The sequence below is a fragment of the Anolis carolinensis genome, chromosome 2 (assembly GCF_035594765.1).
Source record: "Anolis carolinensis isolate JA03-04 chromosome 2, rAnoCar3.1.pri, whole genome shotgun sequence".
NCBI lineage: Eukaryota > Metazoa > Chordata > Lepidosauria > Squamata > Dactyloidae > Anolis > Anolis carolinensis.
The window spans coordinates 184,466,404-184,537,951 of NC_085842.1; the positions used below are offsets into that span (position 1 = coordinate 184,466,404).

General features: G+C 39.7%; 3 protein-coding genes across 5 annotated transcripts; 1 reads left to right on the plus strand and 2 right to left on the minus strand.

Moving 5' to 3' along the window:
• Positions 1-1,159: 1,159 nt before the first annotated feature.
• LOC100567546 (1-phosphatidylinositol phosphodiesterase) lies at positions 1,160-6,012 on the minus strand. Its single transcript, XM_008118388.3, has 2 exons — positions 5,448-6,012; positions 1,160-3,485 (listed from the first exon to the last, which is right to left on the minus strand). The coding sequence occupies exon 2, from the start codon at positions 3,466-3,468 to the stop codon at positions 2,623-2,625; it is 846 nt and encodes a 281-aa protein (XP_008116595.1). The 5' UTR covers positions 3,469-3,485; positions 5,448-6,012; the 3' UTR covers positions 1,160-2,622.
• Positions 6,013-25,235: 19,223 nt separating this feature from the next.
• On the plus strand, positions 25,236-37,428 carry htatip2 (HIV-1 Tat interactive protein 2). 3 transcript variants are annotated; one of them, XM_008118364.3, is made up of 6 exons: positions 25,236-25,383; positions 27,466-27,667; positions 30,049-30,156; positions 30,711-30,848; positions 32,918-32,979; positions 34,440-37,428. In XM_008118364.3, exons 2-6 carry the CDS (start codon positions 27,467-27,469, stop codon positions 34,654-34,656), a joined length of 726 nt encoding a protein of 241 aa, XP_008116571.1. In that variant the 5' UTR covers positions 25,236-25,383; position 27,466; the 3' UTR covers positions 34,657-37,428. The 3 variants fall into 3 exon arrangements, with proteins under 3 accessions (XP_008116571.1, XP_003225858.3, XP_062827362.1); XM_003225810.4 differs by having other exon boundaries at positions 25,303-25,397; XM_062971292.1 differs by lacking the exon at positions 25,236-25,383 and adding an exon at positions 25,977-26,244.
• Positions 37,429-46,457: 9,029 nt separating this feature from the next.
• LOC100567158 (olfactory receptor 5B21-like) lies at positions 46,458-51,125 on the minus strand. Its single transcript, XM_062971296.1, has one exon. The coding sequence runs from the start codon at positions 47,600-47,602 to the stop codon at positions 46,529-46,531; it is 1,074 nt and encodes a 357-aa protein (XP_062827366.1). The 5' UTR covers positions 47,603-51,125; the 3' UTR covers positions 46,458-46,528.
• Between the last annotated feature and the right edge of the window lie 20,423 nt (positions 51,126-71,548).

The following is a 71,548-nucleotide window of genomic DNA, read 5'->3' on the forward strand; positions in this document are numbered from 1 at the left end:
GGCCAGAATCCCGTTGGCTTTCTTAGCAGCCGCATCACATTGCTGGCTCATGTTTAACTTGTTGTCCACAAGGACTCCAAGATCTTTTTCACATGTACTGCTGTCTAGCCAGGTGTCCCCCATTCTGTATCTTTGCATTCCATTTTTTCTGCCGAAGTGAAGTATCCTGCATTTGTCCCTGTTGAACTTCATTTTGTTAGTTTCGGCCCATCTCTCTAGTCTGTCAAGATCGTTTTGAATTCTGCTCCTTTCTTCTGGAGTGTTGGCTATCCCTCCCAGTTTGGTGTCGTCTGCAAACTTGATGATCGTGCCTTCTAACCCTTCGTCTAAGTCATTAATAAAGATGTTGAACAGAACCGGGCCCAGGACAGAACCCTGTGGCACTCCACTCGTGACTTCTTTCCAAGATGAGGACGACGCATTGGTGAGCACCCTTTGGGTTCGTTTGCTTAGCCAATTACAGATCCACCTAACTGTAGTTTTGTCTAGCCCACATTTTACTAGTTTGTTTGCCAGAAGGTCATGGGGGACTTTGTCGAAGGCCTTACTGAAATCCAGGTACGCGACATCCAGTATTCTCTCCTGACGTTTCGCCCACATCTATGGCAGGCATCCTCAGAAGTTGTGAGGTATACAACCTCTGAGGATGCCTGCCATAGATGTGGGCGAAACGTCAGGAGAGAATACTTCTGGAACATGGCCATACAGCCCAGAAAACATACAACAACCCTTTCCTGTTTCACTTTGAGAACTAAAATCATCTACACATGTGCTATAATTGCTATTAGCTCATTGCAATGTGAGCTCATAAATGTGTTGTAATTGTCAGGATTTGTAAGTTACACAGCATTTATTTAAGTGATAATATGATCAATGTCTCAGGCTTAACCATTGGTGTCATTGTAATTGGGGTGTGGTGGCTAGTGCTGAGGCTATAGTATATAGCAGTGGTTCTCTACTTTCCTAATGCCGGGACCCTTTAATAAAGTTCCTCATGTTGTGGTGACCCCCAATCATAAAATTATTTTCATTGCTACTTTATTACTGTGATTTTGCTACTGTTATGAATTGTAATGTAAATATCCGATATGCAGGATGCATTTTCATTGCTACAAATTGAACATAATGAAAGCATACTTATTAATCACAAAACAATATGTAATTATATATTGTGAAATATTTATTTCTAATTACAAATAAATGATTTTTTTCTTGAAGCATGATGTAGCATGGGTAACAGTCTTAATATAACAACAGTAAGCTACATTGCTACATTTTGTGACAGTATGTGTAAAAAGTCAAAGGTCGAGATTGCTTCTTTCTCACCAGATCAGAAATTCTCAGGGCAGTCTTTACAAGAGAACAATGAAGATCATCTTCCACTTCTGTATTTAGAGATAACACAAAGCCTTTTGGTCCCATTCGTTTTTTTGTTTTTGCAAAGGAGACCACCAAAATCCACCCTTAAACACCTGCCAATCTTGCACTAAAAGAAAGGGATGTAAGGCATGGATTTCACAGCCTTCAGGATGGACCATCCTTTAGGACTATCCATGTTTGTGTAACAATGTTGTTCTTCAGACCGCAGGCTGTCCCTGGGTTACAAATGACTCCCAGTTAAGAATGGGGCTGAGACAACAGGGAAGTTCACTCTTGAAAGGGTTATCAAGGGGAAAGTGTCTCCACTGGAGCTTTATATCCAATTCTTGTTTCCATTTTTTTTTCAAAATCCAATTCTCACAGGGACGGAAAGTGATGTGACATCTTCTGAACAGGAACAGAGACAGCAAAACAGACACCACAGGGATGTCAATCTTCCCTATGCTATTTAAAGTTTATATGTGTATATATATGTGTGTGTGTGTCTGTGTGTTCTGGGAACCACAATTTAAAAAAGATATATTGACAAACTGGAACTTATCCAGAGGAGGGCAACTAAAATGATCAGAGGTCTGGAGACCTTAAATTCCTATGAGGAACAGCTTAAAGAGCTGGGAAGAGATAGTTGAGAGGAGGCATGATTGCCATGTTTCAATATTTGAAAGTGTGTCATGAGGAAGAGGGAGCAGGCTTGTTTCCTACTGCCCTCGAGAGCAGGACTAGGAGAAATGGTCTTGAACAGCAGGAAAGGAGATTCTACTTGAACATTAAGAAGAACTTCCTAACCATAAGAACTGTTAAATTGTGGAACTCTCTGTCTCTGAATCTCCTCCATTGAAGGCTTTTGTACTAAGGCTGGATGGCCATCTGTCAGGGGTGCTTTGATAGCACTTTTCCTGCATGGCAGAAGGTGTTGGACTAGATGGCCCATGTGATGTCTTCCAACTCTATGATTCTAAGAGGAGGAGGGAGGGAGGTGTTCAGCATTTGGATGAGAAACTACCAAAGGTACTGTAGGCTATATTCCAGAGGAAGTAACACCTGCGGATATTCCTTACCTAAGTAAACTTGAAGGCATAACACATATTTTGTATGTATTTTGATACAGTCCACAAAAGCAGTTTTTCCAGGCTCACTGGTATGTCGCCTAACTAAAGCCAATGATTACCAGGTATCCCAAGCTAGAATGTTGAAAAGTCCCAGAATCTTCATTCCTCTTCCTGCCTTGTTTCATCACACATGCTAAGTGGTTGAGTGAACACTCCCTGTTTCACAATTACTCTCCGTGATGGTTTGAATCAGTCCTATACCAGGAAAATCCATGATCACCACACCCCAGCGTACTGCTTGTCCAGTTCGGGCCCTTAAATATTCATAACAACGTGGATTGATCTCTTTGGCCAATGCCTCAGGGTTTGTGAAGAACCCATTCCCAGAGCAAAAAGTAAGGTGCAAGACAGCCTGGCTACCGGTAGTGGCCACACTAAGATGCTCCTTCACCCGCTCCCATTTGCGCTCTGGAGAGAGAACATGCCAAGCGTCGCCAACACTGAGTTCCTCATAGGGGACTCCTAACACCTCGTTCTTTAGTTCCTCCAAGATGACAAGCTTTCCACGGACTTGACCTAAGGTAGGAAGAGCCTCTTTTGCCCAAACTTGGCCCCATCCTTCTTCATCCAAATAACGTCGCAAGCGAGGAGCAAAACCTGCATTGGGAATAATTGGGAGTTCCTCTTTCACCCTCATGAGGATCGTCTCCTGGGGGTGTTTCTGGAGGAAACTCAAGGTGTCTTTCAGGACATCAGAAAAACTGGCCTTTTGGAAGGTGTTGACATGGTAGATAAGGAAGTTGCCGCCTTCTAGTTTACAACGAATATCCAGGAAGCGTACACCAGCCACTAACTGTGCTTCAAGCGGCCAACTCTGGCATCGAATCTTTGAACCACCAAACAGACTCATGGAGTCATGAGTGCCGGGGATGGAAATTCGGGACAGAGAGAAATGGTCAGGTAAACATGACATCCAATCAGGGAGAGTAGTAGCTGGCCAAGGTGAGTTGTCAAATGCCTCCGTTTGCTCCCACTCCATGGTACAAAGGAATACGCCTGCGGGATAGGATAGGAAAAAACAGGACATTTGGTCAGATAGAAGGGATATTTCATACATATTATAATATTTTATTTTAAATAGACCAGGTAAATGTAGTTTCTGGTTGCTTGGGAATTACCATTAAAACTACACCTAACACCATACTTCATACTATACCATATCATAAACTTAGTATTGACTTGATATTTATATTTATTTATTTCGTGTCAAAAGCATTGCATAATAAATAAGTTTAAAAGTGATAAAATAAAGGAATCACAAACAGCTAAATAGTTTTGGACCAAAAGTGGGCAACAGCAATCGCATTGTCCGTAGCTTTAAACAACTCCTCCTCCGTGCATGAGGCAGGGCATTGTGGGCAAGCATACATTCAATATTTATATTGAAATTCACTAATTACCGTATATACTCAAAGATAAGCCGAGTTTTTTAAAATCTCTTTTTGGGGGCTGAAAAAGTCTCCCTCGGCTTATAATCGGGTCAAGCCAGCAGCGGAGCCTGGAGGCCACAGTATGTTTTCTTTTCAAATCCTCCCTTCTCCGCTTCTCCTCCCAGGCTGGAGTTATTTTATTTTTTAAGAGGGAGAGGGACAAGGAGGGAATGTTTTTAAAAGTGAAAGGAGAGTGAGTGAGAGCCTCTTGCAAACCAGGAAGAAGAAAAATATTGCATGGTGGAAGGGCAAGGAATAGAGAGACTCTTGCAAATTTGCAGGATTTATTATTATTATTACTATTATTGCAAGAACGTTTGAGTCAATAGGGAGGGAAGGAGGGAAAGAAGAGCAACAGAAGGTGTGTATTTCTTTTTATTCCTAAGGAAACAAAAATGGGGTGGGTTTTTTGGGAGAGGAAGGGAAGTTTTAAAAAGCCTTTTATGGCTACTTTTAGAGTTTGAAAAGGGATAAATAAAAGAGGTGGGAAAGGGGAGGAGAAAAGAGGACAAAGCTGTTTTTAGGAGGGCTTTGCTTGCATTTCTTCCTTGGGCAAATGCATGCCCCAAATCTTTTAAATAATATATAGATTTCCCCCTACAAATACATTAATTTAATATATGAATTTTCCCCTCATACGTTTGCAAGTCCCTGCAAGTCCTGTAAAGATATAATTTTCTATATATAGAGCAATGTCTAGATAGATAGATATTAATATAGATATAGGCCTTTTAAATATGCATACACACACAGATGTCTAGATAGATGTAAACATAGATAAATGGGACTTGCAAATATTGCAGGAGGGAAATGCACAGAGGATTTGCAAACTTTTCAGGGGGGAAATGCAAATGTGAAATTAGTATATATAATATTAGAGCTATATCTAGCTCTGCATCAATTATATAGGCATTGAATGTTTGCCTGTTATGTTGGAAGCCAACCTGAATCCCCATGGGGAGATAGATAGAGCAGGATACCAAGGAAGTTGTTGTTGTTATTGTTGATGATGATGATAATGATGATGATAATTATAAAGTTATTGTTGATACCATATTGTTTTTGTTGACCCTACTTATGCACTTACCGAGTTAGCTTACTGTTTTTCTTTGAAATATGGTAAATATTCAAAAAACATTTACCCCACGTATGCCTCAGTTAATGTAATTTTATTGGTATCCATTTTTATTTTGAAATTTACCAGTAGCTGCTGCATTTCCCACCCTCAGCTTATACTCGAGTCAATACGTTTTCCCAGTTTTTGTGGTAAAATTAGGTGCCTCGGCTTATATTCGGGTCGGCTTATACTCAAGTATATACAGTAAAAACAAATAAAGTCAAAGAAAGACAAAGAAAGACACAGTTTTACTGTATTATAACATTGTTTTACTGCATTATTTTAATTTTTATTTAAAGCATTATTTCTGTGATTTTCTGCCAGTTGCTTGAGTTCTGGTTAACTGTATCTACTGAATAATTAAAGTCAGTATTTAGATTTAACCAACAATGATGCTCAAAGCTCACTTACCCAATTGGAAACCACACTCCTCTCTTCTCTTTCTTACGCCAAGTGCTCCCCAGAGTTTGGGTTCCTGATGGCAAAGGCATTGCAGAAATGATTTAATTAGCAATTCATTGGAATGATGTTGCAAGGCTTACTCAGGAATGACAGGTCTGTCAGTTTGAGCCAAAGGAGGTTCCTGCTGCTCCCATATTTTACAGTCAATCTCATAGTTCTCTTAACCAACCTGGAACCAATCCTGGCTTTTCTTTAACTTCTACCATACCCACACATATCATAGTTTCATCTGCTTGTAGCAAGATATCTCAGCTTCAATGCCAAACAGAATATAAGAGGAATTGTACTTGGCGGTGAAACACACAAACATTCTTATATTGGAATATTTTTTTAAATGTTATTGGTCTTGTTGGTAGAGGTTTGAACCTCAAATAAGGAATGGTCTTGGGAAGGGGTCTCCAAACTAAGGCCTGCAGGCCAGATGCCGCTCTCCAAGGTCATTTACCCAGCCCCGTCCTAAATTTTAGACCTAGGGTTGCCCTAAGTCTGAAAAGACTTGAAGGTACACAACAACAACAACAACAACTCTAATTAATTTGACTATTTAATCAGCCAAAAGCAGGCCCAGACTTCCTATTTAAATTCTGGTAAGTTTATGTTGGTTAAAGTCTTTCTTCCCTTTAAATATTGTATTGTTCTTTCATATTTTTGTACTATACATGAATTATGTGCAGTGTGCGTAGGAATTTGTTCATGTTTTTTTTTCAAACTATAGTCCGGCCCTCCAACAGTTTGAGGGATCATGAATCGGCCATCATCTTTAAAAGTTCGAGGAACCCTGGTCTAGGGTGAGTCAGAGAACCTCCGGATTAAGCTAGGGATCTGGGTTTCCTAATTCTAGTCTGTCACTACAACCACTACATTTCATAAATAAGTTATGCATAGAGCTGCCAGTGGCACAGTGGTGGTGCGCTGAGCTGCTGAACTTGTGGACCAAAAGGTCCCAGGTTCAAATCCCAGGAGCGGAATGAGCGCCTGCTGTTAGCCCCAGCTCCTGCCAACCTAGCAGTTAGAAAACATGCAAATGTGAGTAGATTAATAGGTACCACTCCGGCGGGAAGGTAACGGTGCTCCATGCAGTCATGCTGGCCACATGACCTTGGAAGTGTCTATGGACAACGCCGTCTCTTCGGCTTAGAAATGGAGATGAGCACCACACCCCAGAGTCAGACATGACTGGACTTAATGTCAGGGGAAACCTTTACCTTAGAGCTGCCAGATATCAGACCTTTGTCCTCAGCATCCAGTTTTCATGGAAGAGGCTGCAAATCCTCCAGTCTTGTTGTTGAGCCACGATGACCCCCCACCCGAAAGATCTAGTTTGCCAAAGGCTCCATTATTATCTATATATATAAAAGGATAAAGTTGCGGGCGCAGTGACTATAACAACAAAACTAAACATCCCAGAAATACGAAACTTGGCAACACAATGCAAAAGCCTTGCCTCCCGGTTACAACAACATAACCACACCACAAAACCACAATCCGGACCCACAAAACTCACAACAACACATCATGACTATAACAACACAACTAAACGCCCTAGAAATACAAAACTTGGCAACACAACGCAAAAGCCTTGCCTCCCGGTTGTAACAACACAATCACACCACAAAACCACACTGGACCCACAAAACTCACAACAACGCATCGTGACTATAACAACACAACTAAACACCCCAGAAATCCGAAACTTGGCGACACAATGCAAAAGCCTTCCCTCCCAGTTGTAACAACACAACCACACCACAAAACCACAATCCGGATGCACAAAACTCACAACAAAGCATCGTGACTATAACAACACAACTAAACGCCACAGAAATACGAAACTTGGCACACAACTAAATGCCCCAGAAATACAAAACTTCACAAGACAACGCAAAAGCCTTTCCTCCCAGTTGTAACAACACAACCACACCACAAAACCACAATCCAGACTCACAAAACTCACAACAACGCATCGTGACTATAGCAACACAACTAAACACCCCAGAAATACAAAATTTGACAAAACAACGCAAAAGCCTTGCCTCCCAGTTGTAACAACACAATCACACCACAAAACCACAATCCAGACCCACAAAATTCACAACAACGCATCGTGACTATAACACCACAACTAAACGCCCCAGAAATACAAAACTTGGCACACAACTAAACGCCCCAGAAATACAAAATTTGACAACACAACGCAAAAGCCTTGCCTCCCAGTTGTAACAACACAATCACACCACAAAACCACAATCCAGACCCACAAAATTCACAACAACGCATCATGACTATAACAACACAACTAAACTCCCCAGAAATACGAAACCTCGCAAAACAACGCAAAAGCCTTGCCTCCCAGTTGTAACAACAAAATCACACCACAAAACACAATCCGGACCCACAAAACTCATAACAATGCATCGTGACTATAACACCACAACTAAACGCCCCAGAAATACAAAACTTGGCACACAACTAAACGCCCCAGAAATACAAAATTTGACAACACAACGCAAAAGCCTTGCCTCCCAGTTGTAAGAACACAACCACACCACAAAACCACAATCCGGACCCAGAAAACTCACAACAACGCATCGTGACTATAACAACACAACTAAACGCCCCAGGAATATGAAACTTGGCAACACAACACAAAAGCCTTCCTTCCCGGTTGTAACAAAACAACCACACCACAAAACCACAATCTGGACCCAAAAAACTCACAACAACACATTGTGACTATAACAACACAACTAAACTGGATGGCCATCTGTCTGAGAGGTTTGGGTGGGTTCTTCCTCCATGACAAAAAGAAAGAAAGGGGTTTGACTGGATGCAAACTACAAATTCCAGCACCCCATGGCATGGAGTCCATGCATTTCAATTAGAGGCCTCTTCCTTCTCCCTTTCCCCGCCATCCAACCCATTGACCCAGTTCCATGGCTCCGCAGGCAGGAAAGGCTGGGACGGATAGAATGAAGGAAGGAGGGAGGGAAGGGAAGGGAAGGAACGCCAAGGACAAGAGCCCTCCCTCTCTGCCCGGAAGGCCAAGAGCAAAAGACAATTGATCCGGTTATATTTACCCTCCTTTCTGATCAGTGTGTTCTTATCAGCGAGCTCAGGATTGGAGCAGAGAAAGGGAACAGCATAGGAATAAAGGAAACAAGGAGAGCACCCACTCTATCTATCCATTCACTCATCTATCCATCCACTCACCCACTAATAATAAACACCTACACAGGCAAGAATCAGCCATGCACTGAGTCTACAAAGCAATTCAGTGCTCATCCACCTCCCCAATCCCTACATTCACACTTGGCCTTCAAAAAAACAATTACAATAATAACAATGACAACAACAACCATAAGAATCAACACCATCACAGGCAAGAAGCAGCCAGACACTGAGGCTGAGAGGCCAGTCAGTGCTACACTGGGCCTCCAAAAAACAATACAGTAGCATCTAACTTATCCAGCCTTCATGACCACTACAACAACAACAATAATAAACACCTACACAGGCAAAAAAAAAAAAGATTATTGTACCACAATAACATGTAAACCACACTCAGCAGAATCAGACATCACGATTAACAACAAACCAAAGACAACAGGGATCTCAAGCAATTATCAATCAACACAAAAATTGAAGAAGGTAACAGACTTCAAATACTACTACTACTAATGTGAGTATAAAGAAGGGTGGAGGTCACAGCATAAATACAACCTAATGTAGACTGACCAACACCACCAGACTAAGCCACAGCAACGCGTGGCCGGGCACAGCTAGTCTATATATATAAAAGGGTAATGAAATTTCGGCCTAGGACAAAACAACAAAACTACACATCCCAGAAACACTAAACTTGGCAGCACAACCCCTCATCCATGTCTCTACGTTCATACAACAAAAAGCTCCAGCTACTCCAGATAACGGCCAGGCTTTGAGACTGCAAGGCTATTCACTGCTATTACACCTGGCCAACAAAGGATTCCCATAAGCCACAGCAACGCGTGGCCGGGCAAAGCTAGTCTATATATATAAAAGGGTAATGAAATTTTGGCCTAGGACAAAACAACGAAACTACACATCCCAGAAACACTAAACTTGGCAGCACAACCCCTCATCTATGCCTCTACGTTCATACAACAAAAAGAAAAGAAAAATTAAGTCCTAATTAGAGGGAGAGGAAGAATTGTTTTTATCCCATTGCTGCCAGTTAGAAAGCTAAGCTCCGCCCACTTGGTCTTCTAGCAACCCACTCAGCCCAGGGGACAGGCAGAGTTAGGCCTCACTTGGGCCTCTTGTACACTGCCTATAAAATACAGATTATCTGATTTGGCAGTGTGGACTCAAGGCCCTTCCACACAGCTATATAGCCCATTTACCCTTTACCTTAACTACCACCAATTCCTCAATACTTTATTTCCCATACCACCATACTTCGCCACAGCAACGCGTGGCCGGGCACAGCTAGTTATTTATAAAATATTTTCGAACGTTCAGAAATTTGAAGCACTGGAGATTAGGAGTGGATCGGCAGCAGCTTCACTCCCTCCAAGACATCATTGTTTCTAACCTTTTAATAAAATGTATGTTTTCTTTGACTTTTTGTGTAACTTATATCTTTCCTTGTACTGCATCTATTACTTATATATGAAATTTATAAACTTCCTTATAAAATGTATCGAACTGTAGCCCAGTGACAGTCACTTTTCTATAACCCTGCTGAGATAATTCCTTGAGAATAGGAAGGTTGGGCAAATCCTTCTGGCTGTTGTCCAAGCCAGATAATAGTCAAAATCCTTTGTTCATTCGCTGACGATCTATTAGGTATAATTGAAGACCCATGTAAAAATTTAGAAAGTTGGCTGAAAAAAATAGAGGAATTTGGGGAATTGGCAGGTTTCTGACTGAACAAGAAAAAGACAATGATCCTAACAAAGAATGTGACAAAGAAGAACCAAAAAGTATTAAGCAAAAAAAGGGGTATAAATTGTGTGACAAAAATTAGATATTTGGGAATATGGATCACCTCAAAAAATTCCCAACTTCTCACAAATAACTACACTAATGTATGGAAAGAAATAAGGAAAAACTTAGCAACATGGAAACTTTTAAACCTATCACTTTTGGAAAGGTCAAAATGAATATCTTACCTAGACTTTTATTCCTCTTTCAAAACATCCCAATAATACGTAATATCAAATCATTTAAAGAATGGAATAAGGACTTAATGAAGTTTGTTTGGAAGGGGAAGAAACCCAGGATAAAATATAAAGTATTAATTGACAAAAAAATAAAAATAAAGGAGGATTTGGATTTCCGGACTTAAACCTTTACCACGATGCCTGTGCCCTCGACTGGATCAGACCATGGATGAATCTTAACAAAGAAAAAACACTTACATTAGAGGGTCATGATCTGAGAGTGGGGTGGCACTCGTATATTTGGTACGAAAGAGAGAAAAAAGAGAAAAATTTCGGAAATCATTTTATTCGCTCCTCCTTATTACGAATTTGGCAAAAATATATAAAAAAAATTCTACCTAAAGACACCATTATGGCTATCCACTATGGAAGCCAAACAAAGAAGACTTCTAGGATGGTCCAATTGGCCAACGTATAGGACTTTATTAATCAAAGGCACAGAAATTCTGAAATCGCATGAAGAGATAAAACAAAAATTCGCGCACATATCATGGCTCCACTACATGCAGATTAAGGAGCAATATAATAAAGACAAAGAGGTGGGGTTTTATCAGAGTGATCAATTCTGGGATAAAATTCTAGATTCAGAAAACAAGATAATTACAAAAATCTATAACAAACTATTGGAGTGGTCAACTGTAGAGGAAACAATAAAAAAGTGTATGATTAGGTGGGCAGAAAATTTAAGAAGACCTATAATGTTGGCAGAATGGGAATCTATCTGGACTAAAAAATTAAAATATACCTATGCAATGGACTTGAAAGAAAACTGGCTTAAAATGTTCCACCGCTGGTATATCACACCAAAGAAATTAAACCAAATGTACAAGAATACTTCAAATAATTGTTGGAAGTGTGAGGACCAAGAGGGAAGCTTTTTCCATATGTGGTGGACATGTAAAGCTACGAAAACATTTTGGGAGAAAGTCCATAAAATCTGTCAGGAAATTCTTAAAACTGTCTTCCCCAGAAAAGCGGAGTATTATCTTTTGGGGTTAGCAGACCGGAATATACATTTAGGGCTGAACGATGATAAAATCTTTACTTATTTAACAACCGCCGCCAGAATATGCTTTGCAAAAAGATGGAAGCAAAAAGAACTCCCGAACACGGAGGAATGGCTACAGAAAGTGAGAGAAATAAAAGATATGGACAAATTAACTTTTCTTTTAAAGAGAAATACAGGGTCCCCGATAAAATATACAGATTGGAGTAAAGTAGAAGAGTACGAAAGGAAAAATAAATGAAGATTAAATTTGAATGAGCAAAGGAATAACCTCTTTTGGTTTTCTATTTTTCAAAATATTGTTTACCGGAGGCAAAAAAATTCTGTGACACAGCCAATAGAAAGGCTATCATTGATTATTATCAGCAGTATTATTTTTTCTTTTTCTTTTTTTTCTTTTTCTTTTAGAAGGATGGCCTCTATTACGAAGGAGACGGCGGCTGATCTATAATGGACTTGTATATATAGATCAACCCCCTCCTCAGAAACAGAGATTGGGAAACGCAATTGCAAAGATGGAAGTTCGTTTTTTTTCCCTCCTTTTTAAAAGTTTTTAAACTTCTCTACTATCATAACTTCATTTTCTGCACTTTCTATTCTATAATTGTTCTCACTCTTTCATTGTATTAAATTTTTTTTCAATAAACCAATATATATATATATATATATATATATATATATATATATATATATAAATCCTTTGTTCATGTATCTGCAGAGATGATTTTTCATGTAACCCAGATAAACACATAATTGTTTGTTAAATGGTTCACTTGAGGCTGACCATGGTAACAGAAGCACAGAGTATGTTCATGTGTTAAACCTCTTTATTGACAACCCAGCCCTTGACTGCCCAAAATCATCACCTTTTGTTTCAGGAGCCCCATACCTTTGCCTTCAGAAGCTCCTATCTTTGTAAAACATGGAACTTGACAGTTGAGCAAATCAAAAGTTAATTATCATTTCTTTATTTACTAATGACGCCTCCTCCCAGGGAGGCAGCACATCAGCTGGTTGGCCCTTTGACTGGCCAATCCCCAGCTATCATCTCCCCATGAAAGGGAATCCCAAACTGGAAGCAGTGACATTACCTGAACTCCTGTCCAATCAGGATGCAGATCCAGGCCAGCCCCTCTTTCAACCAATCAGGGGAGGCAGCAAGAATTTTGAATAGCTGCAAAGCTATATAAGATGTACTGCTTTCTCTGTATGTATATGCTTGTACTGTACTTTGGAAGCATTTGCTTGTACTTGCATCCTTTTTGGCCAAACTGAACCAAATCTCTGTGACTTGTATTTTACCTGATGAGTTCTTTCTCTGTCATGGCCCATTTGGTTTAGCAGATGCTCGCCAGGCATGGATCCTTTTATCCATGGTCCTAGTTATCCACTTCAGTCTCAGTTCTGGGCAAAGGGAGAGACTACCTATAAATCCCCAGCTCAGCTACTAGATGAACAGCTACCGTGTTTCCCCGAAAATAAGACAGTGTCTTATATTAATTTTTGTTCCCAAAGATGTGCTAGGTCTTATTTTCAGGGGATGTCTTATTTTTCCATGAAGAAGAATTCACATTTATTGTTGAACAAAAAAATGAACATTTATTATATACTGTACAGCAGTTGTCATCACAAACCAGCATAACCAGACAAACTGTGAATCCTATCAAGAATTTCTTGTTACTTCAGTAGAGTCTCACTTATCCAAGCCTCGCTTATCCAAGTTTCTGGATTATCCAAGTCATTTTTGTAGTCAATGTTTTCAATATATTGTGATATTTTGGTGCTAAATTTGTAAATACAGTAATTACAACATAATATTGCTGTGTATTGAACTAATTTTTCTGTCAAATTTGTTGTATAACATGTTTTGGTGCTTAATTTGTAAAATCATAACTTAATGTGATGTTTAATAGTCTTTTCCTTAACCCCTCCTTATTATCCAAGATATTCGCTTATCCAAGCTTCTGCCGGTCCATTTAGCTTGGATAAGTGAGACTCTACTGTACCATTATTTCCATGTACAACAATTCTATGGTACATATATTTGCCAATCCTGCATGCTCTGGTGTTTTATTTGTTGGGCATGCTTCCAAACAAAAACTTTGCTAAGTCTTACTTTCAGAGGAGGCCTTATATTTAGCAATTCAGCAAAAACACTACTAGGTCTTATTTTCTGGGGATGTCTTATTTTAGGGGAAACAGGGTAGCAACAATTTTCAAGATTTCATGGTGTTGTTGCTGCAACTTGCAAATATCCTCCAGAAGCCTAAATATTTGTCTTCACCCTTTTCTCCAGGTCCTGGGCTCACCTTCGACTCTGCTCTTCTAGATTAAATGTTCTTTATTCAGTTTCCTCAACGATGAGTGAGTTTCACTCCCTAAATCTCAGAGGGAAATAAATGCAAATCTGCTTTGAATAAATTTTGTTAAGAAAACCCAGTGAAAAGTCTACCCTAGGGATGCTACGAGTTTGTGGGGCAACACATTGACCCATTGCAGATCTTGACTTATTTGAACCTTCTTTTCCGACCATGCAATTGAGCAAGAATCCCAAGTAAAGACTTGACTTCTGCTTGAAGAAACTAATTGAAACCCTTCTCGTTTGGCTGTTAGGGAATGGGTGTGTGAAGGCTTCATACCTGCCTGTCCAATATACATGATACTTTGATATCTACAGGTACATGTCATACTAGTTCAATTAGAGTGCATTACTTCTCAGCAAATTTTAATCAAGGGTTTCTGTAAGATACAATTACAGAAGGTGTTGAAGCAATCTTTTCCCTGCCCTTCCAGTGGCAATTTCTGAAATCTAATAAACAATTATGAATCAGAATCAGGCTCAAGAAGGTATTTTGTATTCATCAGTACTGAGCAAAAAGGGTGTGATCTTTTTAATTGGGTTATCTGCCTACTCACATGAGTGTAGAGGGGTAGGATGCAATCCAGACAACACCCTTCTCAGATATCTCACTCTTAACCAATGCTCACCCACTGGTAGTAGGTTTTACTATTCAGCAATTCAGGTTCATTGTTTCCGTGCACACTGTCCTGGTTCTTCCCACCAGAGGTCACATTGGACTGTTTCCATTCCAGGAAGAATCACTTGATACGTTGCATCAACAACATGGATGCCGTCATTTCCAGAACTGTCAGGAATAACTCCAGTGATAGGAAACATTGGTCAGAACAAATATTTATTTACAAGGAAACTTGCTGACATATAAACATTTGTCACAGTAGATGACAATAGATGTAGGTTAAAGAAGAGAAAGGAGTTTATGATGGGGAGTTACGGAACAGTTTTCCTATAGGAAAATGACTGAACAATTTAAGATGGTTAAAAAAAATCAAGGTTGGAAACATTTAAATCAGAGTTTGAAAATGTATCGTGTTCAGCTGATAACCATATAATTACTAAGATGTATAAATTGCTTCTAGAATATGATATACAGAGTAACCAGTTGAAATGCTGTATGGTCAAACAGTCTCAAAATATACATAGACAAATCCAGTTAGAAGAGCATGTGAAGAGTCTGGAGTTCACCTTGAGGGAAGGCTTGAAAGAAAGAAAAAAAAATAAAGTGATGTACAGATGGAATTTGACACCAAGGAGCTCCAACAAATGCTGGGAAATGTATAATGTTTGGATATTTTATAATATGTAGGGGTCTTGCAGAAAGTCCCAGAAATATTGGACTCAAATACCATTTAGAAAATATATGACAACAGCCACAAGAATTGTATATGCTCAGAGAAGGAAGGAACCAGTCCTGATACAAGAAGAATGGCTGATAAAGTTCTGTAAAATAGCCAAAGTGCACAAGTTGACTATGCTGACTAAGGAGAAAAAACTGACAAAACTAGGAGCTGTTTATTGCTTTTTTGCAACAATAACAACAACCGGGGCATTTATCAAATGTGGGATTCATGAATTAAGAGAATGTTGCCTAAGAAGAAGTAGGATTACATAATTGTTTAAAGGGAACAGATGAACAAGGGAAAATAACAAACGGAATGGGAAATCTGTGGTTCATTTTAGTTTTTCTCTTTTTGTGCTTCTGTGTGTTTCTGGTCTTTTTAAAATTTCAGTAGTCAATTGTAGTTTATCAGTAATAGATAGCATTTGTTGTTTGGGTAGTTTTGTATATCTAAAAATTCTCTTGTATGTTTTGTCTCTTCTTGAATAAAAGTACTTTTAAAAAAAGGAATAACTCAAGCAGCAATGATAATCATTACCCCATGGAAAGTGGTTTGCTGCCTCATCTGAAGTGAGCAGATCATTGTGAGGTCCCTATGGCATCATGGCAGTAGAATGCCATTGTGATGTCATTGTGATGTCTATGGGTACATTTAAAAAATATATTTTTTATTGAAATTTTACCTTATAAGATAGAGTAAATTAAGATCAAAAGAGTGAGAACATTTGATTGTATGGAAAGTAGGAAAACTGAGATTAAAAAAGGATCAAAAAGGGAGAGAGAGAGAGAGAGAGAGAGAGAGAGAAAAAACCCCCAAAAACCAAAAACAAATATATATAAAATCTGAACAAATAGCGATATAAAAATGTAAAAGTACTTGGCAAAGAAACACACCAAAAAGCAAAAGCAAAAAAGCATTAGCACTGGCATTAAACACTTTGAATAAAATCGCTAGGTTAGAAGCAGCTGACATTGGTAATGTTCTAACAAAGAACTGCCAAAAACTGTTAAAGTTAAACTAAACAATCATTGTTGTTCCAGTACGACAGCTGGAAAATAATAATAATAATAATAATAATAATAATAATAATAATAATCAGGATTTCCAAGCAGTATGTCATCATTTGGTTAACAGAGAGAAGAATAATAAAACATGCATTTATGATAAGTCTATATTTCATTAAGGCTAATAATAAATCATGTTCTTACTCCTAGAATAGTATATTTTTGCTTTTTAGTACATTAAGATATCCCAGAGATCTCCATGCTTATTCAGATATTTCCAGGAATTTAACAGATTTTAACACTCTAACTGGTTCATAGAGAGAGATACGTTCAGACAGGTAAGTTAAGCCATAATTGTTTAGGGCTTTATAGGCCAAAGCCAGCACTTTGAATTGTGCTTGGTAACAAACTGGCAGCCAGTGGAGCTGACGTAACAGGGGAGATGTCCACTTCCTGTACGCCACTCCGGTGAGCGGTCTGGCTGCCATCCATTGGACTACTTGCAGCTTCCGTACAGTCTTCAAAGGCAGCCCCACACAGAGTGCATTACAATAGTCTATTCAAGATATAACAAGAGCGTGGACTGCCATGGCCAAGTCTGGCTTCTCAAGGTACGGGTGCAACTGGTGCACAAGTGTTAATTTTGCAAATGCTCCCCTGGCCATTGCCGAAACCTGGGGTTCCAGGTCAGCAATGATTCCAAGAGAACTCCCAAGCTGCGAACCTGTGCCTTCAGTGGGGTGTAACCCTATCCAACACCGGCTGTAACTGTTGTGACTGCGCCTTCGGGGACTGTGGATGATAGTGGTGGGATCAGGAGAGGAAAGAAAAACCCTCGCGAGGAGGGCTCATTGGAGGATTTGCACAGAAAAAGAATTAGGGACCTCAATGGGGAATCTTCTATGGAAGATTCAGATGGAGAGTCTGTGGAAGAAATGGATGCTGGGGAACAGGTGGTGGCTGAGGAAGTGGGCACTGACTGGGTACGGGCACCGGAGATGCCTGGGGAATTGGGGCCCATGGATACTGCTGAACCTTGGGTATCTTCAGAAGCAGATCCCACTTGGTCTGCTTGGAGGAGGGAGGATGGATCCTCAGATGTGCATGGTGTTGGGCGTGGGCAGGATGATTGGGATTCTGATGAAGAGTTAGGCACGCCCAATCCACGAGCTTTAGCTGTGTGGAGTTCTGATTCAGATTAAGGATTTGGGACACCTGCTCTTTGGGTGTTGGTGTTTGGACACCCAGGGAGAATTGGGATAAATTGGGAATGTTTGGTCACTTCACTTTGCGTGTGGCAAGGTGTTGCTGAGCGCCATTGGGTTTCCTGTGTGTGTTACTGAAGACTGGACTGGGACTTTACAATGGATCTGCTGTTCGCCCTCGTTGCTTTGGCTCTTTGTGCCATTTCGTGGACCTTGAATTGATGATTACAACCTCTGGACCTTGGACTGGAATTCAACCCTGTTTCTGCCTTTGCTCTTTGATTTGTGTCTACCCACGGCTCTTGACTTCTGGCTTGCCTCCTGACCCTGCTGCTGTCTCCTGTCCTGACCCTGGATCAACCTGACGATGTCTCTTCGCTTTGTCCCTTGAACTCCTGGCATTACCTGCACTCTTGAAGCGGTTTGCTGCTGTTCCTGCTATTTCGACTCCGGACCGGTTTGACGCCATCTTCTTGCACTGTCCCTTTACATTCCAAAGCCTGTTGCTTGCCTCAGTAAAGGCTTGGAGCCACACCTTCCCTTTTGCACTGGCTCCTAGTTTGTTTACAAGCTCCTTTGCCCGGTTTTGGTTTCTGTTTGGAGCTTTGTGTTAAAACTGCTTGCTTGTGATTCTTGGGAGTTTTTTGGGAGTTTCCCAGTCTTTGTTTTGTTTTGGCTGCTTTTCCAAGCCAACTTAGTTTGTTTAGAGCTGAATTGAAGCACCTTTTGTTTAATCTGGATTATTTGCTTGGATAATCCAGTTTGTTTGCTAAAGCATACTTTTTGATATATTTTTGTTTGGACTGCTTTAAAACACTGAAAGTTAAGTGTTTAAAGCCATCTTTTGTGTTTGTGTCTATTTTTTGGGATATCTCTTGAATAAACTCTGTTTTGCTCTCAAATTGGCGTCTGACTCTTGACAGTAACCCTGTTTGGCCTTTCGACTCACCAGGAGTACCTCTGTCTTGTTTGTCTTCATCCAGACCATCACAGCTGCTAAGCACTGGTTCAGGACCTGAACAGCCTCCATAGCAGTTGATGGAAAGGTGTAATAGACTTGGACTTCACCCTTTTAAAGACACCATTGACAATAAGTCACACTTTAATTTGAGGGCCATTAACAGAAGAAAAAAATTATTTATAAAACAAAGCACTCACAATTCTAAAATACACCCCATTTTAGATATGTTTATATGGGGGGGGGATTCATTTTAGAATCAAAGAAATACAATATATGCAGTGAGGAGAGGCACCAAAAACTGCCTTGAGCTGACAACCTCAAGCTGTAGCCCTCCAGCTGTTTGGCTTTCAATTCCTAGAATTCCTGACCTTTGCACAAACTAGCAAGGGCTTCTGAGAATTGGAGGCATAAACAGCTGGAGGGTCGCAGTGTGAGGATGCTTGACCTAGAATGATAGTTGGAAAAGGCCTCGTGGGCCATCTGATCTAACCCCCTGCTCAATGCAAGATCTCCAGAGGGAGCTATCCAGTCCCTTTTTGAAGAGGTGGGGCTTTTTTGTAAAAAGCTTAAGTTTTCTGGATTACAATATTCCCCGACAGATAACAAGAGCCCTGCTCAACTCAGCAGTATTAACGGGCCAAAATTAAAAATCAGCCAAACCTCTTCAGGACTGGGGCCCAGGCGAGCACCTTGCTCTTGAGGAATCTGGCTGTGGAGCCCTTAGTATTCCTCCCACAGCCCTGAGCTTCCTCCGTGCTCTCTACAACTCCTTGTGTTGGGGGGAGGAGAGGGATTTTAAGCCATTACACTCTCTCAGCCTTCAGAAAAAAATCTTGCCAAGGAAATCCTGTGGTATGTTGGCACATACAGTTGAAGGCACACACAGCAATACGAAACTTTTGTACAAAGGCTGTACCTGTCGTTCAAAGTTAATGCAATTTAGCACAATTTAACTACTACGGCTCAGTGCTATCAAATCATAGCAGTAGTAGCTTTACAAGCCCTCTCCACCAAAGCACGCTGGTGCGCCTCCAAATTACAAATACAGTAGATTCTCACTTATCCAAGCTAAACAGGCCGGCAGAAGCTTGGATAAGCGAATATCTTGGATAATAAGGAGGGATTAAGGAAAAGCCTATTAAACATCAAATTAGGTTATGATTTTACAAATTAAGCACCAAAACATCATGTTATACAACAAATTTGACAGAAAAAGTAGTTCAATACGCAGTAATGTTATGTTGTAATCACTGTATTTATGAATTTAGCATCAAAATATCATGAAATATTGAAAAAATTGACTACAAAAATGCCTTGGATTATCCAGAGGCTTGGATAAGCGAGGCTTGGATAAGTGAGACTCTACTGTAGCATGATTCGACAGCAATGAGCCATGTCTAAATGACATTTAAAGTGGTGTCAAACGGCACTGATTTGAGAAGGTAGATGCACGCAAGGAGTATGCTCAGTAAATTAGTTTTGGTGAACTTTGTCAGGGGGTCCAAGCATGTGGGTTTCAGCCGACTCCTGGTTTAACTTGCAGAACAAATGTTTCTAGGGAATGCACAAATTCAGCCAGACCGCTTTCTCTGCATCTTATCTGCTTGCCATTGAAAAAGGTTATCTATCTCTCTGCTGCTCCTATTTTTAATTAAACAATCTGGAACAGTCTTTTTCTATCAAGCGACCTGATGGCAAATTTTATTTCTTGATCCGTTACTTAGTTACCAAACCATATACAGTACAAGCAATACTTTCAGCACAAACTACTAACAATGAGAGAGAGACAGAAGACACATGGCTTCCAGCTCAAATACCCATGGCTGACTCTCCTTAGAGTCCAGCCCAGAAAATTACTTCTAAGCTTGTCACCATGACATGGCCAGACAAGTTGCAATCACGGCCATTCTCAGTCAAGCCTCCACACTGAATAATTAGCCCCTCAGTGCCTATCCAGCTGATATGGATCTATGTGGATCCTAAGATGAATACTGGAGGCCAACACCCAATCCTACTTTTCATGATTTGTGAAATTCATTTTGTAGGAAAGGTTATTTACTAGGAAAACATCTGTGATGACGAGTCCTCATCCCCATCCTTGACCAAGTAGTAGTAGTAGTAAAGGTAAAGGTTTCCCCTGACGTTAAGTCCAGTCGTGTCCAACTCTGGGGGTTGGTGCTCATCTCCATTTCTAAGCCGAAGAGCCGGCGTTGTCCGTAGACACCTCCAAGGTCATATGGCTAGCATGACTGCATGGAACACCGTTACCTTCCCGCCGGAGCAGTACCTATTGATCTACTCACATTTGCATGTTTTCAAACTGCTAGGTTGGCAGAAGCTGGAGCTAACAGCGGGCGCTCCCTCCGCTCCCTGGATTTAAACCTGGGACCTTTCGGTCTGCAAGTTCAGCAGCTCAGCGTTTTAACACACTGAGCCATCGGAGGCTCCATAGTAGTAGTAGTAGTAGTAATAATCATAATAATAATAATAATGACAATAACTTTATTTTTGTACCAGCCTCCATCTCCCCGGAGGGTCTCGGGGCGGTTTACATATGGCACAAAGTGCCTAAAAGAACGCATAAAATAAACACACAGTTCAATACAAAATAAAACCAGTAGTATATAAAAAAACAATTTGAACTCAGAACAGTGCCCAATAACCTATAGTGTCAACTGTTGTAAAAACATGGCCAACTGTAAACAAGAAGGGAAAGGGATAGTGCAAGTTGTAGCTAAGGAACAAGGGCATGGGATGAAAGTGCTGTGCTGTGTCATAATTGCAGACCATTGGACTAGACATTCTCAAAGGCTTGTCTAAACATCCAAGTCTTCAATTCCCCCTGGAAGGAGGACAGGGTTGGGGCCTGCCTAATCTCCCTAGGGAGGATGTTCCAAAGCTGGGGGCCACCACCGAGAAGGCCCTCTCCCTCGTCCCCACCAACCGTGCCTGTGACAATGGCGGGATTGTGAGGAGAGCCTCCCCAGCAGATCTTAACATTCGTGCAGATACATGGGGTGGGAGATACGGTCATGAAGATAGGCAGGGCCCGAACTGTTTAACTCTCTGCAGCTGGGTCTGAGCACCTTCCCCTCCTGGTCCAGTTGTAGACCAGCATCAAACAGAGGTTGGTAGGTGAGGCATTGATGTTGAGGATCCTGCTGCTCTGCAGCCTGTCGTGGTAGATCAGGCATATCTCCTCATCCACTGTGCCAAGATTTGAGCTGTTCCGTCTCCCTCAGTCTACTGCGTATGGCCTCTCAGGCTATCTCGGCCACGTACTCAACCCTGGGGCTCTGAAACCATGAAGTGACCACTGTGGGTGATATGGTTGCGGACCAAGTTCCTGGTGTTTCTGCCTCTACAGCACTCAAGACTCTACGTGAGGCAGGCCTGAAGCAAAGGCACCACTTCCATGGCAACTACGACTAGAAAAAGAAGGGGTTCCATGTACGAAGATGCCCCCATTGCTGAGAAACATTGGATAGACTAGATAGTTCCTGAAATATCATCCTGCTGGCTCCCATAGCAACAAAGGGAAAAGCATAGCACACATGCGCCATCCTAGAAGGCCTCCCAACTACAAGGCATTCTGGTCATTATAATTCTTGCCCAGCTTCCTCTAAACCAGTGTTCTCAACCCTTTTTTTGACCAGGGACCACTCTCCAACATTAGAACCAAAAGGGTTACAAATCCGTTTTTGGTCAACTTTAGATTTGGTTTGGTTATTTGGGGTGCTGATTCAGAAAATTGCATGGGATAGACCACATCAGCTCTAGTTACAGAGTTACAGAGCATATGACATCCAGGAGTCGCCATCTGCTTGCCCACAGAAAACCATATTTAATAATCTAGAGCTGATGTAGTCTATCCAATGCACTTTTATGAATCATCACCCCAAATAACTCTATGAACAGGCCTAAAAACGAACACACCAAGGCACAGCATGGAACGACTCCGCTCAGGAGGAGCGTGGAGTAGGGGAAGCAGCAGTCAGGAGGCTTTGGTCACACCTTTCGTGGGTAGTTCAGCCACTGGACTCTTCCAGTTTCGCTTCAAAATTTTGGAGACACCTTCTTTGCTCTGCATCTATCTAGTCCTGTTTTGCATTGTTGCAATAAAAATAAAAACAGAAAGTAATGAAATACAGAGCCTTGGCTTTTGAAACATGCATATAATCTTACATTGAAAGCACAAAACAGTAACAGTCTCAGAAAATAGATGACAAAAACAATGGTTCCTATTCACACCTGCCTTCTTCCCATATCAATACAACTGTGTGTGGATCTGCCTTTTTTCATGATGATTGATTTATGGTGATTCCATTAATTCTGTAGGGTTTTCTGTACGAGTCTAGTGTCTAAATCCGGGGAAGTCGTGATATTCTGCCTTGGTGAGACCACAGCTGGAATCACACTATGTCCAATTCTGGGCACCACAATTGAGGGGAGATGTTGACAAGCTGGAATGCATCCAGAGGAGGGCAACTAAAATGATCAAGGGTCTGGAGAACAAGCCCTACGAGGAGCAGCTTAAAGAGCTGAGCATGTTTAGCCTGCAGAAGAAAAGGCTTAGAGGAGACATGATGAGGGCCATGTATAAATATATGAGGGGAAGTCATAGGGAGGAGTAGGCTTGCTTTCTGCTGCCCTGGAGACTAGGATGCAGAACAATGGCTTCAAACTACAGGAAAGGAGATTCCATCTGAACATTAGGAAGAACTTCCTGACTGTGAGAGAGAGCTGTTCAGCAGTGGAACTCTCTGCCCCGGAGTGTGGTGGAGGTTTCTTCTTTGGAGGCTTTTAAGCAGAGGCTGGGTGGCCATCTGTTGGGGGTGCTTTGAATGCAATTTTCCTGCTTCTTGGCAGGGGATTGGACTGGATGGTTCACCACGTCTCTTCGAACTCTAGGATTCTATGTTTCTTAGGGAAACCATACTCAGAGGTGGCTTTTCCAATTCCTTTCCCTGAAATAGAGTCTGCCCCACCGGGTATGTGTTAGGTTGCCTCTGATTCAGTCTAGTTCTAGTCTGATTCTGCCTAGTTTGGAAGATGTTATGGGATCTGGTCCCTTTATAGGATACTAGCTGTGCCCGGCCACGTGTTGCTGTGGCGAAGTATGGTGGTATGGGAAATAAAGTATTGAGGAATTGGTGGTACGGTAGAGTCTCACTTATCCAACACTCGCTTATCCAACGTTCTGGATTATCCAACACATTTTTGTAGTCAGTGTTTTCAATATATCGTGATATTTTGGTGCTAAATTCGTAAATACAGTAATTACAACATAACTTTACTGTGTATTGAATTAATTTTTCTATCAAATTTGTTGTGTAATGTGATGTTTTGATGTTTAATTTGTAAAATCATAGCCAAATTTGATGTTTAATAGGCTTTTTCTTAATCTCTCCTTATTATCCAACATATTCGCTTATCCAACGTTCTGCTGGCCCGTTTATGTTGGATAAGCGAGACTCTACTGTAGTTAAGGTAAAGGGTAAAGGTGTTCCCCTGACGTTAAGTCCAGTCGTGTCTGACTCTGGGGGTTGGTACTCATGTCCATTTGTAAACTGAAGAGCAGGCGTTGTCCGTAGAGTCCTCCAAGGTCATGTGGCCGGCATGACTGCAAGGAGTGCTGTTACCTTCCCACCGGAGCAGTACCTATTCATCTACTCTCATTTGTGAGGCCTAACTCTGCCTGTCCCCTGGGCTGAGTGAGTTGCTAGGAGACCAAGTGGGTGGAGTTAACCTTCTAACTGGCAGCAATTGGATAAAAATAATTATTCCTCTCCCTCTAATTAGAACTTTATTTTTCTTTTCTTTTTGTTGTATGAACGTAGAGGCATGGATGAGGGGTTGTGCTGCCAAGTTTAGTGTTTCTGGGATGTGTAGTTTTGTTCTTTTGTCCTAGGTCGAAATTTCATTACCCTTTTATATATAGACTAGCTGTGCCCGGCCACGCGTTGCTGTGGTGAAGTATGGTGGAATGGGAAATAAAGTATTGAGGAATTGGTGGTAGTTAAGGTAAAGGGTAAAGGTTTTCCCCTGACATTAAGTCCATTATAAATGGGTAATGTAGTTGTGTGGAAGGGCCTTGAGTCTACACTGCCATATAATCCAGTTAAAATCAGATAATTTGTATTTTATAGGCAGTGTGGAAGAGGCCTAAGTGAGGCCTAACTCTGCCTGTCCCCTGGGCTGAGTGGGTTGCTAGGAGACTAAGTTGGCGGAGCTTAGCCTTCTAACTGGCAGCAATTGGATAAAAACAATTATTCCTCTCCCTCTAATTAGGACTTTATTTTTCTTTTCTTTTTGTTGTATGAACGTAGAGGCATGGATGAGGGGTTGTGCTGCCAAGTTTAGTGTTTCTGGGATGTGTAGTTTTGTTGTTTTGTCCTAGGCCGAAATTTCATTACCCTTTTATATATATAGATAGATTGAGGCTCTTATGAGTGGCATATAGATCTATGCGTGTGTCTTCTGGTTATCTGTTATGGTGACCCCATGAATTTCATAGTTTTCCGAAGCAAAAGAATACTCAGAGATGACTTTGCAAGTTTCTTTCTTGCAAAGGGAGGGGGCAATACAAAGAGATGAAAAAAAACAACAACAATATACCAAGGTTCCTCCCAGCCTCGCCCTTCGTTGCGCCATAATTTTAATCTCTCGGTTGCTACTGAGCAAACATCCCTCCTGCAAAGGAAAACAAAGTTCTGCAATCTGCGCATGCGCAGTGAGTGCAGGCAGGCGCACCCGGAAGAGGAGTGGGCGACTCTTTCATAGCAGGATTCTCCACGTTGTTGCAGGTGAGGAGAGACAGGTGGGCTTTCCTTTTTTCCCTCTCACTCCAAGGGGATCCCTTTCTCCTACTGCTTGCCTGCCCCTTTAATTAACGCTGCCACTTCTCTGTGCATCTACTCTGTAGAATTAATGCGGTTTGACCCCATGGTTCATGGCTATGGAATCATGGGAGTTGTAGAAGGCACCAGCCTTCTTGGGGAGAGAAGACTCAAGACCTTGCAGAGCTACCACTGCCAGAATTCCATAGCACTGAGCCATGGAAGTTAAAGTGGGATTAAATTGCATTAATTCTGCAGTGTAGATGTGCCCAAAGAAGGTTTGGAACAAATGGGGCTGGTTGTGATAGTTGCCTATGATTCTGGGGGTCTGCCCTGTTGAAGAGGAGGGAGTGAGCAGGGAATCCTATATTTTCCTTTGCAGTTACAGCAGGCATGGGCAAACTTCGGCTCTCCAGGTGTTTTGGACTCCCAACTCCCACAACTCCTAACAGTCGGTAGGCTGTAAGGAATTGTGGGTGTTGGAGTCCAAAACACCTGGAGGACTAAAGTTTGCTCATGCCTGAGCTACAGTGAACCCCCATAGATACCAAAATCCATGGAGGATCAAGTCCCATTATGTTCAATGGCGTAGTAAAAAGGTGCCCCTTATTTAAAGTGGAAATATCAAGGATTTGTTTTAGGGATTTATTTTATTCTATTTTTTCTGAATAATTTCAAGGTGGAATCCGTGGATGCAGAATCCGTGGATATGGAGGGCCGGCTGTACAGTCTAAGCAAAGCCTTGAAAGGCATCCTGCGGCTGGGAGGACCTCTGGAAAGGGCTGTGCATGCCAGATCATGTCTACAATATCCAGCAGTATTCCTTAGGTGCCTTCGAAATGTAGAATAGCCCAGTTCAGATCGAATCTAGTGTCTCCAGTTGTCCAACAAGGAAGCACCATGGAAATGAATGGTGCCTGGATCTGAGATTGACATGCCTAGAATCACAGTTTTAGCCTAACACAGGATGCATTTCCACATCTACTCTTAAGTATATTTAACGGTCATTACTCCCACTGGCGCAGCTGAGCTGCTGTACTTGCTGACCAAAAGGTCAGTGGTTTGAATCCGAGGAGCGGGGTGAGCGCCCGCTGTTAGCCCCAGCTTCTGCCAACCTAGCAGTTTGAGAACATGCAAATGTGAGTAGATCAATAGGTACCGCTTCTGTGGGAAAGTAATGGTGCTCCATGCAGTCATGCTGGCCACATGACCTTGGAGGTGTCTATGGACAATGCTGGCTCTTTGGCTTAGAAATGGAGATGAGCACCAACCCCCAGAGTCGGACATGACTAGACTTAATGTCAGGGAAAAACCTTTACCTTTCTACTCCCACTAGTCCCATCAAAGGTACATCTGCATTGTGCAATGAATGCAGCTTGACTCCACTTTAACTGTCATAGCTCAGTGGTATGGAATCCTGGGAGTTATAGTTTGTTTAGACACCAGTGCTGTTTGGCAGGCTAATGAACTTGTAAAACTAAAGCTCCCATGCCTCCATAGTATTGATCGATGGCAGTTAAAGTCAAGTTTAACTACATTTATTCTACAATGTAGATGTACCTAGATGCACTGAGGGGCTTATTCACAAGGAAGTGGAGAAAGAGGTACAGTCTTAATTTTAAAAGCACTCCAGACCGTGGTTTCCACTTTAACTTCTCTGGGCAACATTCTGTGAAATTCTGGGATTTGCAGTTATGGCAAGAACATTTTGAATTCTTGGCCCTAGAGCAACTCTAACCAAACTGAAGATACCAATGTTCCATAGGATGCAGATAGGGCAGAGAAAGTGGAATCATAATACTGTAATTGTGAAGTGTGAATCAGCCCTCAATTCTCTGGACTTTCTGGAGGAAGAGATCCAAACAGTGTGACTTAATATGCTGCATTAGTCATTCATGGAAAGCCCACATTTTGGCAACTGAATATTCCTGTGCTGAAAAAAGAATTATGTTTTATTTTCAAAAAGTACAGCCTTATTCCAGAGATTTGGAAGTAATGTTTTTCTTGCCTGACTAAACCTTATGTTTCCATTCCTTCTCCTGTCATCAGAATGGCTGCCCCCAATCCAGATGAGCTGAAGAGCCTCCGGGAAGATTTCCAGAAAAAGAATCAAACCTGTTTTATACTGGGTGCCTCTGGTGAAACTGGGAAAATACTACTGGCTGAGATTTTGAGACAGCACTTGTTCTCTAGAGTGACACTCATTGGACGTCGGAAGCTGGATTTGGAAGGGCAGCCTTATGCCAATGTGGTACGAATGTAATCTAAAATGTTTATTCTGTCTTACATTTGTAGCCTGTGTTTTTTTCTAAGGAACCCGATGTGTAGTCCATCTTCCATTTGTACCTGGAAAACACAGCAAAGTGAAAGCCAAGCAGAAGGGGCAAAATCTTTAAAACACTTCTCTGAATTGAATTTTCATTGATGTGTGTTTTAACCAAAGTTATGTAACACTCTGTGCCAGTTTCCCAATCTGATGCAGATGTAAAATTTGAAAGCAAAGTTACGTGAAATCCAAGTTAAGGTTATTGGAAGTAGTGTCCTAGACTGGCAACCAGACTGATTGATAACTGGCAGATAGAGGGAAAAACATAGAGGCAGTGACAGATGTTGTATTTCTAGGTGCAAAGATTACTGCAGGCGCAGACTGCAGCCAGGAAATCAGAAGACGTTTATTTCGTGGGAGGAGAGCACGAAGGTCTGCATAGTAAAAGCAATGGTATTCTCTGTAGTAACCTATGGATGTGAGAGCTGGACCACAAGGAAGGCTGAGCGAAGAAAGAGAGACGTCTTTTAATTATGGTGTTGGAGTGAAATTCAGAGAGTGCCTTGGACCGCAAGAAGATCCAACCAGTCCATACTCCAGGAAATAATGCCTGACTGCTCATTGGAGGGAAGAGTATTAGAGGCAAAGATGAAGTACTTTGGCCACATCATGAGATGACAGAAAAGCTTGGAGAAGACAATGATGCTGGGGAAAATGGAAGGAAAAAGGAAGAGGGGTCGGCCAAGGGCAAGATGGATGGATGGTATCCTTAAAGCGACTGGCTTGACCTTGAAGGAACTGGGGGTGACAATGGCCGACAGGGAGCTCTGGCGTGGGTTGGTCCATGAGGTCACGAAGAGTCCGAACCAAATGAATGAATAAACAACAAAAGTGTCCCAGAGAAAACTGCCCTTTCTTGCCAGTGGTGGAGCACATCACAGGCTGCAATCTTATGTACAGCAAGACCTCCGTATCTGTGAGTGAAACATTCCCAGCTAGACTGGAGTTACCAGAAATCGTGGATACAACTGAACACCATCAAATTACTTAACTGCTGCTCCCAACTTGATATCACCCTGGAAGACCTAGAATTTCCTAGGGAAGTATCCTCTCAAATAATTTGCTAGATCCTCCAGAGTGACTCTATGATTACTACTGGGAAAAACATGCCATTGAACTGCTTGAAGGACCTAGTACATTCCTGGAGAGATAGTTTTCCCCTGGGCACAGCTATATGGATTCTACAGTTGCAATATACTCACTGGAGCATCATCAATGCTGAAAACAATAATTATGCAGTTATTTTAGGAAGAAACGTGGGCAGTTGCCTTGCCCTTCTTCTCTTCCCCACCCAGTGGGAAAGTAGGTCATCAGCAGAAGTTGTTTATGAGTGATATCCATTTTCTGCAATCCAAGTGACTCCCATTTTCTTTTTACCTGGAGGAGTTTGAGTTTGCCAAGTATGCCATGCTGGAAACATGAATTCAGATGCTTTCCCCATAACTCTCCGGACAAGAATAATGGAGCCAGTAGGAGGAGAGCATTCATTTGGAGTGCACCCATTCATTATGAGGCTCTATAACTGCATTTACAAGGGGAGTCCAAAAATACAAGCTGTTGGAGTAACAAAGCAGTTTGGGCAGTTTTCATCTCCACTAGAACCAACAAAGCTGTGGGACTTCATTGGTTCATTGAAGATCAAGTTACCCAAAATGTTGTTGTTGTTGTTTATTCGTTCAGTCGCTTCTGACTCTTTGTGACCTCCTGGACCAGCCCATGCCAGAGCTCCCTGTCGGCCGTCTCCACTCCCAGCTCCTTCAAGGTCAGGCCAGTCACTTCAAGGATGCCATTCTTCCATCTTGCCCTTGGTCGACCCCTCTTCCTTTTTCCTTCCATTTTCCCCAGCATCATTCTCTTCTCTAAGCTTTCCTGTCTTCTTATTATATGGTCAAAGTACTTTATCTTTGCCTCTAATATCCAACTGGCAGAACTCCCAACTACAGTATGTTCTGAGGAAATCCATTCCTGAGGATTGCTTCAAAACTTGTATCTAATTATCTCAAGCCTTCTTGTATCTCAAGCCTTCTTGTTCCTGCAGCGTTTAGCCCATGCACCTATCTCCAATGGATGCCAGTTGTCGATGTATTGTCACATGACTTTGTAGCAAGTGTTTTTCCTTGTGGACTAATCAAAGCTTGTGTTCCAAACATGTAGAAGGCTCCTAGATTGATGATAATGTCTTCTGTCTCTCTTTGGGGAACATGGGGAATGTTAAGGGTAGTGGGAGTAAATATATTTCTTTTCCTTCACTTGCATGTTCAGGTCATGTTTTCCTCTTCTGTCTTGTTGCGTGCTTCCCCTTCTAGTCCCAAGAGGTTGTAGATTTTGAGAAACTGGATGAATCGGCTGCTGCCTTCCAAGGCCACGATGTGGGCTTCTGCTGCCTGGGGACAACCAGAGCCAAATCTGGAGCGGTAAGGGACTCTGGAGAATGGGGGAATATTTGTTGTAAAGCAGGAACTGAGAACCAGGAACAGATTAGCAGGAAGCAAGGAACAGCAAGACAGAGAGCCATCCTAGGGCTCTACCAGAATTTGGTGGAACAGCAAATACAGTCTGCTTTATTTCTCTTTGTGTTTTAAATTGTTAGGTTGAACTTTTACGGTTCTCTGTGTTGAAGAGACACAAGGGAAGGGGAATAGTTGACCTAATTTGTGATGCAAATATTGATTATTTATATGAGTATGGAGACTCATGGGTATCTTCTAAGGTGCTCGTGACAAAGCCATTTTTATCTGTAATCTTTCTTGTAAAGTCAGTTAGACTGGGAGAGAATAGCTTTTTTGGATGACTGAGCATTTGAACCCAGGTCTCTGCAATCCAAGCCCTGTAGGAAACCTATAGGGACCTGCCTGTTTAAGTATATATCTCAACATAGGGCCCATGTTTTGATATATCTGATTCACCCCACACAAAAGGATAGAGATGATGCTCCTAAAAAGCTAACTTATTTTTTCTCTGCTCTCAGGATGGATTTGTGCGGGTTGATCGGGACTATGTTGAGCACTCTGCAAAGCTAGCCAAAGCCGGTGGCTGCCGCCACTTTGTTCTGCAGTCAAGCAAGGGGGCCGATAGCTCCAGCAGCTTCCTCTACCTCAGAGTTAAGGTGTGTTTGATGGGTGATACCCTCCAGTGGCATTCAGAATAAGATAATCTGCAGTTGCTAACATTACTATCCCAACTTTTCTCCAAGGAGCTAAAAAGCTCTGTACAGTAGAGTCTCACTTATCCAAGCTAAACGGGCCGGCAGAAGCTTGGATAAGCTAATATCTTGGATAATAAGGAGGGATTAAGGAAAAGCCTATTAAACATCAAATTAGGTTATGATTTTACTAATTAAGCACCAAAACATCATGTTATACAACAAATTTGACAGAAAAGGTAGTTCAATACGCAGTAATGTTATGTTGTAATTACTGTATTTATGAATTTAGCACCAAAATAGCACGATATAGTGAAAACATTGACTACAAAAATGGCTTGGATAATCCAGAAGCTTGGATAAGTGAGACTCTACTGTATTTGATTCCCTTTCATTTCATGTTTGCAACAACTCTGAGAAGCAGATAGTGTCAGAGCGCGCGGTTTGGATAAACACACATGCAGCGGAAGATCAACGAAGAATCACTGGCACCAATAAAAAGGCTGAAGCCTGTTTGGCTATCTACAAAAGGTTTACTTAACAAACGGAAAACTCTCAAGACGATATATACAGACAGAGAGCAGAGGGGAGAACAGATAACACAGGGAGCTATTTATAACCACCTCTGCTGTCTGATGTAATACACAGTTAATTCTTTACACACTCGCATAGTGGACAGCAGACAGTGCATGATGCAATCTCCAGCTCACATTGCAACACTATAACTCAATTACATTTAAACAACTCTATATACAATCATTCCCACTTCAACAATTCCCCCTCTTTAAATGTAATTGAGTTATAGTGTTGCAATGTGAGCTGGAGATTGCATCATGCACTGTCTGCTGTCCACTATGTGAGTGTGTAAAGAGTTAACTGTGTATTGCATCAGACAGCAGAGGTGGTTATAAATAGCTCCCTGTGTTATCTGTTCTCCCCTCTGCTCTCTGCTCTCTGTCTGTATATATCGTCTTGAGAATTTTCCGTTTGTTAGTAAACCTTTTGTAGATAGCCAAACAGGCTTCAGCCTCTTTATTGGTGCCAGTGATTCTTCGTTGATCTTCCGCTGCATGTGTCTTTTTCCAAACCACGCGCTCTGACAGTGGTTATGGGCCCAGCATAACAGGGAGCTGGTGACAGGTCTGAGGTCACTTAAGAAACTTCTCAGAAAATATGGCATTTCAACAAGATTCTTCCTTAGTCCTGATGTGATATTGTGACAGCTGCGTTCAACAGATAGGTATATATTGTATTCATGATTTAATGCAAAAAAACACTGAGCCAGGTATTACTGCCAAGATAAGGTGGAGTGCTTGTAGGTTGGTGGAACTTGTCCCAGAGTAGTTTAACCATGTCTTTTGGTTTAGAATTGTCATAACTTCCACCATTTACATCCTTAGTTTGGCATATCCTTCTGTGATATTGTGAGAGCAGGGCGAAACCTTGCTCCATCATGCTTTTTCTTTGGATCAGCTTCATTTACTATCACCTATTGTCTGGCAAATTACAAGGATTACAAGCAGTTCCTGACTTACAAACTACTCATAGTTAAGAACAGAGATGACATTACAGTAAGTGAGAGAGTGTCTTAAGTGAAGTTTTCTTACCAATCCTTGTTTCCACAACAAGTCAATTTTTTCAAAATCCAAAGCTAAACTTTCCGATTTTTGAACAGAAAGAAACCATTCAATGCCTGGTGACATTGGGAATCCTGCATGGGAACTCAAGAGATCTCAGTAGGCTGGGTTAAACCCCCGTATAATATTAGATTAGGCTCACGAGTTTAGAGTATCTCTTGCTTCACTGATTATGCCAGGTCATCCTCCCTTTGTCTTGTGGTCACTTGCTTCTGAATGATGAATCAAACATGTTGGCAAAACAATGTCTCGTCTGTCAGCTGATGCTGGCCATTGTAAATTTCTCCTGCCTTTTGGAAAAATAGCTATTTCAGTTTTTTTCTCCCTTTCTGTTTTGATGAAAAAGTGAGGGGTCATGCCTTAACAGTTGATTTCTTTCTTCTCACCCCCCTACAGGGTGAAGTTGAAGCCCGGGTCCAAGCAATTGGCTTTGACCGTTGTTCCATATTTAGGCCAGCGTAAGTATTACGAGGTGTGTCTGGTGGGGACTGAGAGATCAGAGGAGGCCTTATAAATGCCTCAACTCAACCCAGCATGACTAGTAGCCCATCCAACAGTCAGATGTTTCCCCATCTTTTGTGCATAGATTAAGGATGTTAGTGTTGTGACAGAAAGAGCAAATGCCCACTGCCATGCAGGGATCCTGGTCATCCATTTGGTCCTTCCCAGAGAAGACTTTGCCTCTTGTGAATGTAGCACATATTGCCCCACTGCAGTTCTGGGCTTGCTTACCCCACCAAGTAGTTGAATATGATACCAAAGGCATAGTTTAGCTTTTGCTTGAAGAAAGTAATCAAATTCCACTTGGCTGTTATGGAAAATCACAATGCAGATATGGGGAGGCTTCTTGTAATCATATCCTCTTTATAAGACATAGAGGTAGCTTCAGTTTCATCCATCTGCATAGGTATGCTTAGTAAAAGCTGGGGAGGTGGATATTTTCATTCTTATCAAGATGGACTAGTTTTCAAGTGCAGATAAAAATATATGAACAGTGATCAGGTATCCACAAATTCAAGAAAATGATTATCCACAAATTCAGAAAATGGACTTCTGCTGTACTCCCAAAGGCTTCCAAGATCCATTTAATGTATTTGCTGGTCCATCATGTTTCAAACTTCAGGCATCATCTGGGACAAACCACATGAAAATGATTACCAAATAGGCAAGGTTGAGGAGGAGGTAATGACTCGCACAGTGTCACCCAGTGAGTTCAGAGTCAACATTCCCATCCACACTAAATCACAGTGAACCATTCTGACTCCATCAGGGACCACTTGCCATGTTGCTTAAGCACATGGGTGCCATTGTTCCCATGACAACTTGGGGGATAATCCCATGGACATACATATCTTTGTGAAAAATATAGTTTGTCACTAAGGTGACTGTATCATTTATGGTGTGACTGGCCTTAGGCTACAGTTATATTATCCTGACTTGACAGCTGTCAAAGAACAGGATCAGATGCGGAAGTGTGAAGATATATAATTGAATCTACTATATTTCTCATTCCATACTACTATATTTCTCATTTCTATGTATGGTTGAGAATGCTGGACAATGAAGAAAATCTACTTATTTTGAATTCAGTGCTGGAGAAAATGATGAAAGTAGTGATCTGCTTAAAAAATGGGTCCTAGAGAAAATCAAGCCTTGACTAGAAGTCAAGATGACTTTAGTACTTTGGTCATATCTTTAAAAGTCATGGGTCTCTAGAAAAGACAATAATGCTTACTAAAGTAGAAAGCAGTAGGAAAAGTGTAATTCAATATTCTGAATGGATAGACTTGCTCAAGGAAGCCACATACAAACGGCTGTAAGACTGATGGTTGCAAAGAGAGTGACTTGGAGGTCTTCATTCATGGGGTTGCCATAAGTCTAAGTGGAAGTTGGTCCTTCATGCTGCCTTCTCCTACAGGGTGCTTCTGGGTGATCGACAAGAATCTCGGCCTGGTGAGTGGATGACCAAGAAAATTCTGGGAGCGTATGCGTGTATTTCTCCCACAACTATGACGGTTCCCACAGTGACAGTGGCCCAAGCCATGGTCAACAATGTGGTCATGCCAGGAAAGGATGGGCAGAAGGTGGAGATATTGGAAAATGCAGCCATACATGCACTTGGAAAGACAAAATAATTTGGGGAACTGCTTCCCAGGAAACACATTTGTGAAAGGTGCCTTATCAACTCCAAATCCTAATCGTTGCTATTTTTATTTTTCCTGGAGGATATTCCTGAAGCAATGAGATCTTTTCTTGAAACTAGGCATCTCTTTCACCATAGTAACAAACCCCATACTTCGTCAGGATACAGTCATCCCTCCACATTTGCAGTTTTGACTTTTCCAAATTTGATTTTAAAAATGTTCTTGACAGTTCTTTTGGTGTTACTCTACTTCCTTCGCTCATGCTGTGGGGCTGGAGATTTTTAGAGAAAACACCTTGCTGGTGGCGGTGGCGGTGAAAACAAAATGAAAACTTATTTGCATTGAGAGAAAACACCTCACTGGGAATCTTTAGGTTCTCCAATGTGACTTGGTGGCCAGGTTCCAGTGGAAGTTGAACATTGAGTCATACTTGGAGACCTAGAGATTCCTACAAAGGGGTTTTCTCAGGTGGAAAAAATGGTGATTTCTTGGTCTGCAGTTTTTCACTTTCATCGGGGTCCTGTGGAGGGATGACTGTTGTGTTTCTTGGTGCCACTACAACAAATGCTCAACTCCAGGTGGCTATGTAGTGGTCCTTTGAAAAAATTTCAGGGATACTCATCACTAGGAGAAGAAGCATGTGCTGCTTATTGAGCAGTTCTTCTGTGCATTGACCAATGTAATTTGTATGAGTTTCTTCTACCATAGTGTTTTGGTGCTTAATGGATCAAGTTACTTGCTGCCTGTTCATGAATGTAACTCAAATGAGACAAGTGTTGACATGACTAGTTTATTATGTTTAAAGAATGTGGGAGTGTTCAAAGTGCCCAAGCTTGAATGTTTAAGCCTCCTGAAACGATCTCTTGGGCTAAATATTGCATCTTAGTAAGTGTCCTCTGTTGACAAAGGAAGCATTTGAAAACCAAAAAGTTCTGCATTGTTTACCCTTCCGAAGGTCAGGTAGATGATCTGGCTCTTAATTTCACAACTACATCTCCTTGTACCAAAGTCAATTATCGACTACTATAAATGGCTCCAAAGGGAAAATTGTCTGAAATAATGGACCATTACAGAATGTCTTTGTGTGGAAATGAATAAGGGAAGTTTATCTTGATATCTTTATGCTTTTTTTCCAGGGACGTAAAATTTGAATTGGGATCTTATTTATTTACAGATGATTTGAAACTCACAATTTAGTTCTCTGCTCCACCGTTGCCTTATCCTGAGGGTAAGAGAGGTAGCTTAGTTCAAACTCTGGAATGGCACTAGTTCAACCAAAGGACTGGAAATACTATCACAGTTCACCCAGGTCCGTCTGCACTGCAGGTTCATTAGAGCTGCCTCATATTTTTGTACAGTTATAAACTGTCAACAAGTTCTTACAAAAATCAAAACATGGGATAGTCTCCTAACACAATGAAGGGAAAAATAAGGAGGACCTCCTACCTAGTTCTGACCATTATATCATGCCCTCTATCAGTCCTTTGCTGATAGAAAGGCAAAGTTCTGCAGCAGAAGGTCAGTTGTGCTTCCAACCGGGAAAATGGAGCAAGTAAAGATGACTCGCACTTCCCCATTCTTTCTTCATATGATTTACTGTAAATGAAGAGGAGAACTTCTGTTCATACTCTTGTCTTTGCAACATTTGCACGGATAGCTTTTGCTAGGTGTGCTGTCATTGGAAAGTCTGTGCTAGCATCCAGATAGAGAAAGTATTTTGTGAGAAGTGGCACATAAATTGTGAAAACAGGGTTTCAAGAGTGATTGTATTGGAAAATCTATCTAGTTTGCAGTAAACATTTGCAGTTTAAAAAAATGAATTTTCCAGTTTCATCAAGTAGTGGAAAATGGGGTAATACTGGATAATTTGGTGTTTAAAATTAATAACTGACATTTTCCTTCCAGGGGAGGGCAGGGTATGCAATTTGGATATGAAACATGAATTTTTAAGTAACCTGAATGCAATTTGTGCTTTAATATATTTCCTGTACGTTAATGTTTATAACATGATTCTTACTGACTGGATGTCTTCTTGTGTGGAGCATGGCAAATCCACATTAATAATAATAATAATAATAATTTTATTTTTCTATCCCGTCTCCATCTCGGAGCAGCTCACATAGGGATAAGCCCAACAACACAAGTTAAAACACAGAACATAACATTAGTACATTATGGTTTGCTGTGAACCGCACTTTGTTTCTTCATTTCTAGTCTATTTTTTTTCCTGCCATGGCTTTAAAAATGCAGAATTCATGAAAGACACCGATAAACTATAGTTTATAATTGTGTTGTAAACATTTGGGGTTTGTTTACAGCAATGGTTCTCAACCTGTGGGTCCCCAGGTGTTTTGGCCTACAATTACTAGAAATCCCAGCCGGTTTGCCAGCTGTTAGGATTTCCAGGAGTTGAAGGCCAAACCATCTGGGGACCCATAGGTTGAGGACTGCTGGTTTACAGGGATCTTTTCAGAAACAACAAGCCAAAATTGAACAATCTATAATACTCTAGAGCATCCCATTGTGCCCAAACCTGGCCTTTGAAAACCAAAGCAAATGAATGTTAAAGGATGTGCATGCTGCTAATAGAATTATAGCTTGTGTGAAATTCTAAACTTGCTTTATTGGATTGTGTTTGTTTGAATTCGGGAACATCTCCTTTGATTCAGATATAACAACAGTTTTGTTATTTGGTGCTATTTCTTAAGCTTTAAATATATGTCATTCTGGTTTGTATACTTAATAAAATGTTTTGACATGCAACACTGGTTCGGGTACACTCATTACATGTCAAAATGCAAAAACGACAGAATAATGTTTGTTCTCAGTGTTGTTTACTTTTCCTAGCAGTTGAAAATGTCGCTGATCAAACCAGCAAAACTAATCCACATTTCAAAGCAGCAACATAATTAAAATGAATAAATTTAGGCTTGCAAGTATCAGTGAATAGATGATTCAACTACAGCTTTAGTTGATTAACCAGAGAGCAGTTAATTTTAAGTAATATGACTGGAATGAATGATAATTTTCTGAGGCTCTTCTAACAATGGTACATTAGTGTAATGTACCACTGTTAGATTCCATACTGGGCATGCTGCTGCTAAGTACTCATGCCCAGTATGGAATATATCTCACCACGTTAAAACAGTGGATGTGGCTGTTTATGAGACATTACGCATTATCACAGGATTTCTATGCCCTACACCATTGGAGAAATTATACTGTTTAGCCAGTATTTTACCACCTGATAGCTTCCGGGAAGCATCAGCCAGCAATGAAAGGACCAAGGCATTGACATCTCCGGCCCATTCTCTGTCTGGATATCAGCTAGCATGCCAACAACTTCAATCGAGAAACAGCTTCCTAAGATCTACAGAGATACTTGCAGGAACACTTCAACAAGCAAGAGCCTGAAAGTGGTAGGTTAAAACCCGTAACCTCAATCAGTGGCTGAGGCTGGATGAGAAACTCCCCCTGGGCACACAGAAGCCTGGGCGACTTGGAAAGCGCTGGACAGACTGCGCTCTGGCACCATGAGATGCAGAACTAATCTTAGGAAATGGGGCTACAAATGGAGTCCACGACATGCGAGTGTAGAAAAGAGCAAACGACAAACCACTTACTTTTTAAAAAAATAGTTTTTATTGAATTTAAAATTTTTCATACAATAATTACTTTTATCACATAGCAGATATATAATGTATCATACAATACTTGCATAATTATTTTATATCTATTGTTGATTTATATCTACTACAATGTTAACATTTGTCCATCTATATTTCTTCACCACTGTGTATCCCCCCCTCCCACCCTGAGCCACTTCTTATATATTGTCCAACCAAAATCTCATTTCTTCCTGAGGCGTTAGCCCTCCATCCCTCTTTTGAATTCCTTTCTCAATAAATTTTCCCCATACATCCTCAAAATCATTTTTTTCCATATCCCTCTTTTAACTTTTAATTTGCATGTTAGCTTATCATTTATTGCCAATTTCCATACTTCCTTATACCATTCTTCAATCTGAACATTTATTACTTTTCTCCAGTTCCTTGCTATAAGCATTCTTGCTATTGTCAATAAATTTGTTATTGCTTCTTTTTCTTTTTTATCCATCTTATTGTTATTATAAATGTATAATAGTGCAACACCAGAGCTTCTTTCCAGTTTGATGTTCATTATATCCTCTATCTCTTTAAATATTTTATACCAAAATTTCCTTACATATTTACTATGCCGCCACATATGTATATATGTTCCCACTTCCTGACAGCCTCTCCAGCAATTTTTTGGATGGTTTTTATTAATATTTGACATTTTTAATGGTGTTAAATACCATTTCCAAATTATAATAATTTTCTTTAACTCTTATTGATAAATTTTTCAAGTGCCTTTGTTTCCACAATTGCGACCATTCCATTTCATTTATTTTCACCTCTAACTCTTCCTCCCATATTTCCTTAAGAGTGATATTTTTTCTCTCTCCTTCTTTTATTCCACTCAATATTCTATAGATTCTACCCGTTACATCTTTCAATTTTTTATAATCATCTGTATCCCAAACCACTTACAACCTGAGCCCTGCCACATGCACAATGGAGGACCTTCTTACAGCGACACCAGAGTGTCTCCAACTGGCCAGCTTCTGGTCAAAGGAAATTTAGTATAATGCCAAGTTTTTAACTTTGTTTGTCATTTTTCTATACATTATAACTATTCTCAATTTGCTTCTGTTCCCTCCAGTTCCACATCACCACTTATTTAACCCTTCAGTGGATGTGTGTGACCACATGTCCATTAGAACTGTATTTTTCCACACAGTAATGCAAAATGGAGTTACAGACAATGCATTTCTTTTCTTTTTTTAATTTTATTTTTATTGAAACTTTTTTGTGAGTTACATTGGTGGCCCTATGGGAAGGTTGGGGAGGGGTTGTCCAAGGGAAAGATACTGAGGGGCGGGATGTGGGTTGGGGAGGAGGGGTGAGGGGATGTAATAGTTCTACAGCAAATGGTGAGGGGGGGGGGGAAGGAAAGGGGGTTAGGGAAGGGTAATTTCTAATGGGAGAGGGGAGGGGAATGGATGACTTCCGATCTTCTTTCTTCCAGTTTTCTGCTTGTCCTTTAAACATAGTTGTCTTTGAGGTAATCTTCTAGGTCTGTCCAGTCCGTTTCTTTCATTTTGTTATCCATATTATTTTTAAGTAGAAAAGTTAATCTGTCCATATCTCTTATCTCAATGATTTTATCTATCCACAGTTCTTTTGTAGGTGGTGTTTCTGATTTCCAATGCTTAGCTATTATAATCCTCGCCGCAGTAATGAAATAAGTGAAGAGTTTATCTTTGTTTGCATCTAAATTTTCTTTTGGATCTGAGAGGCCTAATAAAAAGATTTCTGGTTTCAACTCGAATTTTGATTTTAATATTTTATTACATTCTGTTTGTACTACTTCCCAATAGCTAGTTAGCTTTTTACATTTCCACCACATATGGAAGTAGGACCCTACTTGTTCCTTACACCTCCAACAGTGGTTGTTTACATTTTTCCACATTAATCCTATTTTTTTTGGTGTCAAGTACCACCTGTGAATTACTTTTAACCAATTTTCTTTAAGTTCTATCGCATATGTGTACTTCATTTTTTTTGTCCAAATTGCTTCCCATTCTTCTAATTTTATTGGTCTGCCTATGTTTTGTGCCCATTTTATCATCGAATTAGTAATCTCCACTTCAGCCGTTGCCCATTCTAACAGTTTTTTATATATGACTGATACAATTTTGTTCTTTCTTTGGATCAGAATATCCCAAAAACTGTTTTCTGTTGTGAAGCCGTTTCGCGAGTCTATCTTGAAGGCTTCTTTAATTTGTATATATTGATACCATGAGACGTTTTTATTAATTTCTTGTATTTCAATCAAATCCTTAATTTGAGGTGATTTTTGAATTATACTCTCTTTTTTCAAAATTTCTTTATAAGTTGGCCATTCTGTCCACCCTAGAAGCCTCCTCTGATTGGCTTCTAGTGGGGATAGCCATAATGGTGTTTTTGTGTATAAGTAATTTTTATATTTTTTCCAAACTTTAATTAGAGATGACCTAATAAAATGATTACAGAAATTTTTTTCCACATTAACTTTATTGTACCATAAGTAACCATGCCAACCTCTGCGTAGATCATGGCCTTCCAATGTTAAAATTTTAACTTTTTGAAGATTTGTCCAATCTTTTATCCAATCTAAGGCGCATGCCTCGTGATACAGTCTTAGATCGGGGAGTCCTAAACCACCTTTATTTTTGGGGGTAATCATAGTACTATATATGATCCTAGGTTTTTTGTTATTCCATATAAATCTAGTTACATCTCTTTGCCATTCTTTAAATATTTTATTATTCCTTATTATTGGTATATTTTGAAAGAGGTACAGCATCTTTGGCAAAATGGTCATCTTTATTGTTGCTACCCGTCCTAATAATGATAAATTTAAATTTTTCCATGTATCCAAATCCTTCCTTATTTCCTTCCATTTTGTAATATAGTTTAGTTCTAGTAATTGGTTATTTTTTGCCGAAATCCAGATCCCCAAATATTTTATTTTAGGGGGGGTTTCTAATCCTGATATTTCTTTTAGTTCCTCCTTACTATTCTTTGTCATGTTTTTTGTTAATATCTTTGTCTTTTTCTTATTAATTTTAAGTCCAGCTAATTTTCCAAATTCCTCAATTTTGTCCAACCATCCTTTAATATTATGTTTGGGATCGTCAATGATGCAGATTATATCATCCGCAAAGGCTCGGACCTTGAATTCTTGCCTGTCTATTTTTATTCCCTTTAAGTTTTTGTCTTGCTTCAAGTTACGAATTAACACTTCTAGCGCAAAAATGAATATCAGTGGAGAAAGGGGGCAGCCTTGTCTTGTCCCTTTACTTATTGAGAAGATTCCTGTCGTTTGTCCGTTGACCCTAATTTTCGCTCTTTGCTCATTATATATTGCGTTAATACCATTTTGGAACTGCCACCCTACATCCATTTCCTGCTATAATATTTTAAAAAAATCCCAGTTTAGTTTGTCGAAAGCCTTCTCGGCATCTAATGATAGCAGTCCCAATTCTTTTTGTTGGTTTGTTTCATAGTATTCTATCGTGTCAATTATAGTTCTTACATTGTCTCTTATGCTCCGATTTGGTAAAAACCCAGACTGTTCTTCCGATATCCAATCCTTGAGAAATTCTTTAAACCTATTTGCTAATATTTTTGTGAAGATTTTATAATCATTATTTAATAAAGAAATGGGTCTGTAATTTTGGACTTCCTCCGAATTAGCTCCTTCTTTGTAAATCATTATGATTTCTGCCTCTTTCCATGACTCTGGGATATTTCTACTAGTTAAGGCCAAATTCATTATCTTTTTCAAAAATTTTATTATGTCATTTTGTAATATTTTATAAAATCCCGCTATTAGGCCATCGGGTCCAGGAGATTTATTAGCCTCTAGCTCTTTGATAGCTTTTTGGATTTCTTCTTCTGTTATCTCTTTGTTTAAATTTTGCCTTTGTTCCTCAGATATCTTTTGTAAACCTTGTTTACTAATGTATTGTACTATTTCCTCTCTTTCAATATTATCGCTTGAGTACAGTTATGATAAAATTTCATAAATTCGTCCCTTATTTCAACATCTCTTACTGCACTTTCTCCATTTGTTCTGATTTTAGTGATATGTTGACTTTGTTTTTTTTTTTTCTTATTTGTCTCGCTAACCACCTGCCTGGTTTGTTTGCATTTTCAAAAAAAATTTGTTTTGCCCATTTCATTTGCTTGGCTATCTTCTCCAGCTCCCATGAATTTTTCTTTTTATTTAATAATTCCAAACTCCTTCTCGCTTTTTGATTTTTTGGATTTGCTTTTAAGTCTTTTTCTTTCAGTTCAATTTCTTTTTTAATATTATTTAGCTCTATATTTCTTCTCTTATTTTTTATCGCCGCTTGCTGGATAAAAAAGCCTCTAGCTACCGCCTTAAATGTATCCCAAATTATTTGTGGTTTAACTTCAGGTGTATCATTTATTAAAAAAAATTCCCGCGTCATCAATTTTAGTTTCTTTATATCATCCTCCTGTTTTAACAAATTATCATTTAGCCTCCAAACTCTGGGGTATTTTCTGTAATTTATTTCCATAGTTAGTGGGCAGTGATCGGAAAGATCTCTCGGCAATATTTGAATTTTATTGATTTTAGTTAAAATTGATTTCGATGTCCAGATCATATCGATCCTAGACCAAATACAGTGCCTATTTGAGAAGAAGGTGTAATCTTTTTGATTGGGATTGTACTCTCTCCAAGCATCTTGCAAATCAAATTCTTGTTTTAGGGCTAGAAAATTCCTAGGCAAGAGGCTAGATTTCTTTTTGCTTTCATTTTTCCAGGTTTTGTCCATATTTTTATCTAAAATTCCATTGAAGTCTCCCATCATGATTATATGGTCGCACTCTGATTGATTTAATTTATCTCTTAACAGTCTAATAAATTTTGTTTTAGGACCATTCGGTACATATATATTGCATATGAGAATTTTTTCACTTCCTAAGTCAATTTTTAGCGCTATTATTCTGCCTTCCTTATCTTTAAATGATTCTTCTGATTTAAATTTTTTGTCAATATAAATTACTACCCCTCTTTTTTTTTTACAGTCTAATGAATAATATTCTTGTCCTAATTGATCATTTTTTAGATATTTTACATGATTTTGGGCTATGTGTGTCTCTTGTAGAGCTATTATACTATAACTCCCTTTTCTTAATTGATTGAATAGTCTCTTCCTCTTACTGGAAGAATTCATTCCATTGATGTTGTTGGAAAAACATTTTTGTGTAAAATCACTCATCTGCCAAAATTCCTTCTTCTTCCTCTTCTTCCTCCTCTTCGTCCTCTATCAATTCTTCTTGTTCCTTGTCATTTGATCGACAACCTGTTGCGCCTTCTGCTTCTTCGGGTGAGTCGAATCTTCTTTTTTTTGGCTTTGTCGGGTTTTTCATGTCTTCCGGCGAGATTTCTGGTATGCCTGGTTCGCAGTCTTTCCTTAATTTCTTGTAAAAATCCCTTGCTTTTTCCTCTGACGTCAGCCAAAACTTTTCTCCATTATAGGTTGTCATTATTCCCTCGAATTTTTCCCACCTGAATCTGATATTGCGTCTTTTCAATTCGTCCGTTAGAAAGTAGTATTTCTTCCTTTTGTTCATTATTGATTGGGAGAACTCCTTCAGAATTGTTATTTTCCTTTCTTTGTAAAATACTGGATTGGATGCATTCTCTCGTAAGACGTCATCTCGAGTGCTTTTCTTTACAAAGTGTACTATAACATCTCTAATTCCTCTGTTTTTCTTTGCAAAATGAGTGTGCACTCTATATACTCTGTCCAATTGTCCATTTGCTTCTTGTTCTGTACAGTATAGTAATTTTGATAATAATTGCGTGATCACAGCTTTAATATTCTCTTTTGTTTCCTCTTGTACGTTTCTAAATCTTAATTGATATTCTAATTCACTTTGTTCCAATTTTTCTTGTATTTTTTCTAATTTTGTGTTTTTGAATTCCAACCCTTCTACTTTTTTTTGTATTTTTGAGTGTGATTTGTCTATCTTCTTTTTCTCCATTTTCAGTTCACTTATATCAATTGAATTTTTAGTCAATTCTTTTTTCATAGAGCCCAGTTCTTCCCTCATTTCTTTTTTTAATTCCATCATTTCTTCTTGTAATAATTTTTTCTGTTGTTCTTGGTTAGCTGCTATAGTTTGAACTTCTTTTTGTAATATTTCTTGATTAGCCGCGATAGTCTGCACTTCCTTTTGCAATGTGTCCTGCTTATCGGAAATTTTCTGTAATTCCCGCAAAATATCTTTTAAGTTCACCTCATCATTTAGTGAATTTCTTCGTGTCATGGTTCTCCAATCTTTCGTTTCTTTTTCTACTTTCGATTTTGGTGTATTCATCTCTTTTTATTGTTTTGATATTCTTATTATTTTTGATATTAGCTATTGTGTAAATATTGTTTTTGGTCCTTTTCTCTTCTTCAACTTGGTGTTTGGACTTTTGAGAAAGTTAATGTCTCTGTGTAGTTTAAGTCTATTTTTCCCCAGTTAATTACTTCATTGCTAATTGCTTTAGTTGTTTTGGAGCTTTTAATTATTTATATTTAATTTAATTTTGACCGAATTGATTTGATGAATTGATGAGTTTAGATGGAGTTCAGACTCCTCCTTTTACAAGTATCTAGTTGAGTTGTAATCAATTATTTTGTGGAGTACCAATGTGCATGTATTCACTTGTGGATTTGGGGCTTTGTGCACCTTGTTATGCCAAGTATTTAAGACTATTATTAGTCTCTCCTTTCCTTCTTCCTGTGCTATATACTCAGTAGCTACTTCTCTATTCTCATATATAATCTCTTTGTTTTCCTTATACTATCTTTATGCCATCTACTTCTCCCTCCTTCTGTTTTTTTAATTCCTGTTGAATATCTGTCGCTGTCCTACCTTCTCCTCGTCTTCTTCTTTAAATCTGTTGTGTTTTGGCTGGGGTGTTATTCTTTTTTTTTTTCCTTTTTTTTTTTTGCTTTGGACCTCCCGGTCCGTCTTCTTACATCGATCCTCTCTCTTCCGGAACTCTCTGACCCTTCTATATAGTCGTCTCTATTGTTGGTGTTCCCTTAACAGCCTTCCGCTTTTCCTTATTGCTGGGATCTTCTCCCCCCCCCCCCCTTCACACTTCTCGCTCAGACTCTCGCGTAGCCACGAGATTTGTCTCCTCCTTGCTATCCTCGCACTATCTTCGCTGAAGACATAACAAGCCGTATCAAGGTCGTCTGGTTTCTTCTTCTTTGTTTACGTTATGGTCAGTCTGTCCTCCTTAATTCTGTCCCTGGTTGCATTGGCAAGTCTGCTTGAGAGGTTTATTCGTCAAATTTGCAGAGTTAACAGCTTCACGCCTCACAGTTTGTTTGTTTTTTATCCCAATTGAGTCTTAATCAGTTTATCCAGCCACTCTTGTTCTTTATACTACCAAAATCCCAGTTGGTTTGCCTCTCTGATGAATTTAGATTACCGTAACACAGTCCGTTAAATAACCCTCTTAACGTTATGGAGGGGGAAAGAGAGTGTTGTAATCTTGATTCCAAACAAATTGTAAAGATCAAAGGCTTTCACCCCCTGTAGTCTTGTAGCCAGCGGTTTCCCCCGAACCCACTCAGCAACCCCCTGTAGTCTTTATCTTTGTCTTTGTCTTTTAGATGAGTTGAGAGTGCCTAGGGCATTTGGGAGGTTTCCAGGCGAGTCTCAAACTTAGTAGGAAGGGGGAAATCCCCCCCCTTTTTTCCCCCTTAACCACCCTTTCCTTTCTCTTTGCACTTTTCTCTTTCGCTATCCTGCACTGGAAGTGAATCGAAGATTTGGAAACTTACGTTTCACCGACGGTCCCCCCGTGACCGACTTCTTTCTTGAGTAGTCATTGCTCTTCTTGTTCTAAGTGAGCGCGATGGTCGGCTTGTGCGGTCGGTTTGCCGGTTTGCCGCTCCCTGTGCTGCACTTGCCGCCAGCGGTTTCCCCCGGACCCACTCAGCAATCCCACCTTGAGGGGAGGAACGCTACTGGGGCCATCGGGGTGGTCCGCTGGGTACTGCAATCTCCCCCCGCCTCAATCCACGGTAGGGAGTAGGATCTGGCTGTCCCTTTAGCGCAGCATCAGGTTGGTTACCAGGAGCCCTGGTAGACCATGTCCGCCATCTACAGTCGCTCACCGGAAGTCCAGACAATGCATTTCTAATTAATAGAGCATTATATATCTAACAATGATGTATGGAAATAAATCCTAAAAGCTACTTCATGAATAGGTCTAATATCTTCCTGCTCCTTAGATGCTTCATAGCTTCCTTCACATCTTTGTTTCTCAAGCTGTAGATCAATGGGTTCAGCATAGGGATCACCAGAGTGTAGAACATGGAGACAACTTTGTCTTGGTCTTGGGACCCAGCCTTGGTCCTTGGCTGGGCATACATGAAGATGGCAGTGCCATAGAAGAGACCAAGTGTGGTGAGGTGGGATGTGCAGGTAGAAAGAGCCTTCCGTCTCCCTTGTCCAGTGTGGCTCCTCAGGACATTAAGCAAAACCTGGGTGTAAGAGATGGAGATGACGGTTGTGGTCACCACAGCAATGATGCTGGTGGAAACAAAAAGGATCACTTCAGAAAGCCAAGTGTCTGAGCAGGAGAGCTTCAAGACTGCAGGGATGTCACAGAAGAAGTGGTTGATCCGATTGGGTCCACAGTGAGACAGGCGGAAAGCCCCACTTGTCTGGATGAGAGAGCCCAAAAGGCCGCAGCAGTAAGCGCCCAGCACAAGGCAGGTACAGCGGCCATGGGTCATGAGCAAGGCATAGGTCAATGGGTGACAAATAGCCATATAGCGATCATATGCCATGACTGCCAGGAGGAAACACTCAGCAGTCACCAGCATGGTGAAGCAGAACATCTGAGTGGCACAGGCTGGCAGGGAAAGTGATGCCCTGCCCCAGTACAGGTGAACCTCCAGCGCTTTGGGTGCAATAACAGAGGAGTAACAAAGATCCAAGACAGAGAGATTACTGAGGAAGAAGTACATGGGAGTGTGCAGATGCTGCTCAGCTCTGATCAAAGTGACCATCCAGCCATTGCCCAAGACAGTGAGCACATACAGGAGAAGGAAGATGACTGAGAAGAAAGGGCACAGTTCTGGCTTTTCTGTAAAGCCCAGGAGGATGAAGGCTGTCACTGTGGTCACATTCTCACTTTCTGCAGAAGAACGGCTCAGTGAAAGAGATCTGTTAATAAATACATCAACATGTTGCATTGCAATATGCATGCACAAATTTAGAGAAAGAGGGAGAGGTGTCAGGCAGACAAAAATTATTGTCATTGTTTTGTGCCTTCAAGTCATTTTCACCCATGGAGACCAACATATGGATAGTTAAATGCTCATGTGTAAGAGGAAGTGTGGGGAAAACAGCAACATTTAGTGCCATATTAAATTGTATCTAAGTTCATGTATACTTAAGATTGTCCAGGCCAAGCAAACAGAGGCATGATTGACTCATATCCATACCTTATATTTTCAGCTGTACTGCAAATCTGGATTGGCACATGGCTCAATGGTAGCATCTTTCCTTATGGTTGTCCCTCTGAAATGTGTACAATATAGCAGATCCCTCAATGGGAAACTAAATTCCTTTTCCATTGACACCTAACTGTTCATTGAGTCCTCTGCCAAATTTCCTACAGTGTACAGTTGCACCCATTGCAAATTGACATGGAGAATTGTCTATATAAGGGAATATAAACCATTATCTTGCCCTGGAGCCACATTTTCTCAGGGAAAAGTGGTTGGGAGGGAATCACATTTTCATGGTGAAGCATGTCCATCACCTAGTAGGAGAAAGAGCCAAATTCCATGGACATCCGAGTAATTGTTTCTTTCTCCCTTCCCAGACTACCCTCTTGCTTGTACATAGGATTAATTGGTAAATAGAGATAGGGACCCCATCCCCCGGGGCTGGATTCGCTGTTGGGGTGTGTATGCCAAATACAATGGCGAGGAATGCTGAGAGTTACAGTACACCATCAACCCAAGGGCCACATAATCCCATCCATACTACAAGCCCTAGGATATTCTCCCAAGAAAAGCATGATTCTACTCTTGGTCATTTTCTTTGGACTGCATTTCACTGAATAATTTGGGTTTACATTCTTTAAAAAAATAATATTGAATATCAAAAGCTAAATTGGATAATATTTCAACATTCAAAAAACTATATATAAATTCTGAAAATTTGCCTGATGTTAAAGTTATTCCACCAGGTTCCAGCTCAGCCAGGCAAATGGCAGCACTGATGACAACATCTTGGAGCTTAAGGTAGAAAAATTCAACTCACCTCTCCATGAGTCCAAACTATGGACGAATCTTCAGTTACCCACCTGAATTTCTGGTTGTAAAAAAAAAAAATTAAACCATGAACTGAAAAGCATATAAATACAAATTTATAGCCTGTAAAAACAACCCACTGCCTACATTTCTACCAGTAGGTCCTAATCTATATTCTGCTCATTCCAATTGCAGACAATGATCTCAGCCCCCAGTGGCGCAGTGGATTAAACTCTTGTACTGGCAGGACTGATGACTTGAAGGTTGGGTTGCTGACCTGAAGGCAGCTGGTTCAAATCCAACCAGGGGAGAGTGTGGATGAGCTCCCTCTATCAGCTCCAGCTCTATGTGGGGACATGAGAGAAGCCTCCCACAAGGATGGTAAAAATATCAAAACATTCCCCTGGACAACGTCCTTGCAGATGGCCAATTCTCTCACACCAGACATGACTTGCAGTTTCTCAAGTTGCTGCTGACACACACAAAAAATCTCAGAACAGAAATGTATTTTCTACTGCCAATACTTTTCATGAATGGCCAACTCAGGAATCCATGATAAAATTGGTGTTGCCTAACAGTGAAGGATCACAGTTGGAAAATTCCCATTCAGGAATAGCAATACATATGTATATGCTTCTTTTGCATTGACTACACAGTACATATACATTCTTACAAATAAGTTCCAAAACAAAGATGCAACAATTTCCATTTTACAGTGGTCTGAACATTTGACAATGACTTTGGAGACCAGGATTATTCAACCAGAGAAGTCAGCCATAGCAGAGCACTTGATGAACCAACATAGCATATTATTTGAGAACACAGAAATGCTGGATCACTCTGACAACCACCATGTCAGACTACACAGAGAAGCCACTGAAATTCACAAGCATGTGGACACTTCCAACAGAAAGAGGAAACCATGGAAATGAACAAAATCTGTCTACCAGTATTTAAAAGACTCTAAAATCAGGACAGTAAATAAAGAACAACACTCTGAAAACAGGGGAATTCCAGGCATGAAATAATCAGGGTCAGCTAACACTTCCCAACAAAGAATTCCCCCAGGCAGGAAGCAGCCAGGCTTTGAAGCTGCAAGGCTTTTCAATGCTAATCAAGGTGATTAATGGCAACGTTCACACTTGCCTCCAAAAGACAAGAGTTCTTTCTCCCACCCTGGACCTTCCACAGATATATAAACCCCACTTGCCTAGTTTCCAACAGACCTCACAACCTCTGAGGATGCCTGCCATAGATGTGGGAGAAATGTCAGGAGAGAATGCTTCTGGAAACATGGCCATACAGCCTGGACAACTCACAATCCAGTGATTCCAGCCATGAAAGCCTCCGACAACACACTGTGAGCATCCTTTGCTTTATTTTACCCAGTTAAAATTCAGCTGGACTATCAGTACTGCATAGCTCTTGAAGCCACAATTGATGCAAAGGGATTACCATTTTGCCACCTTCGTATTTGATATGATAAGCAGTCAGATACATCAGCATCCTGTTTCTGAATTTGATCTGGATGCATATGAATAAAGAGGGCGGAAACTGGTGAGTCAGGCAAAACAGAAGGTTCCTACATGCATTCATCTGGAGAAAATTATATGTCGGAATGTCTGAACCATTTGATCCAAAGAGGATTCAAATAGATGCTAACACATCACTTTAAAAATACTGATAAGGAGTCTGGTTGGGTTTAATCATACAAGGGAAATGGCAAAAAGGAAGACTGATAAAATGCTGTTACCTGTCATTGTAACAACACCTGTACATGTGTATCTACTGGCTGATTTGCTGTTTTTTCTCAGTGGCCAAATGTCAGAGAACCTGTATTATTGGCTGAATTGCTGTGCAGTCCTGGGCTATTCACAAATATTCTAACTTCTGATTATAATTAAATAAAACAACTTTTTAAAATCCCATAGCAAGTACTGCATATACTCGAGTATAAGCCTAGTTTTTCAGCCCTTTTTTAGGGCTGCAAAAGCTCCCCTCAGCTTACATTCGAGTGAGGGTCCTGGCTGGCTTATATTCGGGTCGGTTTATACTCAAGTATATAGGTAATCAGAGTTGGACAGTCTTATCTTATTAAAGTCTTATTATTATCATCATAAATTACAATTTTATGTAAACATTCAAAAACATTTAACCGATTGATGCCTCAAATAATGTAATTTTATTAGTATCTATATTTATTTTATTTTTGAAATTTGCCAGTAGCTGCTGCATTTCCCACCCTCGTCTTATACTTGAGTCAATAGATTTTCCCAGTTTTGTGGTAAAATTAGATGCCTCGGCTTATATTCAGGTCGGCTTATACTCGAGTATATACGGTACATCCACATCAACCAAAGAAGTTGTTTTCTTTTGATTTCTTCACAACCTTCCACTTCTACCTGCTTCAAAAGAGATGTCTAGAATCCCTCTGCATTATCTAGAATAGTATCACTATTGGACTCTATACATCCCTTAATCATGAACAGGGACTGTATTATACTCTGATGCCACAGCTCAAACAAATAGTACAATGCAAATCTGATCTAAGTCTTTTGCCAGCTGGAAACTGCTTACAAATTTTATGATACAAGTTTAATATCCTTTATCCATAACACTTTGAACCAGAAGTGTTTTGAGTTTCAGATTTTTATTTTTCAATTTTGGAATATCTGTATTTGCATTTATGTCCATAATGCAAATCTTGGAAATTGGATGCATATCTAAACAAGAAATTCATGTATACAGCTTATACCATAGCCTGAAGGTAATTTTATACAATATTTTAAATAAGTGATGCCATCTAGAAGCAAAGATGTCACTACCTCATCCATTCATGTGGGTAATTTTTGATTTTCGAATATTTTGGATTTCAGAATTTTTGATACCTATTCTCAAAGGTGATGCTCATATTGGTGCATATATTTTCTGTATCTGTATTACAAATGTAAATTCTACTTTTGCTCAGGTATAACTTTAAGTTCCACTAGGTTCTCTAGGTCTCCTTCGGGGTGAGAATAGCAGGGTATAAATATAGTAAATAAATATATATCATCCTAGCGAAGAACATTTTTCACACATCTGCACAAAGTAATGTGAAAACAACACACAGCAACTGACAGAAGTGTACACTTAATTGCTTAGAAGCCTACATCCCATTCACTAGTCCTCCAGAACAGAACCTTACATTGGAAGACTTACCTTCTCAATGGCAGCTGCTGAGAATTGCACTGTGGAGTAAACAGTCAGGTGCCTGGAAGGAAAAATACTGCTGTGTTTACCTAATGCTGGAAGTCTGCAGCTACTATATAAGGTCTCTCCTGAAGTGTACAAATCTCCAGCAGAATTCCCTTTCCCAATAGCATTCGTAAAATGTACCCTCATTCATTTATTTGATCTCACCAGAACTGGAAAAGATAAGGAGGGAGGGCAGAAAGGGCAAGCAGGAAAGCATAAGACCCAGGCACCAGGAGTAATCATATTATTAAAAAAAGGTAAAGGTTTCCCCTGACGTTAAGTCCAGTCATGTCTGCCTCTGGGGTGCTCATCTCCATTTCTAAGCCAAATAGAAAGCGTTGTTCGTAGACACCTCCAAGGTCATGTGGCCGGCATGACTGCATGGAGCGCCGTTACCTTCCCGCCGGAGCGGTACCGATTGATCTACTCACATTGGCATGTTTTTGAACTGCTAGGTTGGCAGGAGCTAGAACGAACAGCGGCCGCTCCCGCTGCTCCCGGAGTTTGAACCTGGGACCTTTCGGTCTCCAGCTCAGTGCTTTAAGGCACTTCGCCACTGAATCATATTATACCAATAGTAAAATTACTACACTGACTACCAATTAGTTTCTGGGAAAGATACAAAGTGTTAGTTGCTACCTTTTAAGCTCTACTTAATTTGGAAGGCTTGATAGGTTACTTATGAGACTTCCTTCTCCCATACTACCCACTATGTGTATGCAGGCCCTCTAGAGAAACATTTGCCTCAGCCAACCCGAACTAAGCTGACAACTATTATCTTTAGGACATTTTCTTTGGCCACCCCTAGACTGTGGAATGACCTGCCAAAGGAAAGTTGACAGCTGGATATGCTCTTTGAGTTTATAACAATAGTAAAGGCCACTCTCTACTGGCAGATCTATCCAAATGATTTTAAAACTATCAGTGTTTTAAAACTAGGGAGTTCTTTTTCAAACACCCTGTAGGTATTGAGTATCTTTGATATGTGTACATTGGTTGTTTCTAATGCATTCTTTTAATAGATGTTATGTATTTAATCTGTTATTATTCTCACCTCAATCCTTAGGGAGATAAACAATTGATGATGATGATGATGATGATGATGATGATTTTATGACAGAATTAAGGGGGGGATGTAGCAAAGACTCAAGGTGTAGGTTCTAAGAATGACATCTTGACATCGAAGAAATACAATAGTTTCAATCTCAAAAATAGTTGAACAGCCTAGAAATATTTTTTCTTCTTCTTTAGAGTAGTGTAACTTTAAAATGCTTGAAGAGATTCAGAAAGAGTGGTCCAAAGCTTGTGGACAGGGCCTTCTCAGTGGTGGCTCCTCGGCTGTGGAACGCCCTCCCCAGTAACATCCGGCAGGCCCCAACTCTTTTGGGATTCAGGAAGAACGTTAAGACATGGCTTTGTGTGCAAGCATTTAATAAGTACTATATTGACATGGACTGAACTAAGGTACATGTGCAAGATCTTTTTTGGAAGAATGGATGTAATTAATTATATGTTTTTAAGCTTGAAATAATGTATTTTATGGATTATTGTTAATGGTTTTATATATGTTGTTGTTTTTTTATTGATTTTGTGTGGCATTGAATTTTGCCGGTTGTTACATTTTAAGTAATAGCAATGCTAGACATTTGGTGACTGTGGGAAAATTACATGGGGGCAGAATTCTTATTTGTGGGAAACAAAGTCTTTGTGGTGCTACTCAACCTCAATAAGATAACTACATCCCTGCTCCATGTCAAGATTACAACCACATTGTGGAGGGAAGAAACAGCAGCCTCTCAATTCAGCACATGGGTCAATTCCATACATAATCACATTATATTTTCAAGCATAATCAACCACAACAAGATTAATTTTTTAGATGTATTGGTACACCAAAAAGAATGGAGATTATATGTCACCAACTACATTAAACCTACAGACAAGAACTTGATTTAACATTACAACAGCTTTCATCATTATTCACTTGTCCAACTTACCCTACTTCCAACTTCTGAGACTCAAATGCAACACTAGCAATCAAAAAGATTTTGATACAGTAGCATGTACCTTTAAAAATCAACTTGAGAGTACCCAGAAAAGATATTAGATATGGCTGCCAAAAAGACACTACTAACGATTAGGAGGGAGTTATTAAAGGAACACCCCAAAAAAAAACTAATCAAACGAATCATTTGGCCCCTAACATTGACACCATACACCTCGAGTATTCAGAAAATCTCATTTAAAATTGGCAGTTAGTATAGGATATTGCAGGTTGTCAAAAAGTACCCATTGTAGCTAATAAGAGATCTAAAAATTTGAGAGACATCATATCAATTTGGATATCACAACATTGTGCACAGGTAACCAAAAAAACAATCAAGGGAAACTTTAGAATATTAGAGTTGGAAGAGACCTCATGGGCCATCTAGTCCAACCCCCCGCTAAGAAGCAGGAAATCGCATTCAAAGCACCCCCGACAGATGGCCATCCAGCCTCTGCTTAAAAGCCTCCAAAGAAGGAGCCTCCACCGCAGCCCGGGGGAGAGAGTTCCACTGCCGAACAGCCCTCACAGTGAGGAAGTTCTTCCTGATGTTCAGGTGGAATCTCCTTTGCATGCAGACACAATGATTGCTGTTGTCAAACTTTAAATACAACGTATTTCATACATCCAACTCGAAATATTAAAGTTACTTTACAGAATTATACAACATGCTCCTCTGAAAATGTAATATATGTAACCCAATGTCCATGCAACCTATTATATATTAGGATTACAACCAGGTCCTTAAAAACCAGAATGTATGAACACCATTCCAGGATTAAGAATGGAAATACTGACTCTACCCTATATATCCACTTTAGCAATGAAACAAGGTTTTAGATCACCAGGTACAAGATACTTGAGAATCTTGAAGCAGGAGTCGATGAAGATCAAACATAAGAATAAAATTCAACAAGGTATCAAAATTAGTCCAAGGAACAGGATAGAAACTGGAACAAAGAACAGGATCTTCAACTGGAACAAGAGATCCAAATTGTAAAGCTTTCAGGAACAATGACTTGATAATCCAAAATCCCCAGGACCAGAACAAGAACTGGAACAAAACTCAAAATACTAGGCTAATGGAACATGGCATGAAAGTCCACAGGTAATATGAAACAAGATTCCATGAAGCATGAAACAAGAGTCCATGAAACAGGAACAACACTTTCAATGAGCAAAGTTACCATCTCTAAAAATCTCTCTCAGCCTTGACTCTCTCAAAGAATGTGGTTCAAGCTGCCTGCTTGAAATCATTGTATGCCTGCTCCCAGAATCCTCAGGAACAAACTCTGGCTGTCCAGGAACAGCAGCCTCATCCAACTCTGACTGCATGGGAATTCTAGGCCCCAACCCAGATTCATCTGACTGGTCAGGTGCAGGTACAATCACAGGCCGAATAGGCCCAACTTCAGGCTCACCTGACAGTTCAGGTGCAGGCTGGGATACAATAGGTTGCTCACAATAGAAAATTCAAAGCAGATCCAGTGGTTCCCTCCTGAAATTTAAGTTATATGTACACCACTTTGTTTATTTCTTATTAGTCCCACACCTCAATCTTATGTTAATATAGTGCAATACAGGGGGTGCTAAGGCATATCTATTTTGTGTATGTTAATGTTTTTCATATATATGTATGTAGTGGCAGAGACTTAACTCCTACCCTGTTTCCCCTAAAATAAGACATCCCCAAAAAATAAGACCTAGTAGAGGTTTTGCTGAATTGCTAAATATAAGGCCTCCCCCGAATGTAAGATCTAGCAAAGCTTTTGTTTGGAAGCATGCCCAAGGAACAGAACACCAGAGCATGCAGGATCGCTAAATGTAAGTACCATAGAGTGTTGTACATGGAAATATTGGTAGTAACAAGAAATTCTTGATAGGATTCACAGTTTGTCTGGTTATGCTGGTTTGTGATAACAACTACTGTATGGTATATAATAAATGTTCAATTTTTTTGTTCAACAATAAATGTGAATTTTTCTTCATGGAAAAATAAGACATCCCCTGAAAATAAGACCTAGCGCATCTTTGGGAGCAAAAATTAATATAAGACACTGTCTTATTTTTGGGGAAACAAGGTATTGAAATACCAAACAATGCTGGAAGGAACTGAGAAGAATGGATTACCTGAGGAAGATGTACCCATAACAAACATTGAAACAAGGAGATACTACCCGGGATGCCTTGTAGTAACTTCAGTGACCTCTTCTCTGATACTATTACAACTAATGATGTAACAAACGGTCCTCCAAGAAGGGTTGTTGTATGTCTTTTGGGCTGTGTGGCCATGTTCCGTAAATATTCTTTCCTGACGTTTACTTCTGGAGCATAGCCACACAGCCCGTGATCCCAGCCATGAAAGCCTTCGACAACACATTGGTCCTCCAAGAAACTTAAGCCTGAGTTTTTGAACCATTAGACAGATTGTGTCAATATATTGGACCTCGGAAGTGTTTGTAAGGAGATTGATGTCTCCCACTTTAAATACAGACATTGACTTGTAATAGAAATAAGACTTGTATTTGAATGTTTTATATAAAAAGATTGACTACATAACAACATATTTGATGTTTCTATAATTAATAATAACATACTATTGCTTATGTTTCCAGGGAAGAAATTGAGGCAATTCTCCTCTGTCCGTCACAGCTTGAGTATTAGAAAAACCATGTAGGTAAGAAGACCGTGCTAACAATTTGTGGTGCTGTGGGCTGGAATGCTCTTTAATGCCAACTCCAGAAAGTGGCTCTGTCAATAGCTCACCCACGACAATACTATTTGATGTGACTTTGAGTGAATCAAAGGGGTTGAAACCTGCAGCTTCAGAGCCAAACAATCTGTGTGCTCCTTGTTGATGCTGGGCTGCAATTTCCATCTATCCCCAAAAAAGGATGCTGGGAGATCCAGTCCATCAACAAGAGGGCCACAAGTTGCATGAGGAGCACTTGGTCATAAGTGTACATGATGAACTCCCAGCACCAAAGGACTCAGTGGAAGAGAAAAGTTTGCTTCTTTCTCATAAAATTAATTACCTATCTAGGGAATTGCCTCAAATGACAAAGTTAGGTAATGGCAAGATGTTTTTAAAAGTATACTTTTTAGAGTAGCACAAAGGGCCTTATTAAAAGTTTCAAATACTGGGGGAAGGGGGAATTTATTTGTAGACTCCTGAGGGAAATAAGCTGTGTTTTGGAAAGACAGATGCAAATCCCAGAGGATGAGAGAAAGTCTGGTTTAATTTAATGAGCAAGGGAAGCATCATCCATTTTTTCCCTTTTGGATAACAAGCACTCTTGTTTGTAAGGATGAAAAGGAAAACAGACCAATAAACAAAGCAGTAATCAAAGAGGTATTCCAATTTGGACCATCAACAAGATTTCCCCTATGTATTTTCACTGATTTATTGTTTAACAGATTTTTGGAAATACAAAAATAGCTGTCATGGGCTCATTGAACAGATTCCAGTTATCACTGTTTCCAAACCATTCATATTTAGGCAAAAACATCATAGTTCAAATAAAGTCTAATGGCAGTATCAAATGGAGGAAAAGTATCTCTGTGGGAAGACTGCCCCAGTGGTAGCTCTCCCTCAAACTGAAGGTTTCTCATTTCAAAGGACACTGCCATATAATCCAGATTATCAAAGCAGATAATCCACATGATCTGATTTGAACTGGATTTATTTATTATTTATTACATTTCTATCCCACCCTTCTCACCCGCTAAGGTCTGCACGGCCATATAATCTAGTTCAAAGCAGACAATCTAGATTTTATATGTTAGTGTAGTCTTCCGCTGCTGGATCAAACACCCCTGGGGAGAATTCTTTGAAGGCAACACTATTCTGTGAATGTTTACATTACAGCCCTTCTTCTCCCTGGTCATGCGTGTGCCCAGTGGTCATCTGGCAGTAGCAACAGTGGCTGCATACTTCTGATTCATCCCCTTGGTCCTGCGCTGATGGAACAGGGGATGGTAGTAATGGCCTGTTTGGACAATGAACTAGTCAAAATCAGATCCAATGGAAATGGCTAACCATTTCTACCCAGCATGCAATGACTACATTCAGTTTAAGAATGCAGATACCAATCTGCACAAGTGGTACAGCATTGGCATTCAACCCAAAGGTGCAATAGCACACACAATATGTTAATTCCACATGGGAAGATTTTTACTACACATAACCAGTGTAGGACCTCCATTTTGTCTGCCTTTCTGAAGACTAAAGCCTGGACAAAATTTCATTTGTGGTTCAGTTCTGCTTCCATCATCTATGACAACAAGTATCCTTTGCTTCTGGAATTATTCAAACTAGTCTAATAGAGCTAGATTCTGCTTGGATTTCAGATCAAACCCATTACCCTATGCCTACTATAAATTATGCTATTTGGTGGTCATGCCCAGAAATGAAAATCTTTTGGAAAATAATACATGAGGAAACACAGAAAATACTACAAAAATCATTCCCAATGAAGCCAGAATCTTATTTACTTGGACTGACGGAGAATACAATAAATTTTAATCAGAATGAGGACAAAATATTTACCTATGCAGTGACAGCTGCAAGAATAACCTTTGCTAAGCACTGGAAACAAAAAGATATCCCAACAAAACAGCAATGGCTGGAGAAATTGGATGATATATATGATATGGATAAACTAACATATTTAATGAAAGCAAATAGAGGAAATGTAATAAAACGAACAGACTGGGAAAAATACAAAGAATATAAGAAAAAGTTAAAGGAAAAATAAGCAAAAGGAGAACCCGAAGAAAAGATATTACAGAACTAGACCAGACTATTTTTTTTAAAAAAGGGAAAGGAAAAGAAATAAAAACTAAACCACAAAGAACAGAAAGTGGAAGGACAAACAGAACTTTTTTAATTTTTTTTATTTTCCTGTTTAACCCCCTTTTATTATTTAATTTATGTTCTTAATTTATGTAATTGATGTGCCCCCCTTTTCTCTTCTCTCTCCCTCTCTTTTTTGTTTTGTTTTTTTGTTTTGTTTTTTTGTTGTTTTAATATTCATTTATCCCACTCTTTTAATGTATGTACACGAAAAAAAATTTGAATAAAAATTATATAAATTATGCTATTGTAATCACTATACAGGCATATTTTGCTGATACAGTAGTTAGGTTTCAGAATACCCCATAAAGTACAATCTTAAAACAAATCACAGGGCTGATTTGAACCATTATGAAGAGGAATTGTGAAACAGTGAGTGTCCACACAATGGCATTTGTGATGAAACAAAGAAGGAAGAGGCATGAAGATTTTGGAACTTTTCAGAATTCTGGCATGGGATAACGGGTTAAGAGTGGTAATAGTGAGTCCAAAGCCCCTTCCACACAGCTGTATAAAATCCACATTGAACTGGATTATATGGCAGTGTGAACTCAGGCAACCCAATTCGAAATGGATAATGTGGATTATTTGCCTTGATATTCTGGATTATATGGCAGTGTAGAAGGGCCCATCGTCTTCATAAACACCGCTTCTAAACTATGGGTCTTAATCCCAAAAGGGGTCACCTTAGCTCAACATTGGGGTCATGAAATTTACTGAATCTGGTGACTGTTTTAGGCATTTACACAAATTTGTCAGCAACAATGTGCCAGTGTTTACAGTGATCTCCCCAGAAGATGTTTCACCTGTTGGTGATATACTATAATAAAGACTGATAGATACATAAAGCGTGACTCCTTATTTCAAGGCATGCCAATATTTTATCATTAATGAGAAAGAATTAGGCATCAAGTGTAGAAGTACATTGAAAGCTGACTGGCTGGGTAGGTAGGACTGAAATATCCATAGGGTGTAGAATAGTATCCAAGAAATAAGAATGGTTGACTGGTTGAAACTTCAATAGGCACATGATATATCACATGGCTGCAAATTCCATGTGTCCTTGTTAAACACCATGTGAAATTAATGGCCATCAGTACAGTATTTAGTACACTTTCTCTGAATATCAAATTGGTTAAATTCATTTTATGATTCTGAATGCTAGTACTATGGTGATTGCTTTCTATTCACTTTCTCAACATGAGGCATAATTTTATAACTTTCTGTCACGTGCCCCTGTCTTAATCACACTTTTTCTGAACATGAAAATGGAATAACTAGTTTTCTCCCCTGGACCATAAAACATCACAAGATTTGGACATGTGCAGAAGAATGACATTCCACAGAATCATTGTTTCATCTTTGGAAAGGACTATGAACGACTAAGGTTCTTTCAGGCAGGGGGAATCTTTTTATCCCACCGCTGCCACCAATCTGTAAAGATGCAGCCACCAATGACTCAGAGAGGAGACCTTTTACTTTCCCCCCCTTCTTCTTATTCACTTTAGATGGTAACACAACTTGGTTTATAATATATGTGACAGAGGCTTAGATGTTGGAGGAACAATAACAAGTTTATTCAGGCACAGAACTTAGTGGTTATAATGTTGTTTCTCACTTAGAGGCACTTTTATTAACAGTTACAGTACTAGAATGAGATGAGTCAAACTCCCTAAAGTGTCACTTCTTTTACTTAAAGTACAGTAGAGTCTCACTTATCCAAGCTAAACAGGCCGGCAGAAGCTTGGACAAGCAAATATCTTGGATAATAAGGAGGGATTAAGGAAAAGCCTATTCAACATCAAATTAGCTTATGATTTTACAAATTAAGCACCAAAACATCATGTTATACAACAAATTTGACAGAAAAAGTAGTTCAACACGCACTAATGTTATGTTGTAATTACTGTTTTTACGAATTTAACACCAAAATATCACGATATATTGAAAACATTGACTACAAAAATGGCTTGGATAATCCAGAAGGTTGGATAAGCGAAGCTTGGATAAGTGAGACTCTACTGTAGTTAGAACTTCTTCCTCTGCTACTTTTAAACCACAGTCACCCCTGTGATATACGATCACAGATGCTCTGTTCCTTACCAGGACACAGACTACATTAAATAAGTCACCAAACTTATTTTAAACCGACTCAAAATGAACAATTGTCTCCTTGATCCCCTCAACCTATGATCAATCTTCCCTGTGCCTCATCAGAGCACAGACTGAATCCCTTTTTTTTTAAACTCTGCACTTCTTCAACAAAACGGCAGTTGGCTCCGCCTACTTCTCCATGGCAACCAGCCTCGGAGTGCTGAGATGCAATAACTGTAATACTTACCCTTTTAAAACACAAACACATAACATAACATCTGTAAACCAAAAATTCATACTTCATTACAATCTTGAATCAGAATTTCCTTTAAGACAGTGGCTCTAATCTGTGGATCCCCAGATGTTTTGACCTTCAACTCCCAGATATCCTAACAGCTGGTAAACTGACTGGGATTTCTGAGAGTTGTAGGCCAAAACACCTGGGGACCCACAGGTTAAGAACCTCGGCTTTAAGATAAAAACATGCTTCTAGACTTATGGGTAAAATCTTACAAGAGGAGGTGTCAACTAAGGCCTAAGATCATTAGAGATGTGGAGGTCGTGGCCTGCACATACCCGTGCTCTTCCGCATGGCTAACAAAAACAAAATGTGAATGGAAAACAAGGAAAAAAACAGTTTTATCATGCAGCTCTGTGTACAATTGTCACAATTTGTGGTAGATTCTATCTTCTGCTTTTCTTGTCCCAAAATTTGAATTAGAGTATGCTAATATCATATCACCTAAATCTTCTAATGTGAGACAATTTTATTTTGTTTTCTTCAAGTAGCCATAATTATTCTGATTGTCTAAAATTTACAGATTGCAAGAGAAATGCTGGGAAATGGACAAGACAATCCCCTTCCATGGCCTCAAGTATTTGTCATGGGGTCACCCTAAGTCAGCAAGTGACTTAAAGGTACATGTGTAATATATTACACACATACATTTCACATTTTACTGTAAGTTGGGCTGGGCAACCTTGGAAAGCTAGGGGGCTGTATTTGATCCCACTAAATAAATGTTAAGATATTAAGTAAATATTAAGATAAAATATGATACAATAAAATAAAATATCCCCAAACATCTCTGAGGATTATTGGGAACATTTTCCCCAAGTTTTGTTTCCAAAATGAATTGCATTCCAAGCACCACTAATGGACATTTGGAGTAAAAATACTTCTTAAATTGTAATTATTGAATTATTTATCCCTGATGGACCAGCCCCCACCACACAAAATGGGTCACAAAGAATCCAAACTGTTTACATGATTCTAACTTTTTATATTTATTAATGTTTTTAGACTCATTAAAAGTTTGTGGGTTTTTTTTTTACATTTTCAGTGTCTACACCAGACTTTCTCAAAAGTATGATCATGGAGGAACCCTTTCCATTCACAGGGAACTTCTGCTTTAAAATTAATATATCTGATCTGCAGCTCAAAAAGGGTTTTCTTTTTTAAAAAAATTGTTATCATAACCCCAAGTACCCATGGAAAGGTCTCACTACCAAGTAGAAAGTGATCTTTACTCAGAACCCTAATTTACGCAATTTCCACAGATGACTTTTAGCCTCAACATACAAGTTTCACAAGCATTCATACACTCACCTAGGAGAACATAGGAAAATCCTGTCACCCTTCAGGCTGCAAACGTAATCCTCTAGCAATACTTCCACCTTCCTAAGGATGGAGCCAAGCCAAAGGTCATGGTTACCCAACATCCAGGCCATGCCAACACCTTGGCCACTCACTGTCATGTTAGATGAAACCTATTGTCCAAGTCCAAACAGACAAAATTGGGGCCATTAGAACACATCAGCCCAAACCTTACCCACATTCTTTCCTTCCTCATACCCATGAGAGGCAAATTAAGCAACAGGCACAAAACTTCAATCTAAGTAATGACAATATATTAAAGTTCCTGCCAGGCCCATGAGCCAATCTGTGGCGATGATGGAAGGTGTGCCAGAGTCAACCAGTGCATGGGATCCTAGCCGACCCTAGGCTGGGCCAATCATTGCTCAGGGTGGCAAAAGTCCTTTGTTTCAAGTTGCTGTCAAAGTCTTATAAATATTTCTGTATGTTTACATTGTGTTATGTCAGACTCTGCTGGCATCCTCTTTGGCCAAGGTGAATAAAAGCCTCAGTTCCTTTGCCTTCAACTTGTCGGGGTTTCATTTAATCTTTGGTACTTAGCACGGCAACAGCAGAATAAAGATGAAAATCAACAGAGTGCCAGAACTTGAAACCCACCAGTTGTCTTCTCCTCTAAACCTGAAAGAACTCAGAGAAGCCATCAAGCAATGTAAGACTGGTAAAGCACCTGGCCTAGATGACCTGATGACGGAGCAAATCAAACACTTGGGGGCCAAAGCTGAAAACTGGCTTTTGAAATTCTACAATCAATGCTTGGCACACAAACAGATTCCCAGAGCATGGAGGAAAACTAAGATCATTGCCATTTTAGAACCTGGTAAAGATGCCTCCAATGCCAGGAACTACCGACCAATCTCTCTCTTATGTCATCTATATAAAGTCTATGAGAGGGTGCTATTAAATCAACTAGGACCTGTCATCGAACCTACGCTTATTGCACAACAAGCAGGTTTCAGACCAGGGAAAAACTGTACAGGTCAAATTCTTCATCTGACTGAGCATATCGAGGAAGGCTGTGAGAAAGGCTGCATTACGAGAACAGTTTTTGTGGACCTTACAGCAGCCTATGACACGGTGCAACATAGAAAAATGCTGCATAAAGTCTACCATATCACCCGGGACTTTGACTTTACAAAAACTGTCCAGACCCTCCTAGAAAACCGCAGCTTCTATGTGGAGTTTCAGGGCCAGAAAAGCAGATGGAGGAGGCAAAAGAATAGTTTACCCCAAGGCAGCGTTCTTGCACCGACCTTATTTAATATCTTCACGAACGATCAGCCACAACCACCACTCACAAAGAGCTTTATATATGCTGATGACCTTGGCCTTACAACACAAGTGAAAGATTTTGAAACAGTTGAAAACCAACTCACTAATGCTTTGAAAGACTTCTCCAGCTACTACAAAGAGAACCACTTGAAGCCTAACCCTGCCAAGCCACAAGTGTGCTTTCCACCTACATAACCATGAAGCCAACAGGAAACTGAAAGTTACTTGGGAAGACCAAGAGCTCGAACACTGTTTCCATCCTAAATATCTTGGTGTCACCTTAGATTGAACACTAACATATAGGAAACACTGCATAAACATCAAGCACAAAGTAGCTGCACGCAGTAACATCCTGCGGAAACTTACTGGCAGCGCATGGGGTGCAGACCCACAAGTAATAAGAACATCAGCCCTGGCCTTGTCTTACTCAACTGCTGAGTATGCCTATCCTGTCTGGCAAAAGTCTGCCCATGCGAAGCAGGTAGACATAGCATTAAACGAAACATGCAGAATAATCACAGGATGCCTTAAACCTACACCTGTTGATAAACTCTACAAGTTAGCTGGCATTACCCCTCCTCACGTGCGACGGGAAGTTGCTGTTAATGTGAGAGAAATAAGGTCGAACATTGTGAAAGCCACCCACTGCATGACTATCAGCCTCCTCCCACCAGACTCAAATCAAGGAAGGGCTTCATGAGAACCACCACTCCTCTTGATGTTCCTCCAGCAACAGCAAGGGTGTCCCTCTGGGCAGCTAAACCTGGCAATTCTAACTGGATGGCCCCCCATGAGGGTCTTCCTCCAGGGGCAAACCAAGAATGGGCAACTTGGAAGTCCCTGAACAAATTCAGAAGTGGAGTGGGCAGATCAAAAGACAACTTGGCAAGGTGGCACTACCTGGAGGAATCCTCCACCTTGTGTGACTGTGGAGCAGAACAAACAACTGTATGCAATATGTATGCTTGCCCACAATGTCCTGCCTTATGTACGGAGGAGTAGTTGTTTAAAGCTACGGACAATGTGGTTGCTGTTGCCCGCTTTTGGTCTAAAACTATTTAGTTGCTTGCGATTTCCTTTTTTTCATCATTTTAAAATGTATTTGTTATGCAATGCTTTTGACATGAAATAAATAAAGCACGGCAGGTACCAAACTTGCAATTCTTGCAGCAGCTGAAATCACTTAACACAATCATAATCTCTCACAGAACCCCTAAAGAAACTGATTTTATTGTATGTTATCCTGAGATTTTTTCTTATACACATATGAGAAAAGATAAATTGTAATCTAAATAAAATTGGAAAGATTTTACAAACCGGCTGCAATTTGGTGGGAATATTGCAGGGTGTCACAAATTACCCCTTGATTCAAGGTATGTGTTTGTTTGCTTTTTTTTAAAGGTCATATGATGGAAACAGATCAGTCAGTTGGTGAAATGTGGAGTTAATTTAGTCTTTGTGCAATCTGTTTAGCTGTGAAGACTTACATAATCAAATGGCTGTTGTTTCAACAGAGTATGGAAATGTGGTTGCATAATTTCAATTGATCTGCTGCCGCTCATGTGCATATCATGTCGAGAATCTAGGCATTTGGAATTCCCCAAGAAAAGATCCCATTTGTGAAATTAGTATCACAAGTATATATTTTAATCATTGAAAACATTTGGTAGTCACGTTCCCTGGGTAAGAAAAAGAAGTAGTAAAGGCTAGCTTTAAAATGCCAGTCTTTTGAGCTCTCTCTGACACACACACAAGGTGTACCCTGCATCAGGTGTAGGAGTGCTATGGCTCTACATGTTTTAAAGAAGTATCACCATCTATTATGCTCAGGATTTATTTCACACTCCCCCAGGTTGTAGTAGGTGTAGTAGTGACTTTCAATGAAGATTATCAGCCATCATTGATCTTACAGACAAATGTTGTATGTGTAGTCATACACATACAAGAGAAAGAGAGAGTATGTATGTATGTGTGTATGTGACTTCAAGTTGCAGTCAACATATGGTGATTCTATGAATTTCAAACAGCTAGGATTACTCAGAGGTGATCTGCCACAATCCTCTTCTAAGAAAGGTACTCCTTGGTGGTCACCTTCCAAGTACAAACCAGACTCTGCTTAACTTTGAAGAAGAAAAATACAAATTTGAAAACTATGGGATGTGATACAACAATGGAAGGAATCTCAAACCAGATCCATGTGTGCAAGAAACACTGAAAATATACATGCAATGATTACAATCTCAATGATTTGAGTGCCAGTACTTACATAGGCAAAAGGACACCTCTGGTTGTTCAGCGAAAGAAAACAGCAACATGTCCAGGGTAAAATTCAAAGTTTGGAGAAGTACACAGCTCTATACAACTATTTGCTACATGTTCCATTTTTTGTTCTAAATGTAATTGCAAACATTTCTATCCCCAAATGGCTTCTAGGGGAGGTAGAGGATATTTCATCATATTTGTCCCCCCTCTCAGCAAATGAACATTTTTAAAGACACTTTTCAATTACACGAGGTGCAAGTTTAAAAAAAAAGCTTCTTTTTCAGCAAGGGCACAGTTGTGATCAGCACACTGTTACAGAAGTACCCAGACCTCACCATATACAGTATGTCCCAGGATTAGGGATTATTAATGGATTTTGCATGTCAATAGTTGGGGACAACTTCATTGTATATAGGAGCGAAGCGCATGAAAGCACTGAGCTGGAGACCGAAAGGTCCGTTTCAAACCCCGGGAGCGGCGTGAGCGGCCACTGTTAGCTCCAGCTCCTGCCAACCTAGCAGTTCGAAAACATGCCAATGTGAGTAGATCAATAGGTACCGCTCCAGCGGGAAGGTAAGGGCGCTCCATGCAGTCATGCCGGCCACATGACCTTGGAGGTGCCTACGGACAATGCCGGCTCTTCGGCTTAGAAATGGAGATGAGCACCTACCCTCAGAGTCAGACATGACTGGACTTAACGTCAGGGGAAAACCTTTACTATATGATGTATACTGCCATTTTGGTGATGACCCTGTGTATATGACTTTTTGCCATCTCCATGTGATAAAATCCATGATGGAGACTAGGTTATCCCAATTAAGTGGAATAGTTCATTGACATAGTCTATATGTGGGCATTAGCACTCATATGTAATACTGGTGTGAGATTGTTTCATATCACTGCTACTTTGAGCCTGTGGGAATTGTGTTTAAATCGTCGTTGTCGTCATCATCACTATTCATATTCTGCTTTATCTCTGTTAAAAAGAAACCCAAACAGTTTTGTTGTGTTCCTGGCTTAGAGCAACTCTAAAATGAACCATCGCTGAATTTAATGTGTTGTCAAAGGCTTTCATGGCCGGAATCATTGGGTTGCTGTGACTTTTCCAGGCTGTATGGCCATGTTCAGAACCATTCTCTCCTGACGTTTTGCCCACATCTATGGCAGGCATCCTCAGAGGCTGTGAGGTATGTTGGAAACTAGGCAAGTGGGGTTTATATATCTGTGGAATGTCCAGGATGGGAGAAAGAACTCTTGTCTGAGGCAAGTATGAATATTGCAGCTGGCCACCTTGATTAGCATTTAATGGCCTTGCAGCTCCAAGGCCTGGCTGCTTCCTGCCTGAGGGAACCCTTTGTTAGGTGTTAGCAGGCCATGATTGTTTCTTGCCTGGAATTCCCATTTTCAGAGTTTTGTTCTTTATTTACTGTCCCAATTTTATCGTTTTTAAAAATACTGATAGCCAGTTCATTTTAATGGTTTTCTCCTTTCTGCTGAAACTGTCCATGTTTGTGGATTTCAATGGCTTCTCTGTGTAGTCTGACATGGTGGTTGTTAGAGTGGTGTAGCATTTCTGTGTTCTCAAGTAATATTCTGTGTCCAAGATGGTTCATCAAGTGCTCTGCTATAGCTGACTTCTCAGGTTGAATCAGTCTGCAGTGCCTTTCATGTTCCTTGATTCGTATTTGGGCAATGCTGCTGCGTTTGGTGGTCCCTATGTATACCTGTCCACAGCTGCATGGTATACGGTAGACTCCTGCAGAGCTGAGGGGATCCCTATTGTCCTTTGCTGAACGTAGCATTTTCTGGATTTTCTTAGAGGGTCTGTAGAACACTCTAACAACCACCATGTCAGACTACACAGAGAAGCCACTGAAATCCACAAGCATGTGGACAATATCAACAGAAAGGAGGAAACCATGAAAATGAACAAAATCTGGCTACCAGTATTAAACAATTCTACAATCAGGACAGTAAATAAAGAATAACACTTTGAAAACAGGGTGAAAACATATATAAAATGGCAAAATCAAAATTCTGCTTTTTGGAAGGAATATTTTCAAGCCATCAGTAATACTATGTAACAAACTTTGAAAAATGTTCTGTTCCTGGTTTGAAAGTGTTATTTCCTGTTTAATTGTGTGGTACTTACTTTGAAAGTGGTTGTTCTACTCCAGAAACTTCATTTTTGTGGCTGCCACAAATTATGCTGAATTGATTGAGATTCCATGAAATATTCATTGAAAAACTAGAGCAAAATGTGCCACAGGATATCACGCAAAATCAACGTTAATGCAGGTTATTACACTTTTCCCATGTTTTGTGATAAACAATTAGGAAATTATATTTATAACCCAGCAACAAAAATTGTGTTACACAGTGTAATTGAATCTGTAGGGGCAGCAACCATGAACAAAGAATATTGACTGTATATTAATCGAAGAGTTTGTGGTTATAATGCACACAACTGTGTTAAGATTCATACGAACATCTAAATACTTTGCAATGTTTTCCTGATTTATGGGGTCTTTTGAGTACAAATTTTTATAGAAATTTTTAAATTCCTCTTTTATTTCTTCATCTGTATTTATCTCTTTATCCCCTATCTTTATTTTAGCGATATGTTTATTTTGTTTCTTCTTTCTTATCAGCCGAGCCAGCCACCTGCTGGCTTATTGGCATTTTCAAACGTGTGTTGTTTCACCCATTTTAACTGGTTAGCTATTCTTTCTATTTCCCAGGTATCTTTTTGTTTTTTTAATAATTCTAATTTCCTTTTCGTCAATTGATTTTTGGGATTTTTTAAAAGTTCCTTTTCTTCTAAATCAATTTGTTTAACCAGATCGTTTATTTCTTGGTTCTTTTTTTATTTTTAATTGCACTTTGTTGAATTAAATCTCCTCTGATTACTGCCTTATAAGCATCCCAGATTATTTGTGGGCTAACCTCAGGAGTGTCATTTATTTCAAAAAATTCTTTTGTTTTGGCTTTTATTCTATCTATATCTTTCTCTAATTTTATTAGATGGTCATTTAATCTCCATTTTCTTTTGTGGTTTCTGTGATTTACTTCCATAACAAGTGGACAATGGTCCGAAAGGTCTCTTGATAGTATCTTGATTTTGTCGATTTTGGTTATCAACGATTTGGTCACCCAAATCATATCAATTCTTGACCATTGGTGGTGTCTACTAGATAGATGGGTATAGTCTTTTTGGTTAGGATTAAATTCCCTCCATGTGTCTTTTAGGTCAAATTCTTCCTTAAATCTAATAAAAGTTTTTGGCAGGGTGCTAAAGTCTTTTTTCCTCTTTTGATTGTAGGTTTTATCTAATTTATTGTCTAACCCCCCATTATAATCTCCGAAGATAATAATGTGATCAAAGTCTGTCTGATTGATATTTTCCCAGACATATTTTATAAATTTAGTTTTTGGGCTATTAGGCACATATATGTTACACAGAAGAATTTTCTCATTTCCAATATCTATCATTACCCCTAATACTCTTCCTTCGTTATCCTTGAATTTTTCTGCTGACTTAAATGTATTATCTATATATAGTACAACTCATCTTTTTTTCTTAATATCCAAGGAATAATATACCTGTCCCAATGAGTCATTTACCAAATATTTTACTCTTTTTTTTGCTATATGTGTCTCCTGTAGGACTGTAATGTTATATTTTTCTTTCCATAATTTATTAAATAGTCTTTTCCTTTTAGATGGCAAATTCAGACCATTAATATTATTTGAAAAACATTTTATTGTTTGGGTAAAATCATTCATCTTCATCTTCATCATCTATATCTGAAGTTGGGACTGCTTTGTCCATCCTGTCTTTCTGTCCTGACTTTTCCTCAGTTTCTTTTGGTGAGTCAAATCTTCTCTTTTTTGGATTTTTAGGATTGAGCGCCTTCCCTTTATTTGGAGATACTGACTCTGGGTCTGTATCTTTCTTGAGTTTTCTATAATAATCCCTGGCTTTATCTTCTGATGTCAACCAAAATCTTTCTCCTTTGTAAATTGTCATTATCCCCTCGAGTTTTTCCCACCTGAATCTAATGTTCAGCTTTTTCAGTTTGTCTGTGAGAAAGTAATATCTCCTTCTTCTGTTCAATATTGATGAGGGGATTTCCTTCATTATTGCTACTCTTCTTTGTTTGTAGTAGGGTGGGCTGGTCGAATTGCTTTTTAGTATTTCATCCCTGGTGTTTTTCTTGACAAAGCGGACTATTACGTCTCTTATTGACTGGGTCTTTTTTGCATAATTAGTTTGTATTCTGTAAACCTGGTCAATTTGGGAATCAGCATCTTGTTCCGAACATTGGAGAATTTTGGCAATTAATTGTGACACCATCAATCTGATATTTTCTTTCGAGTCCTCTTCAATATTTCTGAATCCCAGTTGGAATTCTGATTCTTGTTGTTCAAGTTTTTCTTGTATTTTTTCTAATTTTTGACTTTTGGACTCTAAACTTTCAATTTTCTTTTGTATTTTGCTTTGGGTCTTTTCCGTTATTTTATTGTCCATTTTCAGTTCTTTTATATCTTTTGCATTATTGACCGTTTCAGCTTTTATTTCCTGAATTTCTTTCATATTGTTAAGCATTTCATTTCTTAGGGAACTAAATTCTTCTTTCAAATCTTTCATGTCTTCTTGCAGAGATTTCTGTTGTAGGTCCTGCTTAGCACCTCCTTTTGGAGCATGTCCTGCTTTGCTGAAATTGACTGAATATCCTTCATTAGGTCCCTTAGGTTTATCTCATCATTCAACGATCCTCTGTGTAGCATAGATTTGTTGTCTTTAGAATCTTTTTCCATTTTCCACTTTGCTATTATCATTGTTTGCTTTGAAGTCCAGGGGTTTCTCGCTCTCTTGGTACTTACTTTATTATCTGTTAAAGTCTTGATTAATTAATAAAATATTTCAAAAATGCAAATATCGAATTTGATTTTGATGCTGGCGTTATTCCCCTTCCCTAAAACAATTAATCTGAATAGGAAATACTTGATTATTTAATTGCTTAATTGATTGTCTATAATTAATTCTGTTTCCAAAATCTATGGCAGGCATCCTCAGAGGTTGTGAAGTCTGTTGGAAACTAGGCAAGTGGGGTTTATATATCCGTGGAAGGTCCAGGGTGGGACAAAGAACTCTTGTCTGAGTCAAGTGTGAATGTTTTAATTGGCCACCTTGCTTAGCATTGAATGGTCTTTCAGCTTCAATGTTTAGCTGCTTCTTGCCTGGGGGAATCCTTCATTGGGAAGTATTAGCTGGCCCTGTTTCATGCCTGGAATTCCTGTTTTTGGAGTGTTGTTCTTAATTTACTGTCCTGATACTGACATTCCAGTTATATAAATCCCACTTGCCTTGTTTTCAACAGACCTCACAACCTTTGAGGATGCCTGCCATAGATATGGGCAAAATGTCAGGAATGAATGGTTCTGGAATATGGCCATACAGCCCGGAAAACTCACAACAACACACTATGAAAGACCAGTGCTATAGATTAACTTGTCATAATG

Coding starts and splice junctions, on each gene's coding strand:
- LOC100567546 (XM_008118388.3), bottom strand. CDS start 3,468: ATGGAGTGGGAGCAAACGGAGGCATTTGACAACTCACCTTGGCCAGCT.
- htatip2 (XM_062971292.1), top strand. CDS start 26,126: ATGGAGGGCCGGCTGTACAGTCTAAGCAAAGCCTTGAAAGGCATCCTG. Junction 27,668..30,048: donor GGCAGCCTTATGCCAATGTG/GTACGAATGTAA, acceptor TTCCCCTTCTAG/TCCCAAGAGGTTGTAGATTT. Junction 32,980..34,439: donor TGTTCCATATTTAGGCCAGC/GTAAGTATTACG, acceptor CTTCTCCTACAG/GGTGCTTCTGGGTGATCGAC.
- LOC100567158 (XM_062971296.1), bottom strand. CDS start 47,602: ATGACAATAATTTTTGTCTGCCTGACACCTCTCCCTCTTTCTCTAAAT.